This window comes from Apium graveolens, chromosome 10 (assembly GCF_009905375.1).
Source record: "Apium graveolens cultivar Ventura chromosome 10, ASM990537v1, whole genome shotgun sequence".
Taxonomy (NCBI): Eukaryota; Viridiplantae; Streptophyta; class Magnoliopsida; order Apiales; family Apiaceae; genus Apium; species Apium graveolens.
The window spans coordinates 154374477-154446565 of record NC_133656.1 but is presented as its reverse complement, the minus strand read 5'-3'; the positions used below and the strand labels follow the sequence as shown (position 1 = coordinate 154446565).

At 34.7% G+C, this 72089-nt stretch overlaps 2 protein-coding genes across 2 annotated transcripts; one reads left to right on the top strand and one right to left on the bottom strand.

Annotated features, from left to right (window-relative positions):
- The first annotated feature begins 54069 nt into the window (after positions 1-54069).
- LOC141691173 (uncharacterized) lies at positions 54070-54828 on the top strand. Its single transcript, XM_074495912.1, has one exon. It carries the CDS (start codon positions 54070-54072, stop codon positions 54826-54828), a length of 759 nt encoding a protein of 252 aa, XP_074352013.1.
- Positions 54829-63143: 8315 nt separating this feature from the next.
- LOC141692384 (transcription repressor OFP1-like) lies at positions 63144-64585 on the bottom strand. Its single transcript, XM_074497197.1, has one exon. The coding sequence runs from the start codon at positions 64411-64413 to the stop codon at positions 63337-63339; it is 1077 nt and encodes a 358-aa protein (XP_074353298.1). The 5' UTR covers positions 64414-64585; the 3' UTR covers positions 63144-63336.
- Positions 64586-72089: the final 7504 nt, after the last annotated feature.

Genomic DNA, 72089 nt, shown 5'->3' with positions numbered 1-72089 from the left:
ATCATGTGTCTACAAATCATCCCGGAATGTTCAATTTTTTTACATGTACAAGAATAACTCCCGTCGATGGAAACCTTCAAGAAAAAAATTCCTTCTATAAATCTCCGACAAGGTGGACTTTTCTACCAAATACATCTTTGAAAGATAATCTCCACAACCTTTCATGCTTTTCACAACAAAAGATTGATTTTTTTGAAGCTCTTTTTGAAATCGCTTAAACATCTCTTTTGTGTATATCTTGGAGGCATGTATCTCCATTGACGAGTTAGAGAATAGTCTCATTTCCTTGTACTCGGTGTCAAAATCGGCTTGAACCTCCCGTAAATATTGTGACTCCAAAGCTTTTTGTGAATTCTCAATGAATTCTTTCAAACCGGTCGACGCTTCCACATACTCATTAAAAAATGAATTCATAGACTTGCTCCTTGAGGTGGTAGTCATACCGGAGGCAAAATGTTATTTCGTGAAAGCAAAAACCCATTGTCGTCTAACTGCATACATATCATTTAGCCAATTATGATTTTCAAGATCATATTTCTCTTTCAAATCCTCCCACCTACCTTCAAATTCCGTTGGTGACAATGACTTGTAGATACATGCATTAAAATCCGTCTTGAACTCCGAGTATTGAGTATACAAAGTAGATAGTTTCTCGGGAAACTTGCTACTAATATGCCACGTACAATATGTATGGTTGGTGTTAGGCATAACCTCGGAAATGGCATTACTTAAAGCGATGTCTTGATCCGTAATAATGGTAATAGGTGGCTTCTTATCGACCGCTTCCAACTAAGTCTTCAAAACCCATCTATAAGAAGTCTCTTTCTCGTCCCTTATAAGTGCAAATCCAAACAAAATATTTTGGTAGTGGTGATTCACCCCCGTAATTGGAATAAAAGGCATGTTATTCCTATTATTCCGATATGTCGAGTCGAAAGTTACCACATCTCCAAAATTCTTGTACGCGTTAAGCGAACGAGGATCAACCCACACCAAACCCCTAACCCGATTCTCCTCATCCACATCCATTCGGTAGAAAAAAATTCCATCACTTTGTTTTTGCAAGTCTCGTAACAAAACCAATCCACACTCCGCATCAACGGAATCAAAAACCCGTCTTTGAATGTACGTATTACATTTCGTACATCTTGAGCGGAAAAACCAACCTTTTCAATACCACCACACGTCTCACTAAGTAAATTCATCACTTTCGGGGTCTCGATACCCGATTTGTTGAATAACTCAATCAAAACTCGGGTAAACGGATCTATGTTGCGTGATTTTTGCATGAATTTTACCTTATCCGATGTAACCATAACATGATTGTGCTCTAGGTTAACCTTGGTTACTTCCCATTTATTTAAGCTTACTTTGTGAGAAACACACATACGAGCACGACAACAAGTTCGAGGAATGACATCTCGAGGTCGTTTTCCTTCAACCCTATCTTCAACTTCCAAGAGTTTTGGGCCCAATCTTCCACCCTTTCGACATATATACAAACATAACGATATACCACCATTTCTTGAATGCCTATGACTACTTCGAATAATTAACTCGAACCCTATACTTCGACCATAACCTCGATAAAAACTTTCCGCTTCATCCAACGAATCAAATATCATACTAAACAAGGAACTACATCATTCATATTTCCAATAAAAATTTCATCATTAATTTTATCATCATCATCGCCATTAAAAGAATCATTACTATCATCGGAATCACCGTGAACATCGTGATTCTTCCGACCGAAACCAATATCATCATCACTATGCGTTTTTCCCTTCCCCGGATCATTAAGTTTATCTTCAATACTATCAACATCTATTACTTCATCATCATTAAAGATTTTACGATAAACCCTCTTTTTTGTGGGGGGGGGGGGTAACATAATTAAAATCGTTATGATCACTAGATGAACTTGAATAATCAAATAAATAAGAAGCCATGAATTTTGAATACTAACCTTGATTTTCAGAAGAATAAATTTGAGAAAAATGTTAAGCATCAGTAAAAACAGCAGTATAAGATCAAAGGTACAGACAAATTAAAGTAGGTGTGTGCATTTAATGCACGGCCGCAATGAAACATTGTGGCACTGTACACGCCCACAAACCAACATCTGTAAGTATTTACAATTTTTTTAAAACTGTACAACACACCCCCGCAATGTTTCATTACGGTGGATACTTCCACCCGCAATGAATCATTGCGGTTAGGTTGTTTATTTTTGTTATTTTCTTTAAAAGTAGAAAATTAATCAAAAAAAATATTAAAAAAAAAATTCTAGACTTATTATATTACATTTAATATGTTAAATTTTAATTTCAAAATATAAATATTTATAAGAGTAACTTAATTATGATATGCAACTATTTTACATAGTTTTGTGAATATTTGGCACAATAGTTGTGTCAGATGATATTTCTTGACATATAAGTTATAAATTATTAATTTCAAATATCCAATTATACGGATGTTAAAATATGATTATTCTAAGCATGGAAAACGTATTTGTTATTAATAATGGAAAGTGTATTTGTTATTTTTCTTTAAAATTCGAAAATTTATCCAAAAAAATAATAAAAAATAAACTTTTTATATTTCATTTAATATGTGAAATTTTAATTTCAAAATTTAAATGTTCACAAGAGTAAATTAAGTAAAAAATGTAACAATTTTACATAATCTTGTGAATATTTAGCACAATAGTTGAGTCAGATGATATTTCTTGACATGTAAGTTATAAAATACAAATTTTGACGATCCAACTGTACGGATGTTAAAATATAATGATTATAATCATATCAAAAAATTATGATAATAATACATATTAAAGACACCGCTCTTAAAATATATAAATAATATTAAACTTTTATTAATATATGTTAGTATTAAATTATTAATATTAATAACTATTTAATAATTTAAATATTTTTTTCATTTCTTTCCTACAACATTGTTTCATTGCACCTTCCGCAATGAAACAATGAAGCAGTGATTTAATTTCTTAAATAACAAAAAATCATATTTTAATGAATTAATTTGTTTCCGATAATAACAGAGTTAAAAAATATATAATTATTTTTTTAAAGGTAATGAAAATTCGATAAAATTTTATTTTTTTAGTTTTTCACATTTTCAAATTTTAGCATTATATTTGTTTATTAAAATTTAAAATTGATAAAATAAATTGGACAAGTACAAGAAAAATAAAACATTAAATACTTTATTTCATTCAAATATAAATGGAGTACATTCAAATATTTTTTAAACAAAATACATAATAACTTAAATATTTTATTCCGACGAGAATGATCAAGCTTTAACGGTGTTGGAAGAACCGTCTTTATCACCCTTATCGTCGTCTTTCTTTTTCTTCAACTTTTCCGCCTTCGCTTTCGCCTCATTTTCCTTTTTTTTTTCTTGCGCTCAAGCGCCATTTGAATACAGCGGAGAGCTATTGTCATGTCTTCTTCTCCTTCGGGCCCGTCGTAAGCCACACCATTGATAATTACCTTGTTATTGTCCAAATCATAGTAGAAAACCATTTTTCGGAAAATAGAGAAGAGAATGTTGATGAGAAAATTTAGAATGAAAATAGAGAAGAGAATGCTGAAAAAATGAGATTGCAAGAGCTATTTATAGGCTGAAATCTGAATTTTAAATTTCAAAAATTAAATTTAGGCACAGATAAAATATTGCGGAAGCTGAGGGTAGGACTTGAATAAATTGCCGCAATGAAACATTGCGGCAGGAAGAACTGCCGCAATGAAACAATGCGGTGGGTCGGTCAACCTTCTCAACTTTTGACCAGTCAATTCTTATTAATATTGGCACATAAATTGGGAGTAACCAGTCAATTCTCAAATTTTGCACAAAAAATAAGTTTGAATTCACAAAAAATTATAAAATTAATAATAATATTATTTTTTAAACTAAAATAACTCATAGGATAATTTAAAGAAAAATTACAGAAAAAATAAAATTGATAAATTTTATTATTAAAATTGATAATATTTTAAAATATAACTTTTACTTATATTTAATGTTAACATATTTAAAAAAAATAATTACTGTTGAATATTAATATTATTTTTATACTTTTAATAAATAAGTGGAATATTAATATTAGTTATATAAATAGGAAATTATATTTAATTATAAAAAGAGTGACATTTAAAGCTAAAGGGGCATTAAAAGCAGGGGCAGTTGGGGTATTAAAAACTGTGGGTCGGCCCAACAATGAAACATTACGGAGGCCGCAATGTTCCCTGTGCATGGCCACATGCCGCAATGAATCATTGCGGAGGTCAAGGCCCGTATTGGAACATTGTACCCTCCCGCAATGAAATATTGCGGTGGGTTGGCTTCCCTTTCTTCCCAATCCACGTTGGCTCCTGATCGGACATAATATATATATATATATATACATATATATAGGCTCATGGTCAAATGAAAACCAACCTTAAAATAAAAACCAGAACCTCCTATTTTATACTACCTACCCCACCCACTTATACACATGTCCACCCACTTTTTATTCACCTGATACCCTGCCGCCTATCTTTCCCCAATCCCGACTCTCCTCCAGATGGTTAAAAAAATTATAATTCATTAAGATATCCCATTTCCCTTGAGTAATGTTAAAATCACAACCACAAATAATGACTCAATCTACTTTTCACCTGCCTAATTCTCCAACCTTCTTACCACCAGAATAGATACATATACACTTACAACATTCATATATTTACATAAGTATCACCACCTACGAGCAGTATATTTAGTGAATTACACTATTATTTAATAGATCCCGATGAGCTTAGAAGATTAAGATATATATCACCCCCTATAAGTAGTAAATTAAATGAATTGCGTCACCTTACGGTGATGTAAGTTAGTGATTATTATAAACAGGATTGGTGATTTTCATTATATAAATTAGTGATTTTCGTTATATATTAGTGATTGTCGTCGCATGATTTAGTGATTAAAGTATAGATCTGGTGATTTATTTCATAAAATTTGGTATTTGTATTCATATATTATGTTCAAATTTCAGATCTTGTGAGTTTATTGAAAATTGGTGGTTGTTGATATTTGTCAATGATTTTATATGTCATATATCTACCCCTCCTATTTCACAATAATCATTCAAAATTTCACTTGCCAACACCTTTGCGGCCTGTACATTCAACTCCGATCTTTTTCATCATTTCATATTATATAAGTTAGTGATTTCTGTAATATAAACAGTGATTGAAGATGGATCAGAAATTTTGGTGTTAGATCATGGTGGCGGACGGAGGTAGATCGGAGATGATGGTGGAGATAGATTGGAGATGGTGAGGTTGATCGAAGTTTAGTATAATGGAAGATGAAGATGGTGATTAAATATGGAGTATGAGTTTCTGTTGGTGTGATGTACTATTGTGTGTATGTATATCAAGCTTGTGTATATTTTTTGTATATGTAATTGGGACTGGTGCAATGAGTTGGGCCGTATAATTTAAATGGATTGAACCAGTTTATAGTTTTTATTATAAGACTGTTTCTATTTGAACAGCCCCTATATATATATATAAGCTAAATATTAAGGGAAATGTGTATGATTTATTTATTTTTATTATATGCTAATTTATTTATGGAAAACCATTAGAATTTAAAAAATGAATAAGAAAAACTATAAAATATTAAAAAAAAGTATGATATGTTAACATTGCTAACTACTTTACAAAAAAATGGTAAATACTATTTTACCATATGAATCAATAATACTCGATATATGAACTTGATGAAGGGTATAAGAGTAATTTCAATAGAAGCTTGGTACACTTTTAAAAAAAAAGATAATAAGAATTTTTTAGTGATATGAAGTACATTAATGAGAAAGATGATGGTCATTTAATGAGAAAGAGGATGATCACGAAAGACTAAATTCAACTAAATAATTTTTAATGGTGCTGATTTATGCGCATCATAATTCATTTTTGAACACCAATAAATAATTTTTAGGGCTGCATATGAGCTGAATTGGGGCGGTTTCGACAATTTATTGACACAACTCGTTTAATTTGGGTTTTAAAATTCTCAACCCATTAATATCAAAAAAAATTATAACTCAACCCTATTATATGAATGATGGGTTGGGTCGGGTAGGGTTGGGTTGAATAAGAATAATAGTAGATAATAAAAAAAGCTACATACAAGAAATACATGATCGTTCAAATTATTACAGGTATATTAAAACAACTATAAAGATATTTTATACCGCAAGTGTTAAGTTAAAGAACAACACAACTCTCAGAAAAATAATTGGAAAGTTAAAGATACAGTCTTCAATCAAGAAATATAAATTCTTAATTTTACAATCTATCAAAATTTACTTTTGCTATGCGTAAAGATATGATAAACATAAATATTATAACCAATCAGATTGGTTTAACATAATAGTTTGTGAAAGCACCTTGTTGTGGTGTAACTCATAGTCTGCTTCATATTATCCGAGTTCAATTCATTTTATAAAGTTTAGTCTAAAAATACGATCAAATTCAAAATATATTATTGTTATTACTTCATTTATCTATTGCTCGGTGCATAGTCAGTTATGGGCAAAAATAAATGTATCAAGTCGTGTCGAAATGAAAATAGGTTGGAAGTCAGTAATATATAGTGGAAATGAGTTGGGCATTAATAATTAGACTGGGTTGGATTGGGCTAGGGTTTTAAAAAGTTAAAATCTAAACCAACCCAATATAATCGGCCCAACGGAAAATTAACCCAACTAATCCACGAGTTTGAATAGTTCGGTTTGGTCGGCCCAGTTAAGGGTTGGGTTGGGCTGGTTTAAACGGGTTCGCTGAACCATGAGCAGCCCTACTTACGGTATTCATTTAGTATCCCCTTTGCTTCAATTGTAAACTTTCTCCCGCTTAACAATTTCGTTGTCGTACACTTTTTCCAGGTTAAACCCTTGTATTAATGCAGATGAATGAATCGAGTTTGAATGACACTATTGACTTATCCATTGACATTATATTGAATTATTGATAAAGTTTATTGAATTTATTTTTAACATTTTAGAGACCTAAATATGCACTCTGAAGTGAAATATTGATTGTTTTATTTTATTTTAAGTTTTGTGAATTTGATGCGGTTTATATGTTAAAGTATAAAAATATGGGACAGGTCTACAACAACCATTTGTTGTAGACCAATTGTGTAACAAACGGTTTCCACACCGTTGGATGAAGCAATCAACGGCTAGGATAAAGACAATAAGGTCCACGGACCGCAGACAATGTCAGCGGTTTGGGTGGACGGACCGCGGACATTGTCCGCGGTTGGGACTGTTTCCTTATCCCCAGAAGTCCCCCAATCACCCTCATTTCACCACATACAAACACACCCAAAACTCAAAAAACACTCTCTAAGTTCCCTTAAATTTTAGGCGATTTTGGGGCATTTTTCAATAAATTCAAGCATCTTTCTCAATTCAAGGTATATTCCATCTCTTGATTTTTAATTTATCATGGTGGATAATTTATTTGCTCGTATGTTTCGTCATCAACGTAAAAATGAGAAAAAAAGATGGTATTGGTAATATTTTACATCTTAATGATTTAAGTACTAATGAAGAACCTAGAACCCCTGTATTTGTTGAAGATGATGAGTTTGTAGATAATACTGAGAAAAAAGAGGAATTTATTAATTTAGATGATGATTTGGTTGATGTTGAGGATGAAGATGATAATATAGAGGATGAAAATGAGCTTGAAAATGATAATGATAATGTTGAGGGTGAGGATGATGATAATGTAGAGGATACAAATATGTATAAAAATGTTGATTGTGGAGGAATTCCAAATATGAATCAAATTTTCCAAAGTTTGGATGAGGTCGGTCATTTTTTAAGGGCTTATTCTTTAAGAAATGGCTTTGCCATTAAAATTCAAGCTTCCCATCATAATAAAGAAAATGAGATATATGGTCGTCTATATGTTTGTAGGCTTTCGGGAAAAAGTGTCGTTGGCGAGAATAGTAAAAATAAACGGCATCGAGAGGTTCCCAGATGTTTAATGGCCTACTAAAATTTTGGCGACGTTGTGGCTTTTGATATCATTTATCGGATAAATCGATATGCAATGCCATTTGTCCCATTTACTGGAGTCAACCATCATTTTCATTCAGTGATTTTTGGGTTTGCACTAATGCGGGATGAACACGCGTCAACTTTTCAAGGGAATCTTCGTACTTGGCTTGAAGGTGTGTGGAATAAGCCTCCAATGACTATAATTACAGATCAAGATCAAGCCATGGCAAGCGCTATTGCGGATGTACTCCCGAATACTACCCACATAATTTAAATTTCCATGCATGCACTATAACAAGACTAAGTCAAATAGACAGCCCTAAGAATTAGTTGTATGATAATTTAAATTTACATTTTGTATTATATTACTTGAGTCTATAAAAGTGTCAATAGATTAGACTGTAATATTTTTCTGTAAACAGTGTCAAGCCTAAGAATAAACTCTGGAAGAAGATCATGAAGATCATGCATCAGAGAAAGTGTGAAGAAGCTTGGAGTTGAATAAATCTATTTTGGGAAAAACATTCTAAGTCAAGATATCTACAAGTCACATATGAAGTCATATAGAGAAGCCATTCGAGAACTCCAGAATGACTTATCGAGAAGTCCAAAATAGCTTATAGAGAAGTCTCAGAGATATCTGAAGCCAAAATGAAGATATGAAGATTGGAGATATCGACAAGTCATTTCTGTATTAGAGAACTCAGAGATATCGACAAACTAAAATAAAGATATGAAGATTAGAGATATCGATAAGTTAATTCTACATGCAAAGATTTGGAGACCTCAACAAGCCAAGCTCATTCGAGAACTCAGAGATCTCGACAAGTCAAGTTCATATTCGAGAACTCAGAGATCTCGACAAGTCAAGCTCCTATTCGAGAATTCAGAGATCACGACAAGTCTAGTTCACATTCGAGAACTCAGAAACCTCGATAAGACAAAACACGTGTAGAGAACTAAGAGATCTCGATAAGCCTTTATACTTATCGAGATGTCAGTTCTCTATAGTTCAAACTGGAGATCTCGATATAAACCTCAAGTACAGAATGTAGATCAGTTAAAGATCCATAATTATCAATCAACAAACAAATCAATCACTGATTTAAAAAGTCTACAAAAGCAGCTTGAAGATTACAAGATCAAAGGCCAAGATTAGATGACAAAAGAAAGTCATAGACATGCACGATTTGCAAAGATTCATTAAGACAGAAATGGAAATCTTTAGAAAACTTAAAATAGGGTTTAGTAGATGTTATTGCATGTTGTGTAAAACCTGTGTTTACTAATCTATAAAGTAAACACCGGTCCTTTGTTTTTACAGTAACAAATAGATCTAAAATTTATTGTAACTCTCTCAAGAAAGAAGCTGAGTTCTTTATCAACTAAGAACCCAGAAATTTGTAACAAGACATACTTGACTTCAATATAAAATTAAGTGAGTTTTGAAGATACTGTGTTTATGTGCATGTTTTAATATTTATGTTAAAACACTTAATCTCTACAAATTAGATTTCTTTCTTCACCACATCCATAACAGTTCAAAAAGCTTAACTTTAATCCAAAATACATTCACCCCCTCCTATGTGTTGTATTCATTACCTAACAAGTGGTATCAGAGCAAAATCTGAAAGTAAACAAATTAAAGATATTGGAAGAATAAATACAAAGAAGCTCATCAATATCAAGATCCCTACTTTTGATAGATCTAACTACACTTTATGGAAAAAGAAAATGATGTTGTTCATAAGGATGGCTAACTCATTATATGTTCAGATTCTCAAGAATGGCCCTTTCACCCCCATGGAAAGAGTTGAAGAATCTACAGATGGAGGCATGGTTATACCAGCACGTTATGCTCCTAAAGATCCTTCACAATATACTGAACCTGAAAAAGATAAAGTCTCCCTGGATAGTGGCTTGCAACTGATCTTAATAGAGTCACTTGACAATGTGATGTAAAATAACATTATCAACTGTGACACAGCCAAACAGATATGGGAAAAGATTGAATTTCTATGTGAAGGAACAGAAGAAGTTAGATCAAATCAAAGAAGGATTTTGGTTTCTCAGTATGAGGGGTTTATGGCTAAACCAAAAGAAGGAATTACTGAAGTTTTTGAGAGGTTCAATAAATTGATAAATGACTTGCAGCTACATGATAAATAATATGAAGCTGAGGAGGTTAACCTAAAGTTTCTGCTAACTCTTCCTGATCATCTTGAATAGAAGATATCAGCCATTAGAGAAAGAAGAGATTTAAACAGAATGACTTTAGAAGTTCTATATGGAATCTTGAAAACTTATGAACTTAATATGTTGCAGAGAAAGTCATTGAAAGCACACCTTGGACATGTTGTTGATGGTTCCAGTGCTTTGATTGTACATGACAAAGAAGAAAGTGAAGATGAGCAAAATGATCAAGTTCCAGTTATTCAAGCCATGGAACAAAAGAACAAATGACCTCAGAAGCAAGTTGTGTTGGAGCTGGAGGAAGTTGAATTCTACACCTTGGATGAGCTAGATGAAATGGACCAATCCATGGCTTACTTGGCTAGGAAACTTTCCAACATAAGAGTCGAAAAGCCAAGGTTTTTCAGAAGTAAGGGACAATCTTCCAACAGTAACAATTGGAAACTAAAAGCTCAGTATAATTCAGCTAGCAAAGGTGGCTACAAAATAAGATCTGTGGACAGATCAAAGATAAGGTGATTCAACTGTGATGAGTTGGGTCACTTTGCTACTGAATGCAGGAAGCCCAAAAAGGTGAAGAATGATAAAGCTTACTTGGTGCTGAAAGCAAAGTATGAAGCTCTCTTGAAGAAACAGTCTGGAAAAGCCTATATTGTAGAAGGAAAGAGTTGGGATGACATTGATGTTGATGATGAGGATGAAAAAGTTGAAAACTATGCACTCATGGATTTTGAGCATGGAGAAGCATCCACTTCAAGATCAGAGGTACCAACTCTAATCATTATTGATTTAAATGTTAGTCAATATAAGGAGACTATTGAAAAAATGAGTGTATAGATGTTTCATATACACACTAGCATGGTAGCAGCTACTGAGAAGGTTAGTAGGCTATCAAAAATTAATGAGAAGCTTGAGAGTGAGAAACAAAAACTGGATCTGCTGCATGTGGAGCTTGAGTCAGTCAAGCAAGAAAATGAATATCTGAAAAACAAGCTAAAGTGTGCTGCTGAAATTGAAGCTGTATTGAGGGAGAAGAAGTAAAGTTGAAGTCTTTCAGGAATGCATCTGAGTTGGTTAGTTAGTACCATGAGAAAAATAAACCATGTGCTAACATAGTTATTGGTCTTAATTATGATGCTTTGAACAACAATAAGAAAGCTTTAAGTGATAAAGGAAAAACAACTGAAAATGAAGATGTCCCAGCTATGCTGAGAAAGGTTGGTTCACCAATGTTCAAAGCATGTAAAGTAGACTTCAGTGAAGAAGAGTTGATCATAAAGCAAGAAATTGCTGATGAAGACAATGAAAAGAAAAATGCAGGAACATCTCCAATTTCCAAAGTTGAAAAAAGCCCAGGTCAACCAAGATTCCAAGACACCTGTCAAGGAAGTGAAAACTGAAGATGCAAGGAAGAAGAAGAAGAAGAAGAATAGAAATGGAAATATTGGGATAAACAAAAGCAAAAACTTTACGTTTGTTGCAGATGCTCCAAGGAAACAATGTCAAAAATGTGGCTCAGTGAATCATTTAACTTAACTTTGTAAAAAGGTTGTTAGCAAGCCTGTAGAAGGAGCCTACAAGTACAATGAAGCAAATGCAAATGATCCCTACTCATTCTGTGACAAGTTTGTCTGCATCCCTTACAACTTGAAAGTGATGAAGAGTTTCCATAAGCTAATAGTAGACCTCAAAGTAGTGAATATTGGGTCTACATCAAAAAAGGAAAATGCACAACAATCCATGACCACTATTCTCTCATAATCAATTCGCATATTCTGTAAACAAGAAGAAAGTACCAAACACTGCTTGGGTTGCTAAACACACTTAATCCTCATTATGTGCAGGGCAAAATGAAGAAAGTAATATGGATCATAGACAATGGATGCTCAAGATATATGACAGGTGATATGGCCCTGCTATCACAATTTGAGAAGAAGGCTAGCCCATTAGTGACTTTTGGAGACAACGACAAAGGTTTTACAATGGGATATGGCAAATTGATTTATGGAAATATTGTCATTGAAGATGTAGCACTGGTAGCTGGTCTTGAAGTGAATCTTCTTAGTGTCATTCAGTTTATAGACAAAGGATTTAAGGTCTCATTTGACAAAAGAGAATGCACTTTATCAGCAAAAAGGCTGGTGAAATTGCTCTGAAAGGGGCAAGGAAAGGAAGCTTATTTGTTGCAGACTTGGAATCAGCAAATAAGGATGGAATTTTTTGCTTCTACACCAAGGAATCTGTAAAGCAAAGAAATTTATGGCATAAGAAGTTTTCTCACTTGAATTTTAAAGTAATTAAACACTCTAGTCAAGAAAGAGTTAGTGAGAGATATGCCAAACCCGGAGTTTGCTCAAGATGAAGTCTGTGATGCTTGTCAAAAGGGAAACATGAATAGATCAAGTCACAAAAGTAAAAATATGAATTCCATAAGTGCACCTTTGCAACTTATTCACATGAATTTATTTGGTCCAGTTTATGTCCTGTCAATTTCAAGAAAGAAATATGCACTTATGATGGTGGATGACTACTCAAGATATACATGGATAGAATTTATACATTCTAAAGATGAAACTCCACACATCATAATTGAACACATCAAGAAGATTGAGAAGTAGGCTGAAGATCAGAACTGTGTGAAAAGATTGATGAGTGATAATGGAACATAATTCTATAATGCAATATTTACTAAATTCTTCAAAGATAAGGGCATTGTTCAATTCTCAGCTGCTAGAATACCTTAGCAAAATGGGGTAGTTGAGAGAAAGAACAGAACACTAGTAGAGACTGCTAGAATAATGCTGCAAGATGCAAAATTGCCAACAAGTTTTTAGGAAGAAGCTGTGAACACTGCATGCTATACTCAAAACAGATATCTCATTAACAAGAATCTTGGAAAATCACCCTACTCAATCTTGTCTAAAAGGAAGCCTACTGTGAAACATCTTCATGTGTTTGGAAGCAAGTGCTATATTTTGAAGGACAACTCTGAATATGTGGAAAATTTTGACTCTAAAGTTTTTGAGGCAATTTTTCTGGGATATTTATTGGAGAGAACTGCATACAAAGTATATGTGATTGAATAGAAGAAAATTATGGAAAGCACAGATGTCACTTTTGATGATGAAAAATGTCCAGGCTTGGAATGCCTTAGTGAAAATGAAGCTGAAGCCCTAAAGTTCGAAAATCTCAACATTGATAGTGATTCTGATGATGAAGCTGAAGTCAACACAAATCACAGAATAGATGAAGAGTCAACTGAACATGTGAATCATGAGAATGGAAGCTCATCTCAAACACCTGAATTTGATAGAACAAACTCAGGGGGAGAAAGAGGAGAAAATTCTGGAAGTCATGCCAATGATGATGAAGAAGCAGAAAACTCAAGTCAGCAAACTCACACAAGAAAATGGGATAAGAGTCACAATGCAGATGCAATTATTGGTGATCCCAATGCTGGAGTGAGGACTAGAAGTGCAACTACAAATGAATTTCTTCATAAATATTTTCTGTCTCAAGTTGAGCCTAAGAAAACTGAGGAAGCCCTTCTTAATCCTGATTGGATATCTACTATGCAAGAAGAGCTAAATCAGTTTGAAAGAAGCAAAGTTTGGAAATTGGTTTATACACAAAAGAAAAAAAGTGTAATTGGAACAAAGTGAGTGTTCAGGAATAAAATGGATAAAAATGGAATTGTCACCAGAAAAAAAAAAAGCAAGGTTGGTTGCAAAAGGCTACTCACAGGAGGAAGGAATTGATTATGATGAAATTTTTGCTCCAATTACAAGACTTGAAGCAATAAGGATCTTTCTTGCATTTGTTGCACATTCAAATTTCAAGGTATATCAAATGGATGTGAAGAGTGCATTCCTCAATGGTGAATTGGAAGAAGAGGCTTATGTGCAACAACCACCTGGCTTTGAAGATCCAGAATTTCCAAATTCTGTATACAAGTTACTCAAGGCTCACTATGGACTAAAACAAGCACTTCGAGCTTGGTATGACACACTGTCATAATTTTTAATTAAGCATGAATTCACTAGAGGAACTAATGACAAGACTCACTTCTACAAGAAACACGGTGATGATATGATCTTAGTTGAGATCTATGTGGATGATATTATCTTTGGTTCAACAAATAAAAAATTATGTCAGAGATTTTCAAAGCTCATGCAGAGTGAAAATGAAATGAGTATGATGGGGGAATTAAGTTACCTCCTTGGACTTCAAGTTAGCCAAAAAAGTGATGGAATCTTCATCAGCCAAACTAAGTATGTCAAGGATTTGTTAAAGAAGTTTGGTATGATTGATTGTTCACCTGCAACTAGACCTATATCTACAGCTACCAAGCTGGATGAAGATCAGAAAGGAAAAGGTGTGGACATTTCAGGTTACAGAGGGATGATTATATCTTTGCTGTATTTAACTGCTAGTAGACCAGACATCATGTTTGCAACATGTCTGTGTGCAAGATTTCAAGCCAATCCAAAGGAATCATATTTGATGGTTGTGAAGAGGATTTTCAGATACTTAAAGGGGACTCCTAAATTGGGATTATGGTATCCTAAGGGAACATATTTTGAAGCTATTGGATACACAAATGCAGATTTTGCTAGATGCTGGTTTGACAGAAAGAGCATTAGTGGAAGCTATCAGTTTCTTGGACAAAGGCTTGTATCCTTGTATTGAAAGAAACAACAATATGTGTCAACTTCCACAGTTGAGGCTGAATACATAGATGCTGGAAGTTGCTGTGCTCAAGTGCTTTGGATTAGAAATCAGCTAATGGATTATGGCCTAGTGTTACACAAAATTCCAATTATGTGTGACAATACTAGTGCTATATCTATTGTGGCTAATCCAGTAAATCATTCTAGAAGAAAGAACATTGATTTAAGGTACTATTTTATTAGAGAACATGCTGCTAATGGTACCATTGAGCTTATTTTTGTTCCAACAGAAAAATAATTAGCTGGAATTTTTATTAAACCATTGGATGAAACAACTTTCACTAGACTTGTAGGTGAAATTTGAATTTTAAATTCTTCATCCTAAGGCAAGAACTCAGTTAATGTTTTGCTATAGATTAATTTCTAGTAAATCAAAATTAATTTGATTTAATTGGAAATTAACTGGAATATAAGTTATAAATATTTCAGAAATCTCTTTATATTTATTTTTCAAAACTAAAAAATTTAGCTTGGAATTTGTCAATTCTAAGAAAGCTGTCTAAATGTTGTTTGCATTTTCAGTATGTAAAATTAGCACAAGGAAGAATCAACGTAATCAAATGTATATAGAGAACTGAGTTCTCGATAACTATAATTGACTTATCGACAAGTCATTTTAAGACTTCTCGAGTGAGTTCTCGATAAGTCAATTTTCTGACTTCTCGAAGGACTTCTCGATAAGCTTGATTATGATTTATCGATAAGTCATTGTAGAGTTCTCTATAAGTGACAATTCACAGAGTTCTCTACAAGTATAATTTTAGACTTATAGACAATTCAGAACTGAGATAATTTAATTCAATAAATTATTTTGGTAAAATACTTATGATAAAATTATTTTGATTTTATTTTGATTTATTCAAATAAAATTGGAAACAATTCAGTCCATTTAGGACAAACTGGGTATTTATTTGACATCTCGATAAGTCTTTTTCTAGTTCTCGATAAGACTCAGAAATATGACATATCGATATGTATCTATTTTCTCAAAATGACTTCTCGATAAGCAAATTCCAAACGTTTATTCTGAGTTCTCGATAAGTCATTTACCTTTTACTATAAATACCCAGACATCTCGACATACACCTCTTTACGCCTTCGAGAACTCTAAGTGACCTAATTTTCAAATCCAAACCGATTTCTCTCTCGTTTCAAGCTCTTTCTCTCTCATTTTTCTTACTCATTCACTCTTACTCAACAACAATGACACTCAACAATGTTAGAGCTGAAATCCCCAATAATGGAAATAACTACCTTGCTTTCACTGATGCTAACCAAGCTCCTGATGCTTTCAATGGGTTTGTCTGAATCTTATCTTGCAGGTGCTTTAACAGCTAACCCAATCCTGTACCTGGATGTTCTGCATGAGTTCTGGACAACTGTTATGGTGAGGACAGTTATGTATGAAAATTCTGTATCCATAGTGGTGACTTGCTCAATTGGAGGCCAACAAATAGAGTTAAATGAGCAAGATGTGAATGCAGCTTTGGGCATCCCAACTTAGCATATGGTGGAGGTTCCTACTAAATAGGAACTTTATGAGTTTATGGATTTTGTCAACTACAGTGAGAAGATCAATCTAGCCAGTCTCAACAAGAAACATCTAGGGAGAGAGTGGTTGACTCAATCATTAGGGCCTTCACCTGCAGAAAGACAGGATATGACAATATATCAAGTGTTGTGCAGAAGCGGGTTTACTCCATAGCCCACAACAGATACCGAATGTGGGCTTGCTAATTCTTGAAGAAACTGAGCACTAGGCTCACAATGCCACTAGCTGAAAGAGGCAAGGAAATATTATTTCCTAGATATATTATGTCCACTTTAAATCATAAGGTTAAGGACATACATTTACTTAATGATATTAACAGTTCATTAATAGGCAATTGTAAGAAAGTATCCAAAATTCTATTTGAATCACTTACTACAAAGAATACAGTACCTGTAAGTCTTAGGATCACTCCCTGTATATTGGAGAGATTCAAGACTTACCCTTACTCAATGCCTGATATGAGGTCTCAAGTAACATCAACTTCTAATGCAGCAATGGTCCATGAACCTGTGGAAGAGCAAACACAGGAAAACCAACAGGGACCTATCAATGCTTAGACCCTTCCTTCTGTACCATTAGAAGCTAGGAAACCAACCATTTTATCCTCTCAAAAGGGTGGAGTGAGTAAAAAGAAGAGAAAGCAAGCAACCTTATCAATAATAAATGAGAGTGGTGAGGAACAAAAAGAATCTGAGTCACCATTGGTCAAAAAGACAAAGAAGGCTAAACAAACTGAGCTGACCACTCAAGCCATCTTTGCATCCTCTCAAAAGGGTAGTTGAAAAAGAGGGGGAAAAACAGATTCTAGGGACATCCTCTCAACAGGGTGTCTATTGAAAAGAGCACTCTCCCTAGTGCACCCTGTAAAGAGTCTGCACAAGCACTTGAAGCAATTCAAGTGTATGGAAGGAGGAATTAGGATGGCACACACAAGGAGAATACATCTCTTGAAGCTCCCTCATCTATTCAAGGGGAGCTGCCACAACTCAATACTGACATTCAAAATCTTATATCTCAAATGTCTTCTTCATATAATGAAACTCTTGATTCTGGTTCTTAAGATTTGCCAACTTCAAGTGACATGGTTCTAGAAACTGTGATCACCACCCAGGAACCACATTTAGTTGGTGAGAGGCTATATGATGGGGTTGACCTTGATGGCACCAACACAAACACAAACATATTGGGTTTTATCAGTTTTTACTGAAGACCCTGTGATGGATTCAAATGCACCTTCATGTACAAATCAACCTTCAGATGTTGTTAGGTTTGAGGGTACTACTCCTGAGGGGGACCTATCTAAATCCTCTCCAATTCAATTGGAGGTTCCTCCTGTGGGAACAACTTCCCTCACAACCCTAGCTGAGATTGCTCTTATAATTGAAGCTAGGAGTTCAATTGCCTATGATCCTGCTATGGGGGATGCAAGTACAACACTTTCAAGTGACAGTGTTTTGAAAGAAACACAAGGGTTTGAGGCTAGAGTACATGACAATAACCTAGCTAACTCCCCTCCGATTCAAATGGAGATTCTCACTATATGTATGGAATAACAAACCGTCATAATCACAGCTCAGGCTGTGAGTCAAACTGTGACATCTATCACAGGTGGTTCTAATGATGCACTTCCATAAATTTCATAATCTTCAGAACAAACATGTCACCCTATCCAACAGTGGCTGCAAAATTCTCAATCTCAACCAAGCACTGTGGATGATCTTCTTATGAATCAAATCTCCGGTCTTGCCAACATCTCACAGCACCTTCTTACCTCAGATATGAGCAACCAATACTATCAAGTTATTCTGCTAACCTACAATGAAGAAGTTTGAAAAGCAGAAGCAGAAAATAGTTCATGAATCTGAGCAAGATGGGAATGTAGATGCTTGGTTATCTAAGGACTTCACTTTGGAGATGGATCAGGTCTTGGCAAGGTTTAGAGATGAATATATCACCATATTGGGAAGTAATACCAAGGACCTGACTCCTCAAGAGGTTTATAATGCAGTCAATGATGTGTATAAGGCTCAACTCAAGGCTTTTCACCTATTTGGTAAAGCTCTAGAATTAACACTGACTGGTCATCAAGACAAGATTAGAAAGCTAGTGAGAGAGAAGATGGATAAGATTATTCCTTCTCAAGTCAAGATCACTTTTAAATTTCAACATTTTGCTGACCAAATGGAAAGATTTGATTTGACTTCTATTGATAAAAATGTCAAAAATCTCAGACAGTCTTTTGTAGCTTTGCATGAGGTAGTTCAACAACATATTGCTAATTCAAATAAAACAAAACTCAAATTGAACCAGCTTCATCAAAGTAGATATGAGCCTTCTGCATTGCTCATAGAAGGAATCAAAGAGGATGTGCAAGTTACTTTTGGCACCTCAGTACCTTCAAGCTCTCAACCACAATCTGCCACTTCATCAAATCTCCAATTGCAAGCTCTCCAACAACAAGTGTCAACTCTGCAGTCTTCCAATGATTCACTCACAGCTCAAGTGCAAGCTCTCACTTCTTTGGTGGATAGTCAACAGGCTGATATTCAGACCTTGGTGGACTCTCGCAAACATTTACAAATACAAAATTTTGTAGCTTTGGGAGCCATCATGGGAAAAATCAATATTCCATTGCCTGCACTTCTTGAGGCTGTGAGGCCATAATTACCAACTCCCCTACTCATGCATGTTAACAAGAATAAGGGGGAGATAGAAGTTAGGATTCAACAATCCAAGGATGATGGTAAATCAAAGGAGACTAGCAAATTGCATCACCTCACACTGGTCAAAGCTCTTCTAAAGCTCAATTATCTAAATATGTTGGGAAAGACAGACTTAGAAAAGCTGTAGAAGACCTTGTCAAGATCAAGAATTTAATGAACTTCTGTCAGTTTTAAGAGTGTCTCTTCATGGCAACTATGCAAACTACAAAAGAGCATTGGCCAACAATATCAACTTTATCAGAGTGGTGATTACCAAAGTTGATAATTTTTTAGGAGAAAAAAATTGTTGCAAATGTGAATGATTGTGGCCTGGACAGATTTCTACAAGTGTCTCTCTCCAATCTTCGAAAATTGAGAGCATCTGAGCTGGATGTAATGATTGATAAAGTACTGTTAGGTCACACACACTGTAGAAGGGGGTTGAATACAGTGTTTATCACAATCAAATCGAATTAAAGAACTCAAGTAACATAAAACAGACTTTATTCAATATAATAAACTCTGTTACAATATGGAACTGTCCTCTCTCAGTGATGAACAAATATCACGAGAGCTGCTAGGGTTACAATGAATATTATTCTCGATAATGATAACACATATAGTGTAAACCCTATGTCTGTGTTCATATACTACAAAGTTACAAGATAATCGCTAATTGATATGGAATATAATTCTGCTTCCTAAAATATATCAATCAGATATCTTTTCTTCCAAGTATTCTATTCTTCATAGAATTCCTTCTTCATGCACATCTCTTCTTGCGTTTGTCTTAATCTTCTTTCCTTTCAATCAGCCGCCTTCCTTATTTGAAAGTCTTCTTAAGTCCTGATATTATCTTCTGATAACTTAAGTTCTGACTACTTAAGTTCTGACTTCAGTATAAGTGCTGACTTCCAGTTAAGTACTGATTTGTCCTGTTTAAGTAAGATCTAGAAACTAAAGACAAATCACATTAGACATGACATTATCAAATATATCCAACAATCTCCCCCAACTTGTAAATTAGCATAATATACAAGTTTAATAGATATTTGATGTTGTCAAAAACATTAAGTACAAATGCATGAGAATTTGACTACATAACTACAACTTACAGTCCTTAAAGCTTTACCAACTTTAACTTCTGATAACAACTTCAGTCTGTATACACATAAGAATTTGAGCAGTTGTAGATCTTGACTTGGCTTCAATTACTGATCTCTTTGATATCAGGAGTTGTTCTGAGATAGTTCTTTAACAAACATCTCTCAGCATATTTAAGTTCATCAATCATCCTCCTTTTAGCATTCTTCAATTCAACTGTATCTTCACCAATTTGAAAGATAGCAGCCTCGAGATCATTTATTCTGGCTTTCCTTATGTCCTGATCCAGTCTGATCAAATATGCCTTGTCAGACTCAAGATTGAATTCTACAGCCTTATAACCCAGAAAAGTAGTTATAATCTTAGCAGAGTTAGGCTTCATCTCAACAATATCACCTTTGTGATCTCTGTACCTGGGACAGTATGTGCTGTCAGACTTTACAGAATAAAGCTTCTTCTGTCTCTGAATTTGAGTCTTCAAATAATTTGCAGCACTTTCTGTTAATCTGTTCTTCACTTGAAGTAAGAATTGAGCATGTTCTAGTTCCTCAAAATACTTCAGTGGTATAGCATTTTCCCTTATGTGGTAAACCCTTTCATCTATCATGAAATATAACAAGATGTTTTCTTTCAAGAAGGTATGGTAAACCATCTGTATAGTTTCAAACTGATTCAATCTTTCAGGAGTTGCTCCAACACCTGGTTCACTTAAGAAGTTGGATCATTGGTTGTGTTCTGCACTCTTCTTTCATCAGCACTACCCAATCCAGATTTATCTCTTGCTTCTTTTCCTGTAACAACTCTTCCTTCAAAACCATTTGCTGCAGTCTTTAAAGGTTGAGTCTGTTTAGCTTTAGTGAATCCTGGAAGTAGTAACTTTGAGGATTTAACATGAGCAATGTCAGAGGTTTCCATTAACTTATCTTCTGATATCAAGCCAACTTGAGCTATGTCAGAGGTTGCTTGCTTCAATGTCATATCAGAACTTACTATATCTTGACTCTGAACAACTTGAGCCATGTCAGATGTTGTTTGAGAAATCTTCTTTGAGACCAGAGTAAGATTAGCATCTTCAACAGATATTTCTGCATCCATAGGAGGCACATAAACTTTTACAGGTTCACCAACTTTTTCTTTGCCCTTGGATCTATCTGTATTTGTGATTTGGCCTTGGTTGCCTCAGGATTTACTCTTTCTTTTATCACAATGCCTTTAGCCTTAGGAATTTTCTTTTCAACAACAGAAGCTTCAGATTTGGAGTTGACTTTTTATGACTTAAATCTAGCTTCTTCTTCCTTTAGACTCTCAAAGTCCATTCCTGGATTTTCTTTCAGAAATAACTGTCTTGAAATTTCCTCATCAAGTTCCAGATGTTCATCAGAACTTATCCTTTTACCAGTATCAGAAGTTATTCTTCTCCCATTATCAGAACTTGTTCTTTGACTTGTAGTTCCAGTTCTACTTGATAAAAGACCTTTACCTTGACCATGACCTCCACCCATTCCAGAGTTTCCCGAGTCATCTTTTCCATCATCCTTTCCCTTCAGTGTCTTGATAGGTTTGCATTTGGACTTAATTTCTTTCTCCCCCTTTTTGGCATCAGCATGTAATAGAAGAGAGACAAGCAATTCCACTGAGGATTGGATCTCATTGAGTTGATTTTGATGAGAAGCTTGATTCTTCAAAATTTCATCAATCTAAGACTGTTGCTTCTCTTGGGTTTTCTCAATGTAGGCAATTCTGTCAAAGGTAGGTTGGAAAAACCTTTTCTTTTCAAGTTTTAGATTCATATCTTGCTGGATCAAGTTTTCTTGAATTTTATTCACCTTATCATGAGTGATTGAGTGTTGACCTTGAAGGTGCCTTGTACTCAATGCAGTAACTCTCAGTTGTGTCTTGAAATCATCATTTATTAGCATTTCATCAGCTTTTACAAGATGCTCAGCAAGAATCTTTTCAGAAGGAACAAAACTAATTGTGTTCCACTCCTGTCCTCTAGGAGTTTCACTCCAAGGTACTGGTGTTTCCCCTGTAACAAACTTCTTGACTATCTCAGCTTTATGAACATTTTGTTGAGGTGAATGTCCTGATGGACCAGCTGCATCAGCATCTACATTTGTAGCAGCAGCTTCACCAGTAACTTCATCATTAGCAGCATCAGAACTTGTAGAATCAGCATCAGCAGCATCCTCTGATAAAAGAATAGTATGTGAGGCTATGGAGGCTTCAACATCATCCTCTAAGTGCTGATCTCCAACTAAGTTCTGATCAACAGCCATATTCTGATGCTCACCTAAAATCTGATCTTCAGTATCTAGATGCAGAGAAGGTGTTGTAGGCAATTCTGGATTAAAATCAGCATCAAGAAGTGGTGTTGGTGGTGGAGTGATTGGAACTGGTGGAGCTTCTAGATGCAAAACCTGAGGCACTTCCAAGTTATAAATGTCAATTTCATCACTTGGCCCCTGGTTATCAGCATGTACTGGAGATTGATGAGTTGCATGAAGGTCTGGATCAGCACTAGGAGAATTGTGAGCTTTAACAGGGTCTTGTGAGATCAGAGAGACCTGACCCCCTTCCTTAGCTGCTGCTTCCATTCCTTTACCAGAATCTTCAGGCCTTTTTGCCAATGATTTGAATCTTTTAGCTTTTGAGGAGTCTTTAGGAGCTGTATCATCAGAATTACGTTTTTAAGCCTTTTTAGGGGCCTGGAACTCCCAATATCAACATCCTTCTGAGAAGAGACCTTCTCAGCTTCTATAACAACAGTTTCTGATACTGGAACCTATTCCTCAGCATCTGATTCATCTCGCAGAATGAATCTCCTTCTCTTCTGTTGTGTCTGAGGTACTTTCTTAGTCCTCTTAGGTTTGGAAGATGAAGGCTGCACTGTAGGATCTGAAGGTTGAGGTTGAGAAGTTTGAGGTGGTTGAGTAGAGGTGGTAGGTGCTGATGGATGAGGTTCGGATGGTTGAACATCAGGATATAGTTCAGTGTATTTAACTGGATCGTAGTTTATTAAGGCTTGTTTGGCAGATAAAGGAATTAGGAGGGGTCTTAACACAGCCTTTTTATTATCAGTAGATAATAAGTCATTAAAAGCTCTTTAAGCTAGTCTGAATGATGAAATTAATTCACTAGCAGATTGGGGCTTATTATCACAATAGAAACTATAGATAAGCTGACAGAATCTAGCAAAATAAACAGTAGTTCTATCTTCTGTCATTCTATCCCTAATAAAACCTAAGACAGCACTTGCATAGTCAAAATCAGTTTGATTTATGAGAGCATACCCGATTTATTAGCTGAATATGGGAATTACATCGAAATTGGAACATTTGTTTACAAAAGCCTTGGTTATGCAGTCAAAGAAGAAACTCCATTCCCTCCTTATGAAAGATCTCTTCAACTGGCCCAGCTTTGCCAATGTCTTCTCATATCCCAGACTGCAGTGCTTATCGAACCGTAGACAATGTCACAACATACTCATCCTCCCCTGATGAAAAAATAATACTTGGGGACCCTTGAGCACCACCATCATCATATACACCGCTTCTCCAGAACTCCAGTACTTGAGTACCAGAGACTGCTTCAGGTTCGGTCAGAGCATACCCAATATCAGAACTAGCAAGAAAGTCCTGAATGAAGTGAAGTTCATATGGGGCTTCTGACTTGCTAAGAATAGCGGAGTAGTTATTAGGAATAAACGTAGCTCCATCAAAAATTATGTCCTTGGGTGCCATGAGAAATACGTGAGAGTGAAAATTGCCTGTAAGGTGTTTTATAAAATGTCTGTATGAAAAATCGTCAGTAGATGTGAGAGAGAATAAAAGTAAAATGAGAGAGATAAAGTATGAAAGTGAATAAAAGATTTTACAATCTTTTCTCTATTTTACTTATACACGGTACAAAAATAGCCGTTTGAGACACCTGTCAGACATGCAGCAGTAAAAGATAATTAATGGGCACGGGTATTCAGTAATCATTACTTATCACATGCAGTTTTTCAAGGAGAAAAACCGTTTCACTTACCCACTAATCTCATTAATCAAGGACGTGCAGTTTTATTTTAAATTTTAAAACTGTTCCCACTAAATAAATTATTATTACTCCTTTACCAATTTTCTGTAAAAATATGACCAATGAGAGAATGACCATAAATAAACCAATTAAATTTATACTGCCTAGTCAGAATCAGAACTTGATTTGTATCAGAGCTAAAAAGGTCATCAGAATATGGTTAGTATTAGGATTTAAAATGTCATCAGAATATGAAACGACGCAGAGACAAAATCTTGCAAAAAGATAAAATTTTATTAATATATCAAGCAAATACATTTCATGAAACTTAAATTACATGCATAAAATTACAAGATTGCCCTAGTCTAAAATGCCTAACATCAACAACTGTAGTCCTAAGCTAAGAAGCCTAACGACTAACTCCTTCTACTGCTGACGAAGAGCACTGCAAGACGGATAATATGTTCTTGCTGACGGAGAGCTTCTCTCCTTTCTTCTTCCAATCTATCAAGATGGAATGATACTCCATTGATAAAAACAAGAGCTCGGTGTGAACCTCTTGTGGAACCGAATCCCAGAGTTCATCAGGAATGGCAGTGACATGCCACTCCTGCTGCCAGTAAGCACAACTCAACTCAATAGTGAAAGTTTCATAATTCAAGAATATGTTGAAACAAACCATTTTTGGTGATATGACTAAAAAGAGAGTGAGTTTGTGAGAAAATGAAGAATATTTTGGCTGGAATGAAACGATGGTTTAAATAGCCAATGGAATACCAAGGGACACGAGAACTGGGCAACAATTACAAATAGAAATAATGACCCCTCGATTCCCTAGACTGATGAGTAATAATAACAGCCATTGGAAGCTTAAAACAGGAGTTAATGAGCACACAAAACAAGTAGGAATTACTATCCATTTACGAGTACCACTAACCCAAATTATGTTGACTGTTAATATCTCACCCAAACATATTCTGATTTTAAATATGACTATTTTAGATTAAGTCAAGTAAAGAATCAGGATTTAATATCAGAACTTAGACTTATATCAGAACTGAACAGTCATCAGAACATGATTCCTTAACTCGAAAGGTGAATGCCTATTTCTATAATTCTTCACACAAATTCTGATTTCGTTTCTTCAGAATTTAATCATCAAAATTTCCATCATTACTTATCCTCAGAATTTATGCATCTGACACTTAAATTGTTCATCTAAAATAACATTTATCACCACAGTAATTTTCATCATTCACATGGAGTGTATGTGTGTGCAATAAGCTAAATATCAGATAAAGATTAAAGTCCGATTCACTTCAGTACATCTTGGAAGTAAGGCATAACTAAGAACTTTGCTCAAAATCTGTTAGTATTCTGAGGTCTACTTTAGAATGAGTTCATGCATGAGTCCACCTCAACTGTATTGTGCTCATTTTATGCATCTTTTGAAATTCCATTTTACAGTGGCTTCTCAGTGTAAGTGAGTTATGACTGCTTATCAGAATTTATGCTATTATCAGAGTATTTCTCCAGTAATCATAGAGTGTGAAAAGTCACCAAGAAAAATATTTATTTTGCTTTTCTGATGCATATTACTTAATACCAGCAATGCACTTGGGTATTCCCTTCCACATTTTTACTGTAGATCTCAAAGGAGTACCTGATTTTTATTCCCTTTTTCTTTTCCTTTTTCTTTTGATAAGTGAGGTTTATCAGCACGTAGTACATCCATCAGATTGACTAACATCAGAACTTAATAGATAAGAAGCACTATTCTAGTTTGTGACTTAGTAATAAGAGACACAAAGTAAACTTCACTAAGCTCAATATCAGAATTTGCTTGTGTTAAAAGATTTCCACATAAACAATTACTTCAAACATGGGACTTTAGTATATTGTAGACTACTAGATCAGCATCTAGCACAATTATCCTCATTGGATTGAATAGTCACAGAAACATTCATATCACTATCAGAGTTTAGAAATTCACATCAGACAACAATCATCACTTAAGCAATTTTGAATTTAAGCACAGAATACACAAAGATAGTAATATCTGTAAATACTGATCATAAAGTTTGATGTATCAGAACATAAACTAAGCAGATTTAGAGAAAGAACCTGAAATCATTCCAAGTTCATTTACCAATCTTGTAAAAGTAGCTTCACACAGTGGTTTTGTGAAGATATCTGCTAGTTGTTGATCTGTTGGAACAAAGTGTAATTCCACTGTACCTTCATCCATATGTTCCCTTATGAAGTGGTACCTAATGTTGATGTGCTTTGTCATTGAGTGTTGAACTGGATTACCTGTCATAGCAATAGCACTTTGATTATCACAGAAAATAGGGATTTTAAAATATGTTAACCCATAATCCAGTAACTGATTCTTCATCTAAAGAATCTGTGCACAACAGCTTCCTGCAGCAATGTACTCTGCTTCTGCAGTTGATGTGGAAATTGACTTTTGTTTCTTGCTAAACCAAGAAACTAATCTGCCTCCAAGAAATTGGCAGCTTCCACTTGTGCTTTTCCTGTCAATTTTGCATCCTGCAAAATCTGCATCTGAGTAACCTATTAGCTGAAAATCTGATTCTCTAGGATACCACAATCCCAGATCAGCTATACCCTTAAGGTACTTGAAAATTCTTTTCATAGCTTTTAAGTGAGGTTCTCTTGGATCTGCTTGAAATCTTGCACAAAGACAGGTAGCATACATGATATCAGGTCTACTTGCAGTTAGATAGAGTAAGGAGCCAATCATACCTTTGTAATCAGTAATATCTACTAATGTACCAGTATCCTTATCCAATTTCGTTGTAGTGGCCATGGGAGTGGATGCACTTGAACAATCTTGCATTCCAAATTTCTTCAGCAAATTTCTGGTGTACTTGGATTGACAAATAAAAGTGCCTTCTTCATTCTGCTTGACTTGAAGGCCCAGAAAATAGCTAAGTTCGCCCATCATACTCATTTGATATCTTGACTGCATTAGTTTGGCAAACTTCTTGCAAAGTCTGTCATTTGTAGATACAAAAATGATATCATCAACATATATTTACACCAAAAGTAAGTCCTTTCCATGGTTGAGGTAGAACAGTATTTTGTCAATAGTTCCTCTGTTGAATGCACTTTCCAGAAGAAACTGAGCTAATGTCTCATACCATGCTCTTGGAGCTTGCTTAAGGCCATAAAGTGCTTTATCAAGCCTGTAGACATGATTTGGAAGTTTGGAATCTACAAAGCCTAGAGGTTGTTCAACATATACTTCCTCTTCCAATTCTCCATTAAGAAAAGCACTTTTCACATCCATTTGAAAGACAATAAACTTTTTATGAGCAGCATAAGCCAAAAATATCCTTATGGCTTCCAATCTAGCAACTGGTGCAAATTTTTCATCATAATCAATTCCCTCCTGTTGAGAATATCCTTTTGCAACCAGCCTTGCTTTATTCCTTATAATTATGCCATCACTATCAGTTTTGTTTCTGAACACCCACTTTGTACCAACAACAGATCTGTTCTTTGGTTTTGGCACTAGGGTCCAGACTTTGTTTCTTTCAAATTTATTTAACTCTTCCTGCATTGCTTGCACCCAATCAACATCTTGAAGAGCTTCTTTCACTTTCTTTGGTTCAGTCTGAGAAAGAAAAGAATTATAAAGACACTCATTTGATGTAGCTGTTCTAGTTCTGACACTTGCATCAGGATTTCCAATAATTAAGTCAGGTGTATGTGATTTAGTCCACTTCCTTGCAGGTGGAAGGTTTTCTCTAAAACTGGATGCTCCCCCATGATCCATACTGTCTTCATCAACATTTTCTGATGCTCCCCCTAAAATTATGCTCTCTGAGCTGGATCCTTCAGAATTTGAGTTTTCAGACTTATCAGAACTTGGCTCATCAGAACTTGAAGAGCTAGTTGTAGGTTCTGATGCTTCTTGAGATGTGGTTGTATCTTCAGTATGCCCCCCCTGCACAGGTGCATCTTCCTTTGGTGTAGTCACCACAGTTTCAATAACATCAGAGTTTAAATCATCAGAGTTTGCAGTATCAGCATTTAGACTATCAGGATTTAGACTGTCAGGATTTACAGTATCAGAATTTAAATCTTCATTTTCAAATCTCAGCTGATCATGATCATTGAAATCTTCAAGTCCAGTAATCTTCTTATCATCAAAAGAGATATTGATAGATTCCATGACAACCCTTGTTCTTAAATTGTAGACTCTGAAGGCTTTTGTGGAAAGTGGATATCCAACAAAAATTCCTTCATCAGCTTTTAGATCAAATTTGGATAGCTGTTCAGGATGAGTCTTCAGATTTGGCTTCTTTTTTCACCATCTCATATAGTGTCTTACCATGCTTGTTAATGAGTGTTGCATTCTGAGTGAAACAAGCAGTCTGCACAGCTTCAGCCCAAAAATAGGTTGGTAGCTTTGCTTCATTAAGCATAGTTCGTGTAGCTTCAATAAGAGTTCCGTTCTTTCTTTCAACAACTCCATTTTGTTGTGGAGTTCCAGGAGCAGAAAATTCCTGCTTTATTCCAAGGTCTTTGCGGAACTCTTCCATGATCAAATTCTTGAACTCAGTGCCATTATCACTTCTTATAATCTTCACAGAATCTTTGACCAATTTATCCAATTGCTTGATATGATCAATCAAAATAGATGCAGTTTCACTTTTTGTGTGCAAGAAATACACCCATGTGTATCTGGTGAACTCATCCATTATGACCATAGCATATATCTTCTTTACAATAGACATGACATTCACTGGACCAAATAGATCAACATGTAGTAGGTGATAAGGCTCAAGAATTGATGATTCAGTCTTGCTTTTGAATGAAGATTTTCTTTGTTTAGCCTTCTGACATGAATCACAAAGGCCATCAGGAGCAAATACTGATTTTGGCAGTCCTCTCAGAAGATCTTTCTTGACTAGTTCATTTATATTGTTCAAATTTAAATGAGAGAGTTTCTTGTGCCAATTCCAGCTTTCTTCAATTGATGCTCTACTTAACAGACAGATTGCAGAACCATCAGTACTTGTTGAAAGCTTGGCTTCATAAATGTTACCATGCATGTATCCTTTCAGAACAACTTTGCCTGTAGATTTGCTTACAACTTCACAGTGTTCTTCAAAGAAATCCACATGATAACCTCTGTTACAGATTTGACTAACACTCGGCAGATTGTGTTTAATTCCTGAGACCAAAGCTACTTTTTCAATGATGACATTCCCCAGATTGATATTGCCATATCCCAAGGTTTTTCCAATGTTGCCATCTCAATAAGAAACATTTGGGCCAGCTTTCTCCACAAGGTCTGATAGCAGGGCTTTATTTCCAGTCATATGTCCTGAACATCCACTGTCCAGAACTAGGATGTTTTTCCTGTTGCCCTACAATCATAAAGACCATTAATGATTAGTTTTAAGGACCCAGACTTGCTTGGATCCTTTGGCCTTATTAAGTTTGTTAACATTTGCAGTGGATTTAGCATCAGAGTTTATGTTAACATTTTTCTTATCAGCATTTACACTATCAGACTTTGTATCAGAACTTACACTAGAAGGAACAATGCTAACTTTCTTTAAAGAAGGTTTTATTTTATAATAATCATAGTATAAACTATGATATTCCTTACAAGTATAAATGGAATGCCATAAACTACCACAATGAAAACAAGGATTTTGTGGCCTATATCTAACAGACTGACTCTTAACTCCTGACTTTGAAGGTAAGGAGTTTATGTTCTTATTTTTCCTGCAAAAAGAAGCCAGATGGTTAGAATTTCCACAGTTATAACATGTTTTTCTTGGAGCATTAGGAACAGGCTTGTAATCATTATTTTTATTCACACCTTCCTTTCCATTCATATTTTTCCTAGGTTACTTTACCTTGTTTACATTCTTAACATCTTTCAGCTTATGCTTAAGCTGCTTCTTTGTCATTAAGCCTACGTTAACTTTAGTTGGCTTTTCCTGTTTTAGTTTTCCAGAAGTTAATTCCTCTTTAACTTCTGATTTATCAGTATCAGACTTTACAGCTACAAACTTAACAGGTTTCAACTTTGACTTTTGTTTAACAACTATAGGCTCAATTTCTACAGTTCCTTTATCATTCTTATCATCTCCATAACCTAAGCCCTCTTTCCAGTTTCCACTACTTAACAAATTCTGAGTTGTTCTGCCAGAGTTAGTCCAAGTTCTGATAATCTCTCTTTCCTTTTCTAACTCAGTTTTTAGAGATTCATTCATTTTAAGTACTTCATCCCTAACATAAAAAGCATCATCTATATCTTTCTGAGTTTGATGGAACATGACTAACTCTTTTTCTAAATAATCATTCTTCTTTGTAGAAGCAAGATTTTCAGAAGTTAATCTTTCACATGTTAAAGTTTGATCTCTATAACTAATGAATATGGTTTTAAGATATCTTCTCAACTCATTAATATCATCAGTATGAAAGGCACAAGTAGTTTGAGGTACCTTTAACTCAGCAGCATCAGAACTGCTATCAATATTTGCCATCAAGGTATAGTTCTCCTCACTTTCAGAATCTGAAGTGTCTGTCCAGCTTTTCTTCTTTGTGACAAGAGCCTTGCCTTTGTCACTCTTCACTTTCTTGCAATCAGGAGATATGTGGCCTTTCTCACCACAGTTATAGCATTTGACATTTGTGTAATCTCCTCTGTCAGACTTCCCTCCTTTGCCTTCAGATTTTCTGAAGTTCTTCTTATCAGAACTTGCACCTTTCCTGGAAAACTTCTTTCCCTTCCTGAATTTTCAGTATGCAATCCTTGTGATTCCTTTCACCATGAGAGCACACAGCTTCATCATCTCTTCATCAGCATCCATCTCAGGCAAGCTTTCAGTTTCTGAGTCATCATCACTATCAGAACTTGATGACTCAGTATCAGACTTTGTGATGAGAGCTTTTCCCTTTCCTTTCCTTGAGGTAGCTGTTTTGGGAGATTCATCCTCAGCCTTAAGAGCAACTATCCTTGACTTTCCTCATTTCCTCTTGCTTCTTTGTTCCATCTCAAGTTCATGAGTCTTGAGCATCCCATAAATTTCATCAAGAGTTGTTTCTTCAAGATTATAGTTGTCTCTTATATTGGTGGCCTTCAAATCCCATCTTTCAAGAAGTGCTAACAGGAATTTAAGATCTGAATCCTCACGATCATATTCCTTGTCGACTAGTGACAAATCATTCAAGAGTTTGACAAATCTGTCATATAAACCAGTTAATGACTCGTCAGATTTTGAGTCAAAGTGTTCATACTCTTGAGTGAGTATTGTCTTCCTGTTCTTCTTAACTGATTCGGTTCCCTGACATCTTGTCTCCAAACCATCCCATATCTCCTTTTCAATCTTGCAGTTAATTACCCTGTTTGACATGACATTATCAATGGCACTATACAGCAAGTGTCGTACCTTAGCAATTGAAGAGATATCTTCAGCAGTGTAATCACTCTTCTCCTTTGGTACAGACTTTGCTGGTTGACCTGCAACTACAACAGCGATTTTGGTTGGCTTGTATGGTCCTTCATTGATTCTGTCAAGGTATTCTGGATCACTAGCTTCCAGAAACATAGACATCCTCACCTTCCATACGGAATATTCAGATGGTTTCAGTATGGGAACTCTAATAGTCTCATATCGACTATGGATTTGAGTCTTTGGAGGTTCTTCAGTCTTGGTGGGCTTGATTGGAGTTTCTTCTTCAAACATGATTGTTTTTGGATCTTAAACTGTTTGTGTGTTAACAGATCTCCTCTGATACCACTTGTTAGGTCACACACACTATAGAAGGGGGTTGAATACAGTGTTTATCACAATCAAATCGAATTAAAGAACTCAAGTAACAGAAAACAGACTTTATTCAATATAATAAACTCTATTATAGTATGGAACTGTCCTCTCTTAGTGATGAACAAATATCACGAGAGCTGCTAGGGTTACAATGAATATTATTCTCGATAATGATAACACATATAGTATAAACCTTATGTTTATGTTTATATACTACACAGTTAAAAGATAATCGCTAATTGATATGGAATATAATTCTGCTTCCTAAAATATATCAATCGGATATCTTTTCTTCCAAGTATTCTATTCTTCATAGAATTCCTTCTTCATGCACATCTCTTCTTGCGTTTGTCTTGATCTTCTTTCCTTTTAATCAGCCGCCTTCCTTATCTGAAAGTCTTCTTAAGTCCTGATATTATCTTCTGATAAATATCTCCTAATAACTTAAGTTCTGGCTACTTAAGTTCTGACTTCAGTATAAGTGTTGATTTTCAGTTAAGTACTGATTTGTCCTGTTTAAGTAAGATCTAAAAACTAAACACAAATCACATTAGACATGACATTATCAAATATATCCAACAAATACATACAGTAATTCCATAGGACACTCAATTGCTAAAAGAATTAAAAAATGCTCAGATAGCTGCTTTTCCAAAAGCCTATCTTTATCCAAGCAAGGGAATTGCCTACATCTGTTGACAGTCCAGAAAATGCAAATTCTTCATAGTTCCAAAGAATTGTGTAAAAAGTAATGGGAAATTGATAATGACTCTTGAATTTGATCTCAAGGCAAACAAGTCACCTGAGATGAGGAGATGATCAAAATCTTGGGAAGATATCTTCAAAATGCAGGATCCATGTTGCCAACTTCACAATACAACTTTAAGGATGAAAAGGATGATGATGAGCAGAAGCAAGATGATCAACCACCTTCTGGCTCAAATCCAAGTCAAACTTTTAAAGCAACTGGTGGCAAAGAGAAGAAACAAGATGAAAAAAAGGGGGATGACAGGAAGAAGAGTGATGAAAGAAGAAAGAAAAAGAAGGAAGATGACTCAGAACCACAAAAATAAACCCTACAAATCCAAATCAATCAAGCTCAACCTACTAAGCCAACAAACTCAAACACTAAACCACCTCATACCTCTAAGCCCAAATTCTTGTACAAGAAAACTGCCAACACCTTACTGAAAATACCAATCACCTCATGCCAAACATCTCTAAAGAAAATCTCAAACCTACCTTTTGTTAAGCCACCAACCAATATTCATTACAAATATGTTGGGAGAAAACCAAAGAAAATGTAAGTTACTGAGAGGGCCTCTAGAACTATTTCAATCAAAGTGATTATCTACCTCTGAACTGGTGCACCTCAGATGAAGACTTCTTTCAATAATTAGCTGAAGAAATGGTTAGAGTTTGGGTTGTAACATTAAAGGAGGTAAGAATCTACTACCAGGATGAAACCTTCACATTTCTTGGCCGAGACTTAATCGACATATTTTCACCCAGAGGGATCAAAAGGGTGATAAGCTTACTAAAGGACAAGGATACTGCAACTAAGGCATGGAGATCTATTTTGGCTGAATGGTTGGTAGAAAGGGAAGAAAGAAGAGCAAGAGAGAAGGATGAAAGTGAGGAGAGAAAAATAAAGTATATTGAGGAGATATAACTCAAGGCAAAGGGGATGAGCAGAATTACCAAGGATGGACAATTTCTAAACATCAAGGTTGACAGATTCTCAAGAATTAGGGTTGGTTTCTCGTACAGTTATCCATTAGGTGATAAGCTCAAGCTTGTAGAAGCTCTAAGAGGGACTCCAATCATAAAGGAATTGGAAGTTCTTGTAGAGTTAAAGGACCTCATTAGAAAAGAAACAGGAACTGAGAAATTTATCTGATGAATGTATCTTTCAAACTCAAGAAATCACTTACTGTATAAAAGTTGTATTTTTGTCAATTCTTATGTAATGTTATATTGTCCATTGTAACTTGGGGTTAGTCTTGTTACGAGGCATGAATTTGTGATACGCAATCTTCTCATAAATTGGGGGAGATTGTTGTACAAGACATTCATGTACTATAACAAGACTAAGTAAAATTGACAACCCTAAGAATTAGTTTTATGATAATCTAAATTTGTATTTTGTATTATATTACTTGACTCTGTAAAAGTGTCAATAGATTAGACTGGAGTATTTTTCTGTAAATAGTGTCAAGCCTAAGAATAAACTCTGAAAGAAAATCATGAAGATCATGCCTCAGAGAAAGTGTGAAGAAGCTTAGAGTTGAATAAATATGTTTTGGGAAAAACATTCTAAGTCAAGATATCTATAAGTCACATATCAAGTCATATAGAGAAGTCATTCGAGAACTCCAGAATGACTTATCGAGAAGTCCAAAATAGCTTATAGAGAAGTCTTAGAGATATTGACAGGCCAAAATGAAGATATGAAGATTGGAGATATCGACAAGTCATTTATGTATTAGAAAACTCAGAGATATCGACAAGCCAAAATGAAGATATGAAGATTAGAGATATCGACAAGTTAATTCTACATGCAAAGACTTGGAGACCTCGACAAGGCAAGCTCGTTCGAGAACTCAGAGATTCAAGTTCATATTCGAGAACTCATAGATCTCGACAAGTCAAGATCATATTCGAGAACTCAGATATCTCAACAAGTCAAGTTCACATTCGAGAAATCAGAGACCTCGATAAATCAAAACACTTGTAGAGAACTAAGAGATCTCGATAAGCCTTTATACTTATCGAGATGTCAGTTCTCTATAGTTCAAACTGGAGATCTCGATATAAACCTTAAGTACAGAATGCATATCAGTTAAAGATCCAAGATTATCAATCAACAAACAAATCAATCACTAATTTGAAAATTTTATAAAAGCAGCTTGAAGAGTACAAGATCAAAGGCCAAGATTAACTGACAAAGGAAAGTCACAGACATTCACGATTTACAAAGATACACTAAGCCAGAAATGGAAAGCTTGAGATAACTTAAAATTAGGTTTAGTACATGCTATTGCATGCTGTATAAATCATGTGTTTACTAATATATAAAGTAAACACTGGTCCTTTATTTTTATAGTAATAAATAGATCTAAAATTTCTTGTAACTCTCTCAAGAAAGAAGCTGAGTTCTTTATCAACTAAGAACCCAAAAATTTGTAGCAAGGCATACTTGATTTTGAATAAAAAATTAAGTCAGTTTTGAAGATACTATATTTATGTACATGTTTTAATATTTTTGTTAAACACTTAATCTCTACAAATTAGATTATTTTGTTCACCACATCCATAACAGTTCAAAAATCTTAAAAATAATCCAAAACGCATTCACCCCCCCCCCCTCTGTGTTGTATTCATTACCTAACAAATTGGATGGAGGTAGTGAACCATGGAACTTGGTGAACTCCCATCTGGATCCGTACTTCCTTCCGATCTTGAATTTGGGCAACAACACGCCTGATGGCAAATGGAAAAAACACCGCAGTCGTTGTTTCGTTGCTTTGGTTTAGACGGTAGAGGTATGACCTCGGTTGAAGTAAGGTCACACCCCTCGGCTGGTTGTATCATATGCAATAGCCTCAGCAACAACCATGACTGCAATTAAATCACGATCAAAGCATTAAAATACAATATTGGATTGTCTAGTATTGAGGACATTAAAAGGTTAAAAGACTATACCACCACTTGTATGTCCTCCCGATATGACGGCTCGTCTTTTTTTGAATCTATGATAAGCCCTTCAAATTCTTTAGTATTAAACATGAACAAAACCCAATGCACATCTGCAACACAACATGGGATGAAGATGTACTCCACCTCGAGAACAGAAGGCCCAACATTAGCAGTGACAAAACTAGTAAAACTATGTAATGCTTTATTCCATGCCCTCTGTAATGTATCTCCACCGATGCGAGATGTTTTTCTGATTTTCTTTAAATGTTCTTTCCCAAGTACCATGAAGTAGGGATCCATGAAGTAGTAGACAGGTTTCCTCTCCCATATACCTGCAATGTGAATCTCCTCTTCCCGAGTCCTTAGTAATCCATAAAAATAAATGTATGCATGTTGTAAATGGAATCCAACAAGTAAAATATATGCAACAAGTAAAATGTATGCAACAAGTAAAATGTATTAGAAATGAGTAACGAACAATACCATATAAGTGTATATGATCCCGTCATCAACCCATCTTACTAGAGCAAGGCTCTGCATCACTAATGCATGGACATGATAGTCCTGAACAATAAGACCACCCGGATCCTCGGCTCCATCCCAAAACCCCATCCCCAATCTGAATATATCTCATTCTTCTTTGTCATGCTCAAACTCTTCGTGATACTCCACTTTTCTTCTTTCATCCTGCGGGATGCAAGCTTCACATGTCTACTAGACGAGGCAATAGTTTGGGGGGCTGAGACACATGCTGTGTGACACCCTCAATCTTGGGGTTAGGAAATGAGGACCCACACACCATTAAACTAATATAATAATAGCAGATATAATAAACCACGATTAAACACTAACATGGTCTAAACAGGATTAAGTATGAGACAAGATTACAACTACCAACGAGAATAAATATATTATAACTCAAAATAATAATAAATTCAGATTTATTCGATTCCGACATGGAACCGACAGATAACCCATTGTATCTGATCCAACTTATATAATTCTTCCAAAATTATACACTTGCTCTCACACACACAACTACCTGCTCTGGCATCTGGAAACCTACGGTACGGTAGGGACCATCAGGAACGCTCTTGCGAGCAGTGTGCCTAATTCTGGCCATCTTTTTTCTTAACTATCATGGTTAGATCAAAGCAAAATATATGAGCAAAGAAGCTCTGCAAGTAACTATATAAAAAGTTCTATAATGCATTAACAACATCAATATCAACATACGAGACATTCTACTTAAATATCTAGGTGACAGATTTCTATCTCTGGCTATGAAAGGGGTATGAAGTAAGATTTGGGCTTTCAGGAAACAAGGCTCAGGATAAGGTGCAAGCCGACATTCATCATAAATTATTAGCAGGACTTTAAAGTGTTTCTCAATATAAGGAAACAATCAATCAAACTTTTAAACTTATCATCAACGTAAAATGACAGGTTCACAACATTACAACCAAAACGAGGGCTCGAGTTGTTCCATTTCATTTCATTTCATCTTTTAAAGAATAAGGAGCAACTGCTCAAATAATGTAAACATTTTCATCTTTATAGAGTATAAAGGAACCCTTGATTAGAAAATCTATCTTTAAATTATATTACGGGTGATCAGCCCGTACCGACCTCCATCTAGTCGTTATGGTACCTACAGCATTATAGCCTTATATTGGACTAGCCCCGCTAGCCTCTTATATGACTGGACTAGTCCCACTAGCCTCGTACGTCTCTGTCCAATTCATCAGGAATTCGTTTGGAAAACCTTCGTTTAGGAAAATAATTGACTAAATTCATTTTAACATCACCAAGAATGTGAAATCATTTGGACTCATTCAAGTCAAAAATCATTCTTAAGTTCAATTTAAGATTTCAAGGAAGGTGAACGAATCAAATGTAAACAGGGATCAATACTATGGAACTGGATCAAATGACAAATAGGGGTATACTAGTTCCAAGTTGGAATAGTTTCAAAGATCAACATATGACAGGGTTCATGGTTATCAAAGAATCCAGATTGATCAAGTCATTATGTAAGGAAGATCATAAAGGTTTTTTTGGGGTTTACGATAACATAAGATAATAAAGGAAACAATACAATATTTTAGGGTACGAATCAACAGGGTTACTATAAAGGATCGAACAGGGTTTGATATCAAGTTGTCATAAGAACAATATCAAGGTTTCTTAGAATCAATAACAGGTATATCACAATTTCAATAAAAAGCCTCTATTTAATCATGACATCAATAATTTCCTCTCTATAACAATTCACAAGAGAAAGCAGGGTTACTTGCCTTAAATCGCTTTCCTGCTTAACGGGTACATAGCTACTGCCACCTAAGATTCCTTTCCCTTTTCTAGCCTGAATGCCTCCGCTATCCAAATCTACAATCCAAAACAGAAATCCCTTAATTAGAAACTTATTTGATACTCGACATTTCTCAAAACGTCTAATAATCACCCCTTATCGCAATAACCCTTAAAGCATATACTCGACCATATTCACATAACATGTATTACGATATACTCGTATACTACAAATTTACAAATAATTATCGAATCACATATTATGACACAAACATAACACGTAGCATGCAATACATTTATACCCAAAACTCCATACTTGACTTATAGTAACAATTTATATAACCCTATATCAAAAAGACTAATCCTTCCCTTTATTGTAAAACACATGCCTGTGCTTTAACAAGACTAAGATAATTTGTCAACCCTAAGTAAGTTGTATTATTATCTAAATTTGTATTTTGTACTTGTAACACTTAAAGTATGTTAAAATGCAAGGGAGCAGACTGGAGTCTTTTTCCTAAAACAGTATCAATCCTAAGGATTCTATCTGGAAGAAGATCAAGAAGATCATGCCTCGGAAGAATTTTGAAGAAGCTTGGAGTTGAATAAATCTGTTTGGAGAAAAATACCCTAAGTCAAGATTTCTACAAGTCACAGATTTAATGTTATAGAGAAGTCATTCGAGAACTCCAGAATGGCTTATTGAGAAGTCATTCAAGTTTCAGAGAGTACCGACGGATGAGGAACATCCATCGGAATAGTAGTTGGCTAGTGAACGGATGACTGCTGTTAGGCACATCCGTTGGGTTATAATCACTACTCGACGGATGAGCAATATCCACCGGGATAGAAAAAATGAATGAATTCATAATGGAAAATTCAGGAAAGCTACTAGAGAACTCAAGAAGATATCGACAAGCAAAATTGAAGAACTGAAGATTGGAGATATCGACAAGTCATTTCTTCACTAGAGAACTTAGAGTTATTGACAAGTCTACATTCAGTAGAGAACTATGAGTTATCGATAAGTCAAAGTGAAGATGTGAAGACTAGAGATCTCGACAAGCTGAAGACCTCTACAAGCCAAACTCAATATGGAGTGTTAGAGATCTCGATAAACCTAGATACTTATCGAGATGTCAAGTGTTCTATTAATTCAAACTGGAGATCTCGAGGTACAGTCTCAAAGTACAGAATTGCAGATCACTTCAATATCTAAGATAAACATTCAACAAACAATCCAACAGCTGGATTGACAAGTCTACAAAAAGCAGCTTGAAGAGTGTGCAAGATCAATGCCAAAGATTAACTGACAGAGGAAGATTAAAGTAAACACGGGATGCTAAAGATATGCTAAGCCAGAAATGGAAGATTTGCTTTTCTATAGATAGAAATAATAAGTGGCAGTTTAGAAAAGCTAATTGCATTTTTATTATCCACTGTGTAAACCAGCAGTTAACTGAGTTATAAAGTTAATACTGGTCCTTTAGTTAGTTGTAACAATTTAGATAAAATCTCTTGTATCACTCTCAAGAAGAAGCTGAGCTCTTTAACATCAAAGAACTTAGAAATTTTGTAGCAAAACAGTCTTAATTTTTAATATAAAACTAAGTGAGTTTTGAAGATTTGTGTTCTTTATTTCTGCAAGTTTAGATTCTGCATGAACACTTTTCTATACAAGATTTAATTTACTTTGTGCAACCATTAACTTTCAAGAAAAGCCTAAAATCAGAAAACACATTCACCCCCCCTCTGTGTGTGATTCATTATCTAACAAGTGGTATCAGAGCAAAATCTGAAAGTAAACAGATTCAAGATCTTGGAAGAATGAATACACAGAAAATCAGTAGCATCAAAATTCCTACCTTTGACAAAGCTAACTACACTCTTTGTAAAAAGAAAATGATGTTGTTTATCAAGATGGCCAATCCATTCTATATTCAGATCCTCAAGAATGGACCCTTCATTCCTATGGTAAGAGTTGAGGAATCTACAGATGGAGACATGGTCATACCAACTCATTATGCTCCAAAAGACCCAGCTGAGTATTCTGACCCTGAAAATGAGAAAGTCTCCCTGGATAACAACTTGCAATTGATATTGATTGAGTCACTTGACAATGTGATGTACAATAATATTGTTAACTGTGACACTGCCAAGCAAATATGGGAGAAGATTGAAATACTCTGTGAAGGAACTGAGGAGGTTAGATTTAATCAAAGAAGGATACTGATCTCACAGTATGAGGGTTTCATGGCTAAGCCTAAGGAAAGCATCACTGATGTGTTTGAAAGATTCAATAAGCTGATAAATGACTTGAAGCTTCATCATAAATACTATGAAGCTGAAGAGGTGAATCTAAAAGCACCTGCTTACTGTCCCTGACCATTTCGAACAGAAAATCTCAGCAATCAGGGAAGGGAGAGACTTGAGCAGAATAACTCTGGAAGTTCTATATGGAATTCTCAAAACATATGAACTAGAGATGATTCAAAGGAAATTCTAACAAACTTTGTAAAAGGCAATAATTTGTCTCTTGCAAATACAATAAAGGAAATTCTAATGATCCATATTCATTATGTGACAAGTTTGACTGCATTCCTTGTAACATGAAGGTAATGAATAGTTTCCACAAACTGAGAGTAGACCTTAAAGAATCAAGAAATGAGTCCACATCAGAAGGAAAACATGCACAACAATCACTGAATTTTATTTCTTCTAAAACTGCTCATTCTACTTCTACTGAACAAGTTACCAAGAAGAAACTACCCAACACTGCTTGGGTTTCCAAATACACTTAAGGCTCATTGTGTGCATGGCAAGTGAAAAAAATCATCTGGATCATAGACAGTGGATGTTCCAGGCATATGACTGGTGGTAAAGCCCTGCTATCACAATTTGAGGAGAAAGCTATCCCATTGATGACCTTTGGAGACAACAGCAAAGGATTCAAAATGGGATATGGCAAGATTGTTCTGAAAATGTTATCTTTAAATAATATAGCACTGGTATCTGATCTTGAAGTGAGTCTTTTCATAATTAGCATATTGTAGACAATGGTCTCAAGCCTTATTCAACAAGAATAATGCACTGTTATCAACACGAAAACTGGTGAAGTTACTTTGGAAGGAGCAAGGAAAGGAAGCTTGTTTGTTGAAGATTTTGACTCAACAAATAAGGATGGTATTTGTTGCTTCTACAACAAGGTATTAGGAGAAATAAACAAGCTCTGGCTTAAAAATCTGTCTCACTTGATTTTCAAGAAAATTAACACCTTGTCAAAAAGGAATTGGTAAGAGACATGCCTAAGACGGAGCTTGCTCAAGTTGAAGTTTGTGAAGTCTATCAGACTAAGGAAATGAAGAAACTACTCAACAAGATAATCATGGAAATGGAAGTTCATCTCATACACCTGAGTTTGATTGCACAACCTCAGGGGGAGAAAGAGGGTCTTCAGATACTGGAAGGAAGCTCAACTTGGGATTATGGTATCCCAAGGGAATCAGTTTTGGAGCTGTTGGTCTCACCGGTATAGATTTTGCTAGATGGAGGGCTGACAAAAAAAGTTCCAGTGGAAGGTGTAAATTTTGTCTTTCAAAGACCTGTATCCAGATATAGCATTAAGCTCATTTTTGTACCAACAGAAAAATAATTAGCTGACATTTTTACTAAACCTTTGGATGAAGCAACTTTCACTAGATTTGTAAGTGAAATTGGATTGCTTATTTCTTCATCCTAAGGCAAGAACTCATCTAATGTTTTGCAGCAGATTAATCTCCAGTATGTCAAAATTAATTTGATTAAATTGGAAATTAACTGAAATATGGATTATAAATATTTCAGAAATCTCTGTATATTTGTTTTTCAAATTCGATTAACTTGGAATTTTTCAAATTCTGAGTAAAATGCTTAATTGTTAATTTACATCCTTAATATGTAAAATTAACACAAGGCAGAATTACAATAACCAAAAGTATTTAAAGAACTGAGTTTTCGATAAGTATAAATTGACTTCTCGACAAGTCATTTTAGGACTTCTCAAGTGAGTCCTCGATAAGTCAATTTACTGACTTCTTGAGTGACTTCTCGATAGGCTTAAAATGACTTATCGATAAGTCCTCGTAGAGTTCTCTAGTAGTGTTCATTCACAGAGTTCTCGACAAGTACAATTTTGAATTATCAATAACTCAGAACTGAGATAATTTAAGTTGATAAATTATTTTAGTAAAATACTTTTGGAAAATTTATTCTAATTTTATTTTGAATTTATTCAAATAAAAGTTAGAATTAGTTCAGTCCACTTTTTGGACAAACTGGGTATTTATTTGACATTTCGATAAGTCAAGTTTGAGTTCTCTATAAGAGTAATTTAAAATGACTTCTCGACATGTACTTCACTTCTCAAAATGACTTCTCGATAGACAAACTCCAAATGTCTATTTTGAGTTCACGACAAGTCATCTTCTTTTTCTATAAATACCCACACTTCTCGATACATGTTATTACTTAAAGTTTTAGAGATCTATAGTGACCTAGCTTTCAATCCAAAACCGGTTTCTCTCTCGTTTTTCATCCTTCCTCAGAAATTTTTCTTACCCATTCATTCTCATCAATCAACAATGGCCCAAAATATTGTTAGGACATCTATCCCAGAGAAAGGAACCAACTATCTTGCTTTCACTAATGCAAACCAAGCTTCTGGTAGTTTCAAGGGGTTTGTAAAGATGCTGTCTGAATCCTATCTTGCAGGTGCTTTGACTGCAAATCCAATACTGTATCTAGATGTGCTGCATGAATTCTGGACTACAGCTGTAGTGAGGACTGATGTTAACAACAACTCTCTCTATGGTGGTGACATGCATAATTGGAGGCCAACAAATAGAATTCAATGACCAAGATGTGAATAGAGCTTTGGGGCTGCCAACTGAGAATCTGGTGGAGGTACCAACTCCTGATGAGCTGACTGAGTTCATGGACTACATCAATTATGGTGGGAGAATTAACCTGTCAAGCTTAAACAGAACCAATCTAAGGAAGGAGTGGTCATTTATCTTTGACTCTATAGTAAGGGCCTTTACTTGCAGAAAAACAGGATATGACAATATCTCAAGTGTTGTTCAAAAGCTGGTATATTCAATTGCCCACAACAGACACATGAATGTTGGTCTGCTGATCTTGGAAGAACTTACAACCAGTTTGATTATGCCTCTGACAGCTAGAGAAAAGGAAATTTTCTTTCCTAGATTTATTATGTCCACTTTAAATGATAAAGTAGCTGACATACACCTACTGAATGATATAGATAGTACTAAAATAGGCAATTATAAGCAAGTGTCCAAAATAATATTTTGCTCACTTACTACAAAGAATAAGGTGAATGTAAGTTTGAAAATCACTCCATTTATGTTGGAGAGATTTAGGACTTATCCTTATCCTATGCCTCATATGAGATCTAATGTACAATCTAGTACAAACACAGGATTACCAACAGGGATCTTCCCAAGCTGCAACCATGCTTTCACAACCTTTAGAAGCTAGGATTCCAACTACCTCATATTCTCAAAAAGGTAAGGTTAGTAAAAGGAAGAGAAAGAGGATAAACCTAGCTGTGATAATTGAGGGTGGTGAGGAGAGAGCTGAAAGATAACCACCTCTGGTCAAAAGATCCAAAAGAAGTAGACAAACTGAGATGACCACTCTATCCTCCTCTACATCCTCCCAACAGGATGCAGTTGTAAAAACAACCAAAAGTGAGTCTGCACAGCCTCCACAAGAAGCAATTCAAGTGTATGTAAGAGAAATAAGGAAGACACACATTGTGAGAGCACATCCCTTGAAGCTCCCTCATCTATTCAGGGGGAGATGCCAACACTACCAACTGAGCAACAATCTCTTTTATCTAAAATTTCTTCTGTTCCAATTCCACTTGAATCTATTTCTCAAGTGCACCAAAAATCAAGTGACTTAGCTCAAGAAGCTTTGCTCACCACCCAGACACCTCATTTAGATGGTGAGAGGCTACATGCTGGGGTAGACCTTGATGACACCATCACAAACATGGGGAATTCATCAGTCTTTACTGAAGACCCCATGGATACCTCTAATGCACCTTCATGTGCAAAACAGTCTTCACAGACTGAAAGGTTTGAGGGTAGTACTCCTGAGGGGGAGCTATCTAAATCCTCTCCAATTCAATTAGAGGTTCCTTATGAAGGAACAACTCCCCTCACAACCCTAGCAGAAATTGCCTCCGCAGTTGAAGCTAGGAGTACACTTGCCCATGATCCTATCACAGGGGAGGCAAGTATAGCACATTCAAGTGCCAGGGTTTTGCAAGACACACACGGGTTTGAGGCTGGTGTACATGACAGTAACCCAGTCAAATCCCTTCTAATTCAATTGGAGGTTTCCACTACAAGTGGAGGACAACACACTGTCAAAACCACAAAGTAATCTGTGAGTCAAACTGTGATCTCAGTCATAGGACTTTCTGATGAACCATCCACCTCTCAACAACCTCACATACTCTCTCAATGGCTACAAGAATCTGCCTCTCAACCAACTTCTGTAGATGATCTACTAGTAGAGCAGATCTCTGGACTGGCCAACATCTCACAACATCTTCTGACTTCAGACATGAGCAACCAAGATTATCAAGCCATCATGTTTGCTTACAATGAAGAGGTTGAGGAGAAAAAGGAGAAAATTGTCAATGATGCTGAGCCAGATGGGAATGTGGATGCATGGCTGTCTAACCACTTTGCCTTAGAAATGAATCAAGTTCTTGACAGATTTAGAGATGAGTATGTTACTATTCTGGGAAGCAATGCAAAAGACTTGAGTCCATAAGCTGTCTATGATGCTATTATAGATGTATACAAAGCTCAGCTCAAAGCATTTCATCTGTTTGGTAAGGCTCTTGAAATCAAACTCACTGGCCATAAAGACAGAATCAGGAAACTGGTGAATGAGAAAATGGACATGATTATACCATCTCAAGAGAAGATCTCTTCTAAATTCAACCATTTTTCGGAGCAAATGGTTAGGATGGATCTTGCCTCTATTGAGAAGGAAGTTAAAAACCTCAGACTATCCTTCACCAATCTCCATGAAGTGATCCAAAAACAAATTACCCACCCAAATGAGACTAAGGTCCAGCTGGATCAACTTCACCAGAGCAGATTTAAGCCCTCAGTGTTGCTAATGGAAGGGATCAAAGAGGCTATCTAAGAAAACTTTGGCACATCTAGAAGCTCTTATTAGCCTGGATCCACTTCAACAAATTTGCAAATTCAGTCTCTACAGGGTCAAGTCACAGCATTGCAAGACTCCAACTCCTCTCTCACTGTATAAATTGAGGTTTTGACATCTCTTATCAAGAGCTAACAAACAGATTTCCAAACTCTGGTGGATTCCCATAAGCATCTTCAAATGCAGAATTCTATAGCTTTAGGAGCCATCATGGGTACTCAACATACCACTACCTTTTTTGCCTAAACAAGTAAGGCCTGAACTCCCTACTCCCCTTATCATGCCTGCCAACAAGACTAAGGGGGAGATAGAGGCTAGTTGGCACAATCAAGGTCATCTCAACATCAAGTTCAGGGTGCTGGAAAGAAAACTAAAGAAGTTGATCTTGACAAAGAGAGACTTATTAGGTCTGCTGAATGACCTAGTTTGAGCAGAGAGTTTGAAGAACTACACAATGCCTTAAAAGATTCTCTCAACAACAATCACTTCGAATATAAAAAGGCCCTGGATAAGACAATCAATTTCATAAGAGTGATCAAGGTCAATAAGGACAACTTTCTGGAAGACATGATAGTGGTTAATGCAAATGACTCAGGGACAGACAGATGTATGCAGGTGTCCCTAGATTGCCTTGTCTTAAGGATGGCATCTGATTTAGATATCTTTATCAGCAAAGTTAGAGCTATAACTCATGAAGATACCAAGCTACTAACTACACTGAAAGATGCTCATGTAGCTGCTTTCCTGAAGCATATCTAAAGCCAAACAAGGGTATAGCATACATCTGTCCAACCACCAAACAATTCAAATTTTTCAATATCCCTAAACAATATGCCAGGAGCAATGAGAAGATTATCATGATCCTAGGAACTAGGTTAAAAGCTAAGAAGAACAAGAACCATGATGATATGGAAATGATAAAGCTACTAAGGAGATATCTGGATAATGCAAAAGTCAACTTGCCCAAAACTCAGTTTAATAATGATGACTTGGATGATGATGAGCACAAGAAGAGTGATCAGAATCCTTCTGGCTCAAATCCAAGTCAGTCTAGTAAGTCATATGTTAGCAAGGGTGGAGAGAAGAAGAAGGAGGATGACAAGAAAGATGAAGAGAAGAAGAGAATAGGGGAGAGGAAGAGCATAATACCTCATGATAATTCAGGAACTCAAACAACCCTAAAAATCCAAATACAACCATCTCAAACCTTAGCTCAACCCACAACATCAACTATCTCTAACATCAAACCTTCCCAAACATCTAAGCCAAAATTTCTTTATAGACAAACTGCCAACTCTTTCCTAAAAATTCCAATCACCTCAAGCCACACAAATCTCAAGAAAATGACAATCCTACCTTTAGCCAAACCTTCACTAAAATTCAAGCTCAAATCTGTTGGGAGAAAGCCTAAGAAAGTCAAGCCTGCAAAGGAAGTGAAAGTCACTGAAAGAGCCATTTGTAATTGCTTTAAGGAATCTGACTTTTTACCTCTAAATTTGTGCATCTCAGATGAAGACCATTTTCAACATCCAGCTGAGAAAATTATTAAAGTCTGGATTGTATCTCTGAGAGAAGTTAAAGTCTATTTTAGGGATGGTACATTCACTCTTCTAGATAAAAAGTTAATGGATTCTTTGACTCCTAAAGAAATTAAGAGAGTGTTAAGTTTGTTAAAAGGCAAGAACACTGTTACAAGGACTTGGAGATCATCTTTGGCTGAATGGTTGATTGAAAGGGAGGAAACAAAGAAAAGAGATAAGGCTGAAGCTGAAGAAAAAAGAAGGAGACATTATGAAGAAATAGATATGTTTATAAAAAGATAAGAAGAGTTGAAAGAAAAAGGAATTAGTAGAATTTCTAAAGACAATAGATTTCTAAACATCAAAGTTGGTGGATTTTTAAGATTCAGCTTAGAGTATCTGGACCAGGGTTATCCTACGGTAGCAAGGCAGAAACTTAAGGAAGCTCTAAGTGGAACACTCATCATAGAAGAACTTGAAATTCTTGATCACTTGAAGGATAAACTTAGAGAAAAAGCAGATGTAAAAACTGTTTTTACCTGACCCTTGTAATCATGGAACCTGGTGAATCTTATGTTGTACAAACTCTAATTCTATCAAGCTTTATGTTTTAATTTTATCCTCCTGTTAGATATATTTGTGATGTCATGACTAATATGATTTGTGTTTAGTTTTCAGATCTTACTTAATAGGACAAATCAGTACTGAACTGGAAATCAGTACTTATACTGAAGTCAGGACTTAAGATATCATAACTTAAGTTATTAGGAGATATTTATCAGGAGATAATATCAGGACTTAATGAGGTTTTCAGATAAGGAAGGCAGTTGATTGAAAGGAAAGAAGACCGAGACTGAAACAAGAAGAGAAATGCATGAAGAAGAATTATATAAGGAATAGAATACTTGAAAGAAAAGATAACCGATTGATATATATTAGGAAGCAGAATTATATTTGATATCAATTAGAAGATTATCTTATAACTGTGTAGTATATAAACACAGACATAGGGTTTACACTATATGTGTATTATCAAAATCGAGATTATTATTCATTGTAACCCTAACAGCTCTCGTGATAATTTGTTCATCACTGAGAGAGAACAGTTCTTTGTAACAGAGTTTATTGTGTTGAATAAAATTTATGTTTTGTTACTTGAGTTCTTATATTCGATTTGATTGTAGTAAACACTGTATTCAACCCCCTTCTACAGTGTGTGTGACCTAACAAGTGGTATCAGAGCAATCTGTTAACATACATACACTAAAGATCCAAAAACAATCATGTCTGAAGAAGCACAAACTCCAACCAAGCCCACCAAAACTGAAGAAACTCCAAAGACTCAAATCCATAATCGATATGAGACTATTAGGGTTCCCATACTGAAACCTTATGAGTATCCCATATGGAAGGTGAGAATGTCTATGTTTCTGGAAGCTACCGATCCAGAATACCTTGACAGAATTAATGAAGGACCACATAAGCCAACCAAGCTCTCTGTTGTAGTTGCAGATCAGCCAGCACAGACTGTACCAAAGGAGAAAAGTGAATATACAGCTGAAGATATCTCATCTATTGCAAAGGATGCAAAGGTAAGACATTTGCTGCACAGTGCCATTGATAATGTCAAGTCAAACAGGGTAATTAACTGCAAGACTGCAAAGGAGATATGGGATGCCTTGGAGATAAGATGCCAGGGAACTGATTCAATTAAGAAGAACATGAGGACTATACTCACTCCAGAGTATGAGCACTTTGACTCAAAACCTGATGAGTCATTAACTGGTTTATATAATAGATTTGTCAAACTCTTGAATGATCTGTCACTGGTGGATAAGGAATATGATCTTGAAGATACTAATCTCAAATTCCTTTTAGCTCTTCCTGAAAGTTGGGATTTGAAGGCCACAACTATAAGAGACAACTATGCTCTTGATGAAACTACTCTTGATGAAATTTATGGTATGCTCAAGACTCATGAACTTGAGATGGATCAAAGAAGCAAGAGGCATGGGAGAAAGTCAAGGACAGTTGCTCTTAAGGCTGAGGAGGAATCCCCTAAAGTGGTTGTCTCAAAGAAAGGCAAAGAAAAGGCTCTCATCACAAAGTCTGATACTGAGTCATCAAGTTCTGATAGTGATAAGGATTCAGAAACTGAAAGTCTATCTGAGATGGACCCTGATGAAGAGATGATAAAGCTGTGTGCTCTTATGGTGAAAGGAATCACAAAGATTGTATACAAGAAATTCAGAAGGGGAAAGAAATTTTCCAGGAAAGGTGCAAGTTCGGATAAGAAAGGTTTCAGAAAATCTGAAGGCAAAGGAGGAAAGTCTAACAGAGGAGATTACTCAAATGTCAAATGCTATAACTGTGGTGAGAAAGGCCACATATCTCCTGATTGCAAGAAAGTGAAGAGTGACAAAAGCAAGGCTCTTATCACAAAGAAGAAAAGCTGGACAGACACTTCAGATTCTAAAAGTGAGGTGAACTATACCTTGATGGCAAATGCTGATAGCAGTTCTGATGTTGCTGAGTTAAAGGTACCTCAAACAACTTATGCTTTTCATACTAATGATATTACTGAGTTGAGAAGATATCTTAAAACCGTGTTCATTAGTTATAGAGATCAAACTTTAACATGTGAAAGATTAACTTCTGAAAATCTTGCTTATAAAAAGAGGAATGATTATTTAGAAAAAGAGTTAGTTATGTTCCATCAAACTCTGAAAGATAGAGATGATGCTTTCTATGTTGGAGATGAAGTGCTTAAAATGAATGAATCTCTAAAAACTGAGTTAGAAAAGGAAAGAGAGATTATCAGGACTTGGACTAACTCTGGAAGAACAACTCAGAATCTGTTAAGCTGTGGAAATTGGAAAGAGGGCTTAGGTTATGGAGATGATAAGAATAATAAAGGAACTGTAGAAATTGAGCCTATAATTGTTAAACAAAAGCCAAAGTTAAATCCTGTTAAGTTTGTAGCTAAATCTGTAAAGTCTGATTCTGAAAAGATGAAAGATACTGAGACAGAATTTAAGGTTGACTCAACTCCTGACAAATTTATACAGGATAAGACAATTGAAGTTAACATAGGCTTAATGATAAAGAAGCAGCTTAAGCATAAGCTGAAAGATGTTAAAAATGTAAACAAGGTAAAGCCACCTAGGAAAAATAGGAATGGAAAGGTAGGTGTGAATAAAAGCAATGATTATAAGCCTGTTCCTAATGCTCCTAGAAAGAAATGTTATAACTGTGGAAATTCTAACCATCTGGCTTCTTTTTGCAGGAAGAATAAGAAGATAAACTCCTTACCTTCAAAATCAGGAGTTAAGAGTCAGTCTGTTAGATATAGGCCACAAAATCCTTGTTTTCATTGTGGTATTTTATGGTATTCCATTTATATTTGTAAGGAATATCATAGTTTGTACTATGATTATTATCAAATAAAACCTTCTTTAAAGAAAGTTAGCATTATTCCTTCTAGTGTAAGTTCTGATGCAAAGTCTGATATTGTAAATTCTGATAAGAAAACTGTTAACATAAACTCTAATGCTAAATCCGCTGTAAATGTTAACAAACTTAATAAGGCCAAAGGATCCAAGCAAGTCTGGGTCCTTAAAACTAATAATTAGTGGTCTTTGTGATTGCAGGGCAATAGGAAAAACATCCTAGTTCTGGACAGTGGATGTTCAGGACATATGACTGGAAATAAAGTCCTGCTATCAGACTTTGTGGAGAAAGCTGGCCCAGGTGTTTCTTATGGATATGGCAATATGGGAAAAACTCTGGGATATGGAAATATCAATCTTGGAAATGTCATCATTGAAAAAGTAGCACTAGTCTCAGGATTTAAACACAATATGTTGAGTGTTAGTCAAATCTGTGACAGAGGTTATCATGTGGATTTCTTTGAAGAACACTGTGAAGTTGTAAACAAATCTACAGGAAAAGTTTTTTTAAAGGGATACATGCATGGTAACATTTATGAATCCAGGCTTTCAACAAGTTCTGATAGTTCTACAATCTGTCTGTTAAGTAGAGCATCAATTGAAAAAAGCTGGGATTGCACAAGAAACTCTCTCATTTAAATTTCAGCAATATAAATGAACTAGTCAAGAAAGATCTTGTGATAGGACTGCCAAAATCAGTATTTACTCCTGATGGCCTTTGTGATTCATGTCAAAAGGCAAAACAAAGAAAATATTCATTCAAGAGCAAGACTGAATCTTCAATTTTTGAGCCTTATCACCTACTACATGTTGATCTATTTGGTCCAGTGAATGTCATGTCTATTGCAAAGAAGAAATATGCTATGGTCATAGTGGATGAGTTCACCAGATACACATGGGTGCATTTCTTGCACACAAAAAGTGAAACTGCATCTATCTTGATTGATCATGTCAAATAACTGGATAAATTGGTTAAAGACTCTGTGAAAATCATAAGAAGTGATAATGGCACTGAGTTCAAAAATTTGATTATGGAAGAGTTCTACAAAGACCATGGAATCAAGCAGGAATTTTTTGCTCCTGGAACTCCACAGAAAAATGGAGTTGTTGAAAGAAAGAATAAAACTCTTATTGAAGCTGCACGAACTATGCTTGATGAAGCAAAGTTACCAACCTACTTTTGGGCTGAAGCTGTGCAGACTGCTTGTTTTACTCAGAATGCAACACTTTTCAACAAGCATGGAAAGACACCATATGAGATGGTGAAGAAAAAGAAGCCAAATCTGAAGTATTTTCATGTATTTGGATGCAAGTATTTTGTTCTTAAGACTCATCCTGAACAGCTATCCAAATTTGATCTAAAAGCTGATGAAGGAATTTTTGTTGGATATCCACTTTCCACAAAAGTCTTCAGAGTCTACAATTTAAGAACAAGGGTTGTCATGGAATCTATCAATATCTCTTTTGATGATAAGAATATTACAGGACATGAAGATTTCAATGATCATGATCAGCTAAGATTTGAGAATGAAGTTTTAAATTCTGACTTTGTAAATCCTGACAGTCTAAATCCTGACAGTCTAAATCCTGATACTGCAAACTCTGATGTCATTGAAACTGTGGTGACTACGCCAAATCAAGATGCACCTGAGCAGGGGGAGCATATTGAAGATACAACCACATCTCAAGAAGCATCAGAATCTAGAACAAGCTCTTCAAGTTCTGATTCATCAAGTTCTGATGGGCCAAGTTCTAATAATTCTGGAAAGTGATTAAGTCCAAATGCAAATCTACTCAATCATTGAAGGGTAAGGATGATGGAAATGATGACCAGGGAAACTCTGATAAGGGTAGAGGTCATGGTCAAGGTAAAGGTTCTTCATCAAGGACAACTAAAATTTCTATACAAAGAACAAGTTCTGATGCTGGGAGAAGAATAAGTTCTGATACTGGTAAAAGGATAAGTTCTACTGGACATATGGAGCTTGATGAAGAAATTTCAAAGAGATTATTTCTCAAAGAAAATCCAGGAATGGACTTTGAAAGTCTAAAGGAAGAAGAAGCTAGACTTAAAGCAGAAAATGTCAACTCCAAGTCTAAAGCTTCTGTTGTTGAAAAGAAACTTCCAAAACCTAAGGGTATTGTGATTAAGGAGAGGACAAATTCTGAGGCAACCAAAGTCAAATCACAAGTGGAGGTAGATCCAATATCCAAGGGAAAACAGAAAATTGATGAACCTGTAAAGGTATATGTGCTAATCATGGATGAAGAAATAATTGATGAAGAAGATGCTAGTCTTACTCTGATGAAAAAGAAGATTTCTCAACCAACCTCTGACATGACTCAAGTTGTTCAGAGTCAAGATGTAGTAAGTTCTAATATGACAGTGAAGCAGGCAACCTCTAACATAGCTCAAGTTGGCTTGATATCAGAAGATAAGGAAAAGGAAACCTCTGACATTGGTCATGTTAAACCTTCAAATATTCTACTACCAGGATTCACCAAAGCTCAACAGACTCAACCTTTGAAGACTACATCAAGTGGTTTGAAGCAAGAGTTGTTACAAGAAAGGAAGTAAGAGATAAATCAGGATTGGGTAGTTCTAAAGAGAAGAGAGTAAACAATACTACCAATGATCCAACTTTCTTGAGTGAACCAGGAGTAGGAGCAACTCATGAGAGATTGAATCAACTTGAATCTGTACAAATGGTTTATCACTCTGTTTTGAAAGAAGATATCATGTTATACTTTATGACAGATAGGAGGGTATTCCAGATCAGGGAGAATGTTATTCCATTGAAGTATTTTGAAGAATTGGAACATGTTCTATTTCTACTTCAAGTGAAAAACAAATCAACAGATGGTGCTGCAGGTTGTTTAAAATCAAATATTCAAAGGCAGAAGAAACTTTACTCTGTAAAGTCTGACAGGCCATACTGTCCTAAGTACAGATCTCACAGTGGAGAAATTGTTGAAATGAATCCTAATACTACTAAAATCATCACTACATTTTCTGGTATTAGAGCAAGTCCAACAGTCTCTTAGTGTAATCCTTAAAAATATTATAATTTATTCCACTCTTAAGGATTTAAGACATTGTATTGAATATCAACTTCAACAAACTTCCTTATAATTGATCCTTATAATTATTTTAATAATAAATTTAAACTTCACCTGTATTTGAATTTAATCAACATGTTCCCAAATACTAACTACTATGTTACTGCATATCAACACCAACAGATAACAATATCTAACGGGTCATTTTTCAACGATCATAATATGTAGGGGTCCTAAACACACACATCTGTGTATAATAAGTACAATTTCAATTGCCTTGTCAATTTACATACTTCTAATTATACATTTCCTGATGGATCCTCAAGATATAGTAACCTATTTGATTCATGAGAAAGAGGAGGAGGAGGAGGAGATGGAGACCACCATAGCTATTTATGCACAATCAAATCATCAGATGAATAACCAATTCGTCATTCTGGGTCAGTTGTCAATCATCGGATTATCAACCATAATAGAGCATCAGGCCATCAACGTATTTATCGTGATTACTTTGCTGATAATCCCACATACCCGGATTATATTTTTTGTAGAAGATTTTATATGCGAAGAAGTTTGTTTTCTAGAATTCAAGAAGCGGTTAAGTCTCATGATCTGTACTTTGTGCAAAGGTACAATGCTGCTGGAGTTCCTGGATTATCATCGCTTCAAAAAATAACTGCTGCATTACGTATTATTGCATATGGAGTATCCGCTGATGCGGTTGATGATTATATTCGTATTGGTAAAAGTACTGCAATAGAAAGTGTTCGAAGATTTGTGATATCAATTGTTCAAATATTCGGAGAACAATACTTAAGGAGGCCGAATAATGTTGATATTCGACGATTGATGGAGGTGGCTGAACAACAAGGATTTCCTGGAATGTTAGGTAGCATAGATTGTATGCATTGGAGGTGGAAGAATTGTCCAACTGCGTGGCATGGGGCTTTTTCAGGTCATTATCGTGAGCTTACTATCATCCTCGAAGCTATAGCTTCGCACGATCTTTGGTTATGGCACACTTATTTTGGCTTACCAGGGTCATTAAATGATATAAATGTCTTGGATCGATCAAATTTATTTTCAGAATGGGCCGAAGGTCGAGCACCTGAAGTTACATACACCATAAATGGCCACATATATGATATGGGATACTATCTTGCCGATGGAATATATCCCCCTTATTCAACTTTTGTGAAGACCGTTTCAGCTCCTCAAGGGAACAAACGAAAACATTTTGCACAAATGCAGGAGTCGGCTAGAAAAGACGTTGAACGAGCCTTTGGAGTTCTTCAAGCTAGATTTGCTGTAGTGCGTTGACCAGCTCATTTTTGGGATATCGAGACACTTAAGTACATCATGTTAGCATGTATAGTCATGCATAATATGATTATCGAAGACGAAAGAGATCTGCAAAATATAGATTACGATTATGAGACATATGATGAAACACCATCTATTCAAATATCTCGTGAACACACAAATACGATTAAGGAGTTTATGCAATTTCATCACCGAATCAGAGATAAAAGTGCTCATATTCAGCTTCAAAATGACCTCGTGGAGCACTTGTGGCAAAAATATGGTGGTTAGATATGAAAAAATTTGGGCAAGTCGCAACAGAAATGCTAACCGTTTAATATTGCTATTTTCAATTTCAAGATCTTATCTATCTGTATTGATTATGTTTCTGTTTCGGAGAATTTAGTTATATATGAACCAAATATGTTATTTCTGGAGTTTCTTGGAGATTATTTTTTTTCAAAAATCCTGTAGTTTTCTGGAGCAGAATGCTGCATTCTTTTCAACTAGAGCACATCTTGCAATTATTTTTTTAACTGGCTATATAGAAAGCTATGTACTGATTGTTGACTAGAATTGCTTGGTCAATATTGATATGGTAGCTACCTTTGGTCTGACACCAATCTGCAGAATTTTACAACACCAATCTGCAGTTTTTAGGAGATTTTTTGTTCAGAATTCTGCAGATTTTTTTTTCACAGTTCTACGACACTACAACAATACTGTGCTGGACATTTATGAACATTAGCTTACATAGAAAAATTTATTCAAAAAAGAAACTCATTGCCAATCTAAGCCAACACAACAACTTTGATTCCATAATTTGATTCAAGAAGAGAGCCAGTTCATACAAATATCTTATAACTTAGTGACATAACTTCACAAAAGATTTCTACACGAAGAATAAATTATTTAAATAGAAAAATGAGTGCGCCTTCTTGCAATGATTTCTTGTTTTCTTGAATTGAAATATTCAACTTCAATAGGCCCCATAGAACTTGTATCCATTGCCATAATTTTTGCATCAGCGTCATCTTGTTCATTGATTTCTCTTCTCTTTTCACGTTCATCTTTCTCCTTTGTTTGCATCATCTCTTTGAGGTGTTCGTTTCGTTGTTTTCTAGCTTCAACTTGATCGGCTCTCATTTGTTCTAGAATTGCAGCTCCGCCATTACCATCATACTCAGTTCCCACCCTCTTTCTTTTATTTTGCATTTCCTTGGCAGCCTTTCTTCCGATAGGTCTTTCATATTCTGAGTTTTCTATTGTCACACATTCTGGTGGGGAAGAAGATGCAAGAACTTCTTTCCGAGCTTTTGTTTTTTTTGTAGCGAACTCAGTATCTCAACATCTTCCAACAATGTTCCACATAAAAGTTAACCTTACAAACATCCTTGTACATCTCCTTTGCACTTGAAATCTATAAAGTTGACCATAAAAATTCAACAATAATTAAAGTTGACCATAAAGTCATACCTAAAAATATTATAATTAAAATTCAATCACCACGTATTCAACAATAATTTTCGATTAAAATAACAAGACACATTAAAAATAACACCACGTATACAATAAAAACAATCACCACGTATACAATAACCACGTATACAATCAAAACAATCACCACGTACACAATCAAAACAACAAAAAATTCGAATTAAATAATTACAATAACCTTGAATTTAAATACCATGAAAAGACAAATACATTCAAATTAAATACCCATAAATTCGAATTAAATAATTAAAATTTTGAATTTAATATTGATTTTCAACTCAATTGCAAAAAAAATTCATAATTAATTACCATAATAATTATCTACCAAATTAATTATTTCGAAAATCAACCCTAAATCATACGTTAATTACACTAAAAAATTATAAATTCGAATTTAATTTTGATTTTCAATTAAATTGCAAACAAAATTTGTAATTAAATACCATAATAACTAATTACCAAATTGTTTCAAAAATCAAACCTAAATCATACGTTAATTACACTAAAAAATTCGAAAATCAATCTTAATCATACGTTGGTTTAACCCTAAAAATTCGAAAATCAATCTTAATCATACGTTGATTTAACCCTAAAAAAATTATGAATTTGCTAAAATAAAATCATATCAACAAAAAAAATAAAGGATTGAAAATTATAAGGAAAAGGGAATCGATTATATACCGTAATTAAGAAGAAGGATATTATTCAAATCTCGATTCTGTGTCCGCTATCCTCCCCGATTCAATCTCGATTCTCGCTTCTGTCCTCCCCAATTCAATCTCGATGTGCCACTATCCCCCTTTCTGTGTTTATGTTTTGGATGTGTTTGTTGCGGCTCTGTGTTTACGTGTTTTCTCTATATTATATATGGTTTGTGAGGTACTTGGCAAAAAACAAAACGACCTCAGTCGCTGAGATTGTCCGTGAACCATGTTCAAGGGCATTTTTGTAATCACAGCGAACCGCGGACAATGTTAACTATCTTTTGTATATTTTTTTAATATCAACCTTTGGATCAACCACCTCACGGCTTAGAAAACGTTTGTTGTCAAACTGTCTCTGAAAAACGTTTAATAATATAGCGGAGGCGGGTATCTTCCAGCAAATTTTTACTTATTCAACGTGGTGGTTGAGCCTTGGAAAAAATCATTTGTCGAGATGCTTAATTATTGTTTTGTTTAAATTAAGGATATTTTAATTAAAAAAAATGAATCATGATATGTACACATAAATTGAGGGCGTACATAACTCTATAAAGCAATACCCACGTAAATGTGCATGAGTACGAATTAAAAATAAAATTTTGTTTTTGAATGAGGAGAATAGGGTGGATTTTGTTAAGATTTTATACATCTTTTTGTACCTTTCCACGTGCACATACTTAATTAAGAACCACAAATCCATAATGTCAATTTATTCCCCCTCTGTTTAATTTTGAGCAACTTGTTGTTGTTGTTGACTTTACATGACATTTGGCTTAGTCAAAGATACATGCACCGTGGTTGTAGCCCGTGGGACATTTGCTGTCCTACGATTCATTAAATATTTCACAACACCCCAACTGTAAGCTCTGTAATTTTCGATTGTGGTCCTAAGATAATTGATTAAAATGCTGATGAGAAATATTAGTAGGAACAAAGATTAATGTATTTTAATATTTCAATAATATGTAATATATTATTTTTATTTTTTCTTAATGTATTATAAAAAAAATTCATAAATATTAATTAGATATTAAAAAACAAATTTTATATAAGTTAATCCAAATATTGGTGCGAATTTTTAAAAAGATCGGAATTAAAAAAATAAGCGTGATAAAATAAAGAAAGTGGTATGCAACTATTTATAATATGTGGGTTCATTACTTCAAGATTTGTTAAAACCTATTTATAAGATATATAAATCAAATTATTAAAAGTAAAAAAACTTGACACAATTAAGCACCTCTTACGTATTTTATTTGAGCTATGAAGAAAGTCATACACAATTTTATGATATAGGGAAGACATAATTCCAACAAATTGAAATAAAGAACCTTTTTCCCTAATATTAAAATCACAAAATGGTGCAAATGATAATCTGAATAATTTACCGATCTATAAATTTAAAACAAAGTTATGAAAGCCGTGTATACGGTATTTGCATACATTATTTAAAAAATTTGACCGGATCTCTAAGTAATTTCATGTTGTTAGTTAGTTGGCAAAAGCAAGAAGACAAGGGAGCATTTCCAAAACAAATAATTGAAAACCTCTAGAAACCTAGCTACATACATTTTTTACATGAATCGAAGGTGCCAAATGCAACAACATTTTATTCCATGAAATAAAACATATAAGCATGGAGTAGCTAGCTTGATTGAAGGCAAAGCAACCCCCGAGCTTTACCAATAATTGATGGCAAAAAAAATGACAAGTAACAACCCTTTATAATATATATATATATCAGTATGTATATAATATAAATGTTAGAATATAGTTTTGTTTGTGTGCATGGAGTAGCGTGGCGGATACAACTACCTTGTTACACATTTTTCTGGTTTATTTGGTTCTCTTAAAGTGAAAACAGTTACCGGATTCCCCGCAATTTGTTTGTCGCCGGAATATTCTTATAACACTTTTTTTATATACGCAAGTGTGATATTATATTTCGGTGATTGGTGAATCACAGTCGGCGGGTCTTTTAAATGATGATGCATAATTAACCCTATCAATTTTGTCAATGCTATATGTTTGTGTTAATATTACAGAAAAATGTGGATTTTTTTTTAGTAATTCTTTCATTTTAAATACTAAAAAACTAAGAGAAGTTCCGAGTGTAGTTAACCGATATCCATGATGTCCCAAACACCCAGTTTCTCCCATTTCCCTTCTTGTGATTTTTTGTATGATTTACAAAATTAAATATCAACAACTCCAAGCAGAAACTCTTTTCAACCTAAATTTTAGGGCATGTTTGTGTCCCAAACTTATAAGTTATTTATAACTTATGAGCCTCTAATAATTTTATCTCATAGTGTTTTACCACCTAATTTATAAATTGAATTCATAACTTATAAACTAATAAGTAAAAGGATAATGTTTGGTGTATAGAATAGTATACAAAATTTTGTACATAATAGAATAATAACATGTGGTGTGTTATAATTCTGTACACCTAGCACTACTCTAAGTTAAAAGTTAGTAACAACATATTATTTCTCAACTTATTTTTTTTTTTGTTTTTATTAACTTTAATTTTAAAATATGTGTTCTATAATATTTTTCTAATTTAATATTCACAAATTAAGATAATTGTATTTTAATTTATTTATTTTTATTCAATTAAGTAAAAAAATTCTGATTTTTATCCAAACACTTATATAATTTATAAATATTCATCTACTTATCACTTGTAAGTCACTTATTTATTTTAAGTCAGAAGTTATTTATTTTAAAATTTCCTAAACGGACACTTAGTCTAAATTTTGATCGAGGCATTTTTCAAGTTTTTATTCCTTCAATTTGTCTAAATTTTGTCCAAATTCATATATTAATATTATATTTAACAACTATTTGTCTACTTTTATTTTAATAATAATATATAAGATATCATATTAATATAAAGACTTAATGACCATTTAATATATAACTTAATAAATTTGTTAATGTAATTATGAAATAATCATAATTACGACCAGTTGTGATAATTTTGGAGGATAAAGAAATAATGTATTTGATAATTCAATATTTTAGTTTATATTATATTTGAATCATAATAATTTAAGGTGTTTAATATAATTATATTTCATAACTATTATTTATAAAAAGTAATTAAAAAATTTACACAATTTAATACATATACGTTGACATATAATTAATAAATCAATAATATATCAAACTAAACCAAACCAAACATATTCAGTATAAATCGAGCGGTGACTCCGAGTATAAGATGTACGCAGACCATACCCTTATCCTGGAGAATGTTTCCGTGAAAACCCTCGGCTAAGTGTGCAATAAAAAAAGTGTGTGTGAAATATTAAATATTGATATTATATGAGGCCATCCATTTTTCACACGGGACTTATCTCGAACTGGATGTATATCCCCGATAATTCTGATGTTCAAAATGATTTACACAAATGTTAATTGAAGCTCGAAGGATTCTGGATCTGTGAGATTAGACAATCAATTTATCATCGCGGTCGCAGACTCTAATACAGAAAACATTCTCTGACCCCATAAGAAAAACTCAGCTTCTATCCCTATATCACTATATTCAACCGTAATCACCGCATAAATAACTCTGCAATTTTTATTTTTGCCGTTAATGCAAGCATACATGTCCATCAATTTGAAATCCAATGTTGATCCTTTTTCCCCACTTTGTGTCGATAATTGTTAAAGAAATTGTCGTCAACAGCTTGGTTGACTTGGATCATGGTTTTCTTTCCATGAGAGTTATTTTATAACGTAAAAATTATCTTTCATTGAATAAGATAATCCCTACTCTCGGACCCGTTTGGCGCTAAACCCAGTAAACACTAACATCCTCCGTAACCATGTATAAACGGATCTGTGAACTGAAACATCAACACAAATCAGTGAATTATCGATTCTGAAGTTGCAGGTTATGGTTGTTGGTAATTTGCAGGGTACGAAGTTGGTTTTTCTCCTAATCAAATCTTAAGTAATATGTAAAAGATAAAATCTTAAGATAAAATGTTAATATTATATATTTCTAAAAAAAGATTTAGTCCGATAATAGCAGAGACCTAAATTTATGTCAATTTTAATTCACTAGTCTAAATTGAGACGGTATCAGGCCGCTATTAGATATATTTAGGTCGAAATCGGTTCAAATTTAGGCTAATAAGCATTCTTGAGATAACTTAAAAGTAAGTTCAAGAGTGTCATAGTAAATACCCTATAAATATTATAAAATATATTGTTATATTGATTTAAAATAATAACTTATGTGTATGCCTTATTATTAAAATAATAATATATTCAACTCCAACAACATGATTTATGTTTGTGCCTTATTATTAAAATAATAATAAATTCAAATAATAATTGGAAGAAAATAAAAAATGTGAGAAGAAAGTGATGTTCAAAAAGTAGGGAAACAAATATTTTATAGAGAAAAATAGTATAGGGCATACAAAGTGTTGTCTTATTTATAAGGCACATGATATCATAGTGTTTTAGACACTATTGAAATATTGTTGGAATACTTAATTATTCAATTTAGGATATTATTCAACTTATCTAATAAGATGCATACCATATTGTACAAAATGTAAGTAATTTGGCTAAATAAAGTGGCAAGTGAAGTCAAAAAAACTAAGTGGCTAGTATGTAGGTCAAGAAAGGCCAAACGTATAAGCAGACAAAAAAATGGATAATGAAATAAAATATTACATGCAAATAATTGTAGAGTTTAAAAGCTTTTGATTCCTAAGGACAATATTACCCTCTCATAAATGTTTTTGAAGCAGAATACTGAAGAAACATGTAAATATTAGTCACTTTGGTTGTTTGTAGCATATAAATTTTGAAATTATGTAAAGTACTTTTCCCTCTCTAACAAGTAACTTTACATTTGTATAAATTCTTAAAGATTTTGTTCCACTAAATTTTCAAATTTTTAGATAGTTAGTACAGCTTTTTAATGTCAAGTGTAGTAAAAAGCTGAGGGATAGTACCTGGAGAAGACACTAGGAAAAATGGAAATAAAGGTTAAAATCTGAATTTTGTCCTTTAAAATGTAGGGTACCCTTTTTTAGGTAGAAAAATATTGTCAGTCCTTAATGCACGTGTGAGGCAATCTGGTCCATTTTGATTTTGTGTGTACTAAACATTTTTCTGTTAATGTTTCTTTTCTTGTGATTGTCAATGATTCAAAATAATCAATCAAATGAACTGCATAATTTGGTGTCCTGTTAATCTCTCAAAGAATGCTGCAGAGATGCCTAATTTGCACATAAGAAAATTGTTTTTCTACAATCTCTCGTTGTCACGTCGCGATCAAGTAGATATTACAGAATCCTAACAGATAGATTAGCTTAACTTATATGTAATGTAATCACTGTGTGCTGATCATTTCATCGTCATTAGCATTGCAGAAAGCAATCAAGAATCGTAATGTATAAATTAGCTTGTCGAGAGATTATGACCAAGTCCTGGGACAAAGTATGGCCAAGTCAAGATTACATTGTGTATGAACAGGAAGGTAGCTCCATTGCAGCACAGTGAGTACTAATAAGAGACGTATAACTGATTTTGATTTACATGGCAGCGAAACCAGGGTGAACACTTCCGATCTTGATACTAAACTACGCATTGCAGAATTTAGAGAGCATTCTAGTACTTGTGCTAGTTTTGGGTTAAATTTTGTTCATTATTCGAATTTTTGTCTTTAATTACATATCATTCGAAGTTTATTACGGTGAAAATTTGTCTTCTGATTCAACTTTTTGATGTAAATTTGTAACATAATATCATAGTTTTGTTGACTAGTGTTCTTAGATTCGATTTCTGGAATCCCCTATCGTCTTAAGATTTTGAGATACTGTATTTAGTAACTTAACATTTCTGGAGTGCTGTAGTGAAGTTTTGGACTATTCTAAAATCATTCCATCAACTCTGATTAAAATGCCAGTGTTACAAAATCTTTGCCTACTGGATTTCTGAAGCAACAGTTCAATCTTCTGCGTTAGTGTCGGCTTAAAAATGTATAAAGTTGGTCAACATTAAAGAACAAAAACACTACATTATTCATATGTAGGAACCTAAATTCACATTAATTTCCCAAATCAAGCACAGTGGTTAATGATGTTATCACAACAATATTGAAATTGCAGAGTTTAATAAATAAATAGTTATCATTATGGATTTAATTTACAATTTTCAACCTGATCCTCAGCTACTGAATAAATAAAATTATAGAGTCTCTACTCTAGCAAAGACTTTTATAGCTAGCTATTGCTTTGTTTAGCAGTAGATGATACAATTGAGAATCTCAAGTAAAATGGTAATAAAAAATTTACTTAAACCTAATATCAGTAATCTCAAACCAGATTTGCTTGAACACCTTGATGATAAGTTCATGATATTTATCCGAATTGAGTGAAAGATAACATGCAAGAAGATCTTCCAAGTCTTTTGATGTTCTGATATTGTACTCCATGATCATCTCAACCATTGAATCCTTAAAATCTCTGTGAGGGTCTTGTGATGTCTTTACAACTGCAAAACTCTCTGCCAAGCTCCTCCGTGCTATGACACCTGATGACACACTTTTCCGGTGATGGGCTTGAACAAATCTCTTGCTTGCGATTCTCGGAGAATTAGTCCTCAGCTTCACACCCGGTGAAGCATTACTCAACCTTTTGACAGAGTTTACACTCCTCTTTTCTTGCAAAGAAGAGTGTGAAGTCCTGATTTTCGACACTTCTACATCATTTTTATCAATCTTATTGGTCTTGGTAATGATAGGCCTGAGCTCAAACTGTGAAACTGAATCAAATGTTTCGAGTTTAGAATCTTTAGGCATAGTCATGCCAACGGGGATGTCGCTTTTGACCCTGCAATGACAAGAAGAAACCATAATATCAAATGGTTTGTCCCCATTTTCTGAAGGAAAAACAGAACGATCAGTTTCTTCAGAGGAGCAGCTATCAGTAGGATTATTGTTGTGGTGCTCATCCAGGCTAGCTCTGCAGCTACAATCAGTAGAAACAGAGGTGTTGAAAAGCAGCCTCGGCGATGTAGTTGATCTAATTGATGGCCTGTTTTTCTTGATGCTTCTTCTCTTTCTTGATGATTTTCTTGGTTGGTCTAAAAGCTGAGAAGCTAAATTGTTATCAGGAGTTGGTGGAAGGTCTCTTGTGAAATGGTAAGACTTTCTTTGATGGTGAGGTTGCGGCGACAACGCTGCCGCAACCCCTCCAGAAGATGGTGAAACTGATGAGGAGAATGTAGGAGACTTGGTTCTGGTATGGCTCTTTTTCTTGGACTTTTGCATGGTGTTATCATTTTTGGTCCTACTACTCATGTTTCTGAGCTTGTAAAACCAGGCATTTGGGATCATATCTGAGAACTTAAACTTGTAATTACCCATCAAAATTTCCCTAGAGGTAAATTCAGTTGGAGAAGATAGAGACTGGAGTAGATATATATATTTCCCCCCTTTGTGTTTTGAGTGTTTTGCTTTAATGGTTATGAGTATATTTGGAAGATGAAGGGGGAATTGAATGGACTTTTATGGGGTAGGAGTAGGGTCCATGCAGGAGGAAAAGTTTGACAAAGAAGCAAAAGGGGGGTGGTGGATCTATGATGCTTAATGGGCTTACTTTAATAACCAAATGAATTTGGATTCTTGTTGTGTTGTGGTGAATGGTGATTACTGTTGTTTGAGGTAATTCTGAAATCAAACCTGCACTCACTTTTGGATGCTTATTGTCTCCAAAAGTAACTATGGATTTGGCCAAGGGCCCTGATGTTTATGGTATTTATACATGATTTTCACGTGTACACACTCCAATATGTATTTTTGTAGATGAATTTATACACGGACGTGATTTCAGATATAAATTTATTATTTGCGGAATAAATACACACACAAAAATTGTAAATATTATGTCACGTCAGTATTGGTCCAACATAACATAATCCAAATAGTTGGTTTGGTAAAATTTTGTTACTTTGAACTTATTTGTTCATTTATCACATTCGTTAAATGATAAAATGACACAAAATTGACATTTTTACAATCAGTATAATTTACAATCCCAAAAAGTAGCTCTCTGTACTAAGAAGAAATCCTGAAAGCTTTATATACAATATTTCTTCAACCAAAATTAGACAGTAAGGTGTGTGAAGAAAGGCCCCAGTAAATCATTTTGAGTGTTCCAACTGGTTTTGTTCTATTTTTTTCCTCAAACTCCCCTTCGCCCCCCCCCCCACTTTCTGGTTCCTCAGAATCAGCTTACTGTCCAATGAACCCACTTATTATAAAAGTATGAGCTGTTTTCCTAAACCAACAAGTTTCTGCATATGTACGTCATTTTAAATATAACAGCAGCAATAATCATCAATACTAATAAGAGCAAATACTATGACTGTACTGGATTTCGAAATACAGAACAGATACAAAATAAAAAAGTTGTTGGATGAAAACAGAGGGTTCCGGAGATAATGTGGACAAAAGTAGATGATGAGAGTTTCAGTAAAATCTAAGAAGAAACATTTTAATGCATAGAAAATGAATTAAAATCTGGCAGGACTGCCCTTTCCTCAAATTTAGCTGATTGATATGCATTTAACACTGGACATGACTAGTTTTGTCTCTAGTGATACAAAATAAAATTTAGTGATTGAAGTTGAAGATCACCTACCTAACTTACTTAACCTCCCTTACCTGACAAAACCTACAATTAACAACATATGCAGGGGATGATGATTTTTGGGGACTGTTTTCCTATAATCTCAAAGTGTTACCATCAAAGAAATGTACTAGCTGACAATATATTTGCTCCTGCGATAAACATGCCGGGACGGGAAGAAGCTTCAGGTTCCTTTAAATTAAAAGTTCACAATGTGTAACAATACATACTGTTACCCACTATTAAGTATACCGTAATACCTATACAGACACTTGATGTGAAATGGATTGATCATCAAACTCAGATCACTATAATTTAATTTACAAGTAATGCAATGACCACGTCGACTTTATACATCCTTTCCAAAACACATGATGTTACTGCATATTAAAAATGTATATCATGTCCAAACAAATAAGCTATGCGACTCGCAATATTTATTATCAATCGGGTAAATTTTTTGTTTATTTATATATTAATTGTTTAACGTCTTGTGATTTTTGTCCTGTACTTTGTTCCCTCGGTAAGATCCATGTTCTGGATACGCAAGAATCCCCCTTTTCTTTTTTACCCCCGCTACAAAACATGTGGAAAGCACATATATAAGACCATGTCAAATTGTCAGTGTTTAAATAACCCGAGTTTTGTAATTTTGATGCTAAAATAATGTCATGAATCCGACTTGATTTTTTAACTTTTTGATGTGGTGGGATTATAAGTTGTCAATTATAATTTCATTTATATTTATCTCAAAATATAGCAGTGTGCTAAGATAACACAAGATATAAGATATCATTGGTAAGATAAATATTAGTTTTTGTTATTTAATATACATATATAAATATATATGATAGCATACTATTAGACTTACTCTAAAACTTCCTCTAATGAAGTTCGGGTTACCCTAATTAAGGAGGCGTTTAAATTCATTATGGAAATCATAATTGAAAATAGAAATAAAGGTTACGAGAATAACGGTTAATGGAATATAAATGAGATAAAAATTCAATGATTGTGTTGGATTTGATTTACCCAACTAAAAAGTATAGAGTTCTTATTTTCGATTATTAAATTGATAATATAAACACTATTTCGATTCTTGTTAATTATACACCTTATCCCTGAACTAAACACCCCTAGTGTTTAAAGCCATTCAAAGAGCAAGCTTTCTATATCCCTAGCCCTTCTACCATATTTACCTGAAATGTAGTATAATTAAACTGTGTTAGAATGGAAAGTAAACGAAAAATGCAATATTAAGGATATATATACTGCTCATCCATTTAGTCCCCTTGGCTAGAAATGTTAAACAAGTAAAGCTAGCTCAGGATTATATCAGAATCTGGTCTATTTCCAACAACGGGGATCAAGCACTAAAGTCATATGCATGCTTGATTTTATTATCAAACCAAAAACCTAATTAGCTTCAAAAGATTATCAATTTTTCTGTGGTGTAGACATAGGTACGGTATAAATTTTTATAATTTTAACTGTTTTGATTAGTAAACACTTTTTAATAAAAGTGGACCCCTGTATTTACAACAAAATACACAAATTAAAAACATGAATGTTTGGGAAATAGATCTACTATAACTTAGGTGGACCAGAGACTAACTCCAACATTACCAAGACTATATATAGATGTATCCTGGTTCATATATCCGATTGGTCCCCTGGCTAGCATGGGGACGAACAGTACCCCGAAACTAGTTATCGGCGATGGGTTTTCAAGGACTTAAAAATGGTCCCCAGTTAACCACCTTCTATAGAATCACAGAGCAAAATGACTGGTGGAGATGTGTTGAGGTCTTGAGGACAATGAAGTGCATGAATCACTGCGGGAATTACATCAACAATTACAACACATTTACCAACTACAATATATATGCAGGTGGCGATCATTTTAAAATTTGGTGTGCGATTCATTCCTTTTAAATGGATACACAAAGCTAAATGACCAAGCAGTACTGGCAATAACCTGAATGCGTACAATAATATTGGTCAATTAATTAAGTACTATCGTGTCAAATTATCAACATCTTAGGCTTACCATCAAAAAGGAAATCCACTAGCTAGGAGAAATAAATAGATAGTTATTTCTGTCTGCACCGCTAACACTGATTGATAGAAACCAAGAACAGAGCGATGCATGCTGACAATAAACTTTGCTTCTGCCATAAACATGCCAGGACGAGAAAGAAGCTTCACTGCTTCAGGTTTCTTAAAATTTAGAAGTGCACAATCCGGAACATATTGGAAACCACCATTAACTCATTAAGGTACCAGATGACGACTGATTAGTACTTTGTAATTCAAAGGCTCGATAGATATGTATTATATTCTAACTGTCAAAACAAATGGGACAGTCTCTTAATGAGACAGTCCCTTTATAAATGAGACAGAGAATGAGACAGTCTCTTTTAACTGCAGAACAAAAATAACAGAATATAAATGCAGTATGCTGAAAACTGAATAAAGTAAAAACATCAGAAGTTTTCACTTGGTTCAGCCCTTAATCCTAGTCTATGGCCTACATCCAAGTCCTATGCCAACTCGCATAGAGAATGTATTATATCAACTTTAATAAAAGAACTTACAGTCTTTTCATTGATTACAAATATAGCACCTGAAAGAAACATTTTCCCAAGCTACCTTGCTACCTACCCCATTGCTATTCCTTAGCATTCTAGCTACCTTACTATACTTTGAAATCAAACTTTGCCACAACCCGGCACAAAGTTGATATGAATACACGAGTATAAGAATAAACAAATTGATTACAACTCAAACTATATCTTGTTGGACTGGATTTGTATCTTGAGAATAATTAACAAGAAAGTGTTTCAGATGAAGAGAGATTGACGTGAAGCATTAAGTTCAAATATGAAATACTTGAGTTATATGTATAGAAAAAGTCTACCATATTTTGTTTTCAAACAAGTGATAAGATAAACATTATCAAGAACGATTTTGAAAATATTTGAAAGAGTCCTGAAGATGATAATCTGTTAGAGTATTTGAATAAACTTAGTTAAGGATAATTATTTGAAAGATTCAAACTAAGTTTAAGATAAGGTTTGTTGAGAGGAAGATTATATCCAGTCAAACTAAGATGTACATTAAACCCTAAACCTTATCTGCTAGAAAACCTCTGGAAACTAAAATGCTTTAATCTCAGATTGATCTCGTTGAATCATTCCGTTGCTTTGAGTTAATCCCATTATGTTGTGTTAGGTCACACACACTGTAGAGGGGGTGAATACAGTGTATAATACAATCAAATCGAACTTTAATATCTTAAGTAACAGAAAACAAACTTTATTGAAACAATAAACTCTGTTACAGTATGGAACTGTTACCTCTCAGTGATGAACAAATATTACGAGAGCTGCTAGGGTTACAATGAATAAACTTCTCGAATATATGATAACACTTATAGTGTAAACCCTATGTCTGTGTTTATATACTACACAGTTACAAGATAATTGCTAATTGATATGGAATATAATTCTGCTTCCTAAAATATATCAATCAGATATCTTTTCTTCCAAGTATTCCATTCTTCACGGAATTCCTTCTTCATGCATATCTCTTCTTATGTTTATCTCGATCTTCTTTCCTTTAATCAGCTACTGTCCTTCTCTAATCATCCTTCAGCACTTAAGTTCTGATATCTAACTTCTGATAATTATCTCCTGATAATATAAGTACTGATATCCTTAAGTCCTGACTTCCAGTATAAGTACTGATTTATCCTGTTAAGTAAGATCTGAAATCTAAACATAAATTATATTAGCTATGACATTATCAAATATATCTAACAATCTCCCCCAACTTGTAAATTAGCATAATATACAAGTTTAACAGATATTTGATGATGTCAAAAACATTAAGTACAAATGCATGAGAATTCGACTAGATACCTACAACTTACAGTCCTTAAAACTTTACCAATATTCAACTTCTAATAACAACTTCAGTCTGTACAAATATCAAAATTTAAGCAGTTGTAGATCTTCGACTTGGCTTCATCATCTGATCTCTCTGATGTCAGGAGTTGTTCTGAGATAGTTCTTCAACAAACATTTCTCAGCATATCTGAGTTCATCAATCATTCTCCTTTTGGCATCTTTAAGCTCTGCAGTATCTTCACCAGTTTGAAAGATTGCAGCTCTGAGATCATTGATCTTTGCTTTTCTCAACTCCTGATCTAGTCTTATGACATAGGCTTTGTCAGACTCCATATTGAATTCAAGTCCCTTAATACCAAGATATGTTCTGATCTGTGTAGTATTAGGCTGCATATCAACAATATCACCATTGTGATCTCTGTACTTTGGAACATATGTGTTGTCAGACTTAACAGAATAAAGCCTTTTCTGTCTCTGAATCTGTTCTTTTAAGTAGTTTGCAGCAGTTTCTGTTATTCTGTCATTCACTTGAAGTAAGAAAAGTACATGCTCCAATTCTTCAAAATACTTCAATGGAATGGCATTTTGTCTTATATGATAAACCCTACCATCTGTCATGAAATATAACAAGATGTATTCTTTCAAGTAGGTATAGTAAACCATCTGTACAGATTCCAGTTGATTCAATCTCTCAGGAGTTGCTCCAATACCTGGTTCACTCAAGGAAGTTGGATCATTGGTAGTGTTGTGTACTCTTCTTTCATCAGCACTTCCCAATCCAGTTTTATCTCTTGCTTCCTTTCCAGTAACTACTCTTGCTTCAAAACCACTTGCAGTAGTCTTCAAAGATTGAGTCTGTTTTGCTTTAGTGAATCCTGGTAGGAGTGTCTTTGATCTATCTTCTGATATCAAGTTAACTTGAGCTATATCAGAGGTTACTTGCTTCTTCTGAATATCAGAACTTACAATTTCTTGACTCTGGACAACTTGAGCCATGTTAGAGGTTGTTTTAAGAACTTTTCTTGAAGTCAGAGCAAGATCATCCTTTTCATCAGTAATTTCTTCATCCTCAGGAGGTACATAAACCTTGATAGGTTCACCAACCTTTTCTTTACCCTTGGATCTCGGATCTATCTGTGGTTGTGATCTAGCCAATGTTGCTTCAGTATGTGTCCTTTCTTTGATCACAATGCCTTTGAGTTTTGGAAGTGGCTTTTTACCAGAAGCTTCAGATTTAGATGTGACTTTCTCTGATTTAAGTCTGGCTTCTTCTTCCTTTAAACTTTTCAAGTCCATTCCTGGATTTTCCTGAAGAAATAACTGTCTTGACATTTCCTCATCAAGATCTAAAAGTTCATCAGAACTTAGCCTTTTACCAGTAGCAGAACTTATTCTCTTCCCAGTATCAGAACTTGTCCTGTGACTAGCTTGTCTTGATGTGAATCCTCTACCTTGACTATGACCTCTACCCATTCCAGAGCTTCCTTGATCATCTTTTTCATTATCCTTTCCTGTCAGTGTCTTGTCAGTCTTGCATTTGGACTTAATCACTTTCTCCCCCTTTTTGGCATCAGCAGGTAGTAGAAGAGAGATAAGCAATTCCACTGAGGATTGGATTTCAATTAGTTGTGATTGCTGAGAAGCTTGATTTTTCAGAATTTCATCAATCTGAGCTTGTTGATGATCTTGAGTCTTCTCAATATAAGCAATCCTGTCAATGGTAGGTTGGAAGAAATTTTTCTTATCAATTTTCCAAACTTGTTCCTGTTTGATAAAGTTCTCCTGAACCTTGTGTAACTCTGCATGAGTAGTTGAATGAAGACCTTGTAGATGTTTAGTACTCAGTGCAGTGACTCTAAGCTGGGTTTTAAAATCATCAGAATTTAACATTTCATCAGCTTTAGTCAAGTGCTCAGCAAGATGCTTTTCAGTTGGAACACATGAAACTGAGTTCCATTCCTTAGTCCACTCCTGACCTGCAGGAGTTTCACTCCAAGATACTGGTGCTTCCCCGGTAACAAACTTCTTAACCAGTTCAGACTTAGGAATAGTCTGTTGAGGAGTATGTCCTGAAGGACCTGCTTCATCAGCATCTACAGTTGGAGCAGCATCACCAGTATCTCCAGCATTTGCAGCATCAGAACTTAAAGAATCATTATCTTCTGATAAGACAACAGTGTGAGTAGCAATGGAGGCTTTAGCATCCTCTAATTGCTGATCTTGTTCTAAGTTCTGATCAACAGCCATATCCTGATGCTCACCTAAATTCTGATCATCAGCATCTTGATGCAGAGAAGGTGTTGTTGATAACTCTGGAGTTTGAACAACATCAGTAACAGGTATTGTGGAAGGATTATTTGCTGTTGGAGCTTCTAAGAGAAGTACTGCAGGCACAACCAAGTTTTGAACATCAATATCAGCACTTGTGCCTGGATCAACAGAAGACACAGAAGGTGTGTTAGCCTTTTCAGAAACAGCTTCCTGAGATGGAGTTGATGGAG

Bases quoted from the DNA above. Each gene is read 5' to 3' on its own strand.
- LOC141692384 (XM_074497197.1), bottom strand. From the start codon at position 64,413: ATGGGTAATTACAAGTTTAAGTTCTCAGATATGATCCCAAATGCCTGG.
- LOC141691173 (XM_074495912.1), top strand. From the start codon at position 54,070: ATGCGAAGAAGTTTGTTTTCTAGAATTCAAGAAGCGGTTAAGTCTCAT.